This window comes from Homo sapiens, chromosome X (genome assembly GCF_000001405.40).
Source record: "Homo sapiens chromosome X, GRCh38.p14 Primary Assembly".
NCBI classification, from domain to species: Eukaryota; Metazoa; Chordata; class Mammalia; order Primates; family Hominidae; genus Homo; species Homo sapiens.
In genome coordinates, this window is record NC_000023.11 from 134,151,949 (window position 1) to 134,224,037 (window position 72,089).

The 72,089-nt window shown below is 39.1% G+C and overlaps 1 long non-coding RNA gene, 6 other non-coding genes and 2 pseudogenes across 7 annotated transcripts, besides 3 other annotated features; 2 read left to right on the forward strand and 7 right to left on the reverse strand.

Annotated features, from left to right (window-relative positions):
- Positions 14,718-15,134, forward strand: TIMM8BP2 (translocase of inner mitochondrial membrane 8B pseudogene 2; annotated as a pseudogene).
- Positions 17,202-22,140, reverse strand: MIR106AHG (miR-106a-363 cluster host gene). Its single transcript, XR_007068340.1, has 2 exons — positions 19,721-22,140; positions 17,202-18,404 (listed from the first exon to the last, which is right to left on the reverse strand). It is a non-coding gene; the product is annotated as a miR-106a-363 cluster host gene (long non-coding RNA).
- Positions 17,430-17,504, reverse strand: MIR363 (microRNA 363). The gene has a single exon (NR_029852.1). It is a non-coding gene; the product is annotated as a microRNA 363 (primary transcript).
- On the reverse strand, positions 17,590-17,664 carry MIR92A2 (microRNA 92a-2). The gene has a single exon (NR_029509.1). It is a non-coding gene; the product is annotated as a microRNA 92a-2 (primary transcript).
- Positions 17,723-17,818, reverse strand: MIR19B2 (microRNA 19b-2). Its single transcript, NR_029491.1, has one exon. It is a non-coding gene; the product is annotated as a microRNA 19b-2 (primary transcript).
- On the reverse strand, positions 17,861-17,929 carry MIR20B (microRNA 20b). The gene has a single exon (NR_029950.1). It is a non-coding gene; the product is annotated as a microRNA 20b (primary transcript).
- On the reverse strand, positions 18,093-18,163 carry MIR18B (microRNA 18b). Its single transcript, NR_029949.1, has one exon. It is a non-coding gene; the product is annotated as a microRNA 18b (primary transcript).
- Positions 18,250-18,330, reverse strand: MIR106A (microRNA 106a). Its single transcript, NR_029523.1, has one exon. It is a non-coding gene; the product is annotated as a microRNA 106a (primary transcript).
- Positions 20,205-21,012: an enhancer, noted in NCBI's record as "NANOG-H3K27ac-H3K4me1 hESC enhancer chrX:133306183-133306990 (GRCh37/hg19 assembly coordinates)". NCBI's record gives its function as "activates a minimal SCP1, AML or CMV promoter by ChIP-STARR-seq in primed H9 embryonic stem cells {active_cell/tissue: H9 hESC(primed)}" and the evidence as "EXISTENCE:reporter gene assay evidence [ECO:0000049][PMID:30033119]".
- Positions 22,971-23,265: a silencer, noted in NCBI's record as "tiled region #650; HepG2 Repressive non-DNase unmatched - State 24:Quies". NCBI's record gives its function as "represses a minimal TATA promoter and a strong SV40 promoter by Sharpr-MPRA in HepG2 cells {active_cell/tissue: HepG2}" and the evidence as "EXISTENCE:reporter gene assay evidence [ECO:0000049][PMID:27701403]".
- Positions 28,287-28,849: an enhancer, noted in NCBI's record as "H3K27ac-H3K4me1 hESC enhancer chrX:133314265-133314827 (GRCh37/hg19 assembly coordinates)". NCBI's record gives its function as "activates a minimal SCP1, AML or CMV promoter by ChIP-STARR-seq in naive H9 embryonic stem cells {active_cell/tissue: H9 hESC(naive)}" and the evidence as "EXISTENCE:reporter gene assay evidence [ECO:0000049][PMID:30033119]".
- Positions 51,761-52,925, forward strand: LARP1BP3 (LARP1B pseudogene 3; annotated as a pseudogene).

Here is a 72,089-nt window from a genome sequence, read left to right on the forward strand (position 1 = left end):
TTGGGTCACAAATGATTTACATGTCCTCAGGTCTAATAGACATGATTTTAGTCATCGTCTTATACACACTCAAGACAGAAAACCATTTTCTCCTTCTTGAAATGTCACTTTCCTTGGCCTCTTCCCCTTGGCCTCCATGAAACTACAGTTTCCTTGTTTTCTCCCACTTCTCTGGCTGCTCCTCCTCAGCCTCATCTTCTATCAAACCATTAGATGTTGGAGACCCTGAAGACTTGATCATAGGTCCTCTTCTATTGTTAGTCTGTATTCTTTTAAAGGAGGTCTCGTGAATGACCAAGGCTCAATTTCTAGATGTTAGTGATGCCCAAATTTATATCTATAAACGATATATTTATATATTGCTAGCCCTAGACTTCTATAAGTGACTACCTACTTGAGTCATCTGCTTATTTGTCTAACAGGGATCTCAAACTTAACATAACCAAAGTAGAATTCTTAATTGTTTCACCATACCAACTGCTCCTCTTACAGTGTTCCACCACTCAGGGTTGGCACCAGCGTGAACCCACTTGCCCAAGCAAAAAATCATTCTTGACCCCTCCTTTACTTGCACAGGAAACCAGGTGCTACCCTTATCACCCCTAAATGTCTTTCAAACTCATCAAATTCTCTCCATCTTAGTCCGGGCCACGATCATCTCTCACTTGGACTATAGCTGTACAGTCTTAACTGATCTCTGTGCTTCCCCTTCTGCCTCACTCTCCATCCTCTACCCAGCAGTGAAAGCAACCTATCCAAACACAAATCTGACCATGTCCTTCTCTTGTTTACACACTTTCCATGTTGCTCCTTATACATCCGATAAAGTTAAAACTCCATGGACAGGTGCACAAAGCCCGCTGAGCTTGCAGGCATTACATATATGTCAAGGCCTTTAAAATCTCTCCCTTGCCTAACTCTTCTTCACCCTGACTCCTACAAAAATCCTCACTCTAGTTATTAGGTTGGTGCAAAAGTAATTGTGGTTTGGCCATTAAAGGCAATGGCAAAAACTACGATTACTATTGCACTAACCTAAACATTTCAGTCTACCTGCAATTCCCAGAATATACTCTCTCTTCCAAGGAGCCCTTTATTTCCTCACCTACTTGGCTTACTATTGCTTATCTTTAGAAAGAAAGCTCAAGCATCATTTTTTCTTTCTTTCTTTCTTTCTTTCTTTTTTTTTTTTTTTTTTTTTTTGAGACAGAGTCTCACTCTGTGGCCCAGGCTGGAGGGCAGTGGCATGATCTTGGGTCACTGCAGCCTCTGCTTCCCTGATTCAAGCAATTCTCCTGCCTCAGCCTCCCGAGTAGCTGGGATTACAGGCACGCACCCCCACTCCTGGCTAATTTTGTATTTTTAGTAGAGATGGGGTTTCGCCATGTTGGCCAGGCTGGTCTCGAACTCCTGGCCTCAAGCAATCCACCCGCCTTGGCCTCCCAAAGTGCTGGGATTACAGGCATGAGCCACCGCCCTGGGCCTTCAAGCATAATTTTCTAAAATTTTCTTCAATTCCACATTACTACCTACTCCTGTGCTTTCAGATGCTCTCATGCCTTCCCTGTCATGTCACTTACTACTCTGTATTTTAAACATTCATTTTATTTTCTGTTTCCCTCAAAAAATCATGAGCTTCTGTAGGGCAAGAACAACTGCAATTTATTTATCTCTACATCATCAATATTTATAGCAGTGCCTGATGCATACTATGCATTCAATAAACGTCTATTGAGTGAGCTATTAATTAATTAACTTATAAACAAATGGTGACCTTGAGAAAGCAAGTTTAGGAGAAAGCCTGGTTTCCAATGGGACAAAAAATACACAAAAGGGGAGGAAATGAAGAAGATGAGTGTAGACTACACTTTTGAGAAGTTTGGCTATGAAGGAAATGAAAGAAAAGGGAGAAGAGTTAAGGGAAAGGCCGTGAATGGTGGCTCATGCCCATAATCCCAGCATTTTTGGGAGACCAAGGAGGAAGGACTGCTTGAGGCCAGGAGTTTGAGACCAGCCTGGGCAACATAGTGAGACCCCATCTCTACAAAACATTTTTTAAAATGTTAGCCAGGCATGGTGATGCACACCTATGGTCCCAGCTGCTCTGGAAAGCTAAGGTGGGAGGATTGCTTGAGCCCAGGAGGTCAAGGCTGCAGTGAGCTGTGATCATACCACTGCACTCTGTCCGGGTAACAGAGTGAAACCCCTTCTCAAAAAAAAAAAAAAAAAAGGTTAAGGGAAGGCATAACAGAAATTTCTAGTTGCCTAACCCAATATTCATTCTCTCCTTTGTAGAAGACTGATTTTTTTTTAAGCTGACTTATGATCATCTGGGTTAGAATGGACTGCATTTCCTCTCTTTTGCAGCTCTGTGTGGCCAGTGGGGTATAAGCAAAAATGTTGTGTCATAGCATTTTGCTGCGTGAAAAATGGATACAAAGGTTTGCACTTCATCTTGGAGCCTGGTTGCGGGGGGGCACACTCTGGAGATAGCAGAGCAAAAAGCTGGAAGAAGCCTGAGTCCCTGATAACTGTACAACTGCCGCGTAAGCCTGGGATTGCCCACTTCAGGACTTCTGCATGAGAAATACACTTCTATTTTGTTTAAGACATGGTTAAATCAGGTTTTTCTGTTACTCATAGCAGAACCCAGTTCTAAGAAATGCAAAGGTAGTTTTATTTAGGATGGGGTAGGTAAGGTCATATTTATAGCTAGAAGGAGTCAGTAGAAAGCGAGATTTGGAATGTTCACAACACAAATAAATGATAAATGTTTGAGGTCATGGATATCCTAAATACCTTCATTTGATCATTACACATTGTATGCATGTGTCAAAATATCACATGGACCCCTTAAATATGTACAATTATTATGTATCAATCAAAAATTATTTATGTTTATTTTTACAAAAGGGAAATAGAGGACCCAGTTGATGGATGAAAGTTAATGAGGGCATGGGAGGGATAGAGACATGGGACACTGATAGAGGGATTTGCTTCAGATAGGAACAGAGCCATCTCATTCTGTGAGCTCTAAGGAAAAGGACAAGAAGTGACATTTATTGAGCACATTCTATGTACTAAATTTTTTATAAATACTACCTAATCTAATCCTCACAACACTTTAAGGTAGGTATTATAGAAAGTACAATTTGTGTTCAGTTGTGCACAAAATGAGACTTTATTATTTCAATAAGAGTTTAGTCTCTGAAGTCATAATCAGGTTTCAGTTAAGTCAATATTAGTTAGTTAGTGCTAATGAGTTAATACTAATCATTAGTTAGTGCTAATGATAGCAATAGATTGGAAAAAACCTAAATGTCTATCATAGGGGGTTGATGAAATAAATTATGGCCCATCTTCACAATGGGACACACTATAACTGCTAACAAAAGAATGAGGTAGCCCTTTTTGGATTGATACAGAATGAGCTCCAAAACACCTTGTAAATGAATAAAAACACCCACAAGGTGAACATCGGGTATAGCATGTTATAATTTGTGTAAAAAAGAAGAAGCAAAACAAAGGACCTACATGTTTGCATATATATGCATTTATATATTAATAGATATTAATATATTTTAATTTTATGTTATATATTATATTATAATTAATTTATATATTAATATATAAAGCATGTATATGTATGAATTTATAATATATGTACTTATATATTATATATTATAAATGCATACATATTATACATGCATATTATATATTAATATATAATATACATATATAATGTATATTATATATAAATATACTAATTGTGTTAATATATATAGATCTATTATATTTATTAATATAAATGGATATATATGCATTTATGTATTATATATTATCATATATGTATTATATCTCTGAAAGGATATACAACAGGTAACAGGCAGATGTCTCCTGGGAAGGGATGGAGTGGTGAGATGGAGACTTGATTTTCACTGTATACTCTTTGGTACCTATTGAACTGTAGGTGATCTACCATCCACATATGTTACCTATTTAAAAATGAAATTTCACTTAAATAAATAAACAAACAAACATAGTGAGTTCAGGATTTTTCTGTCATCTTCCTTCCTCCCAGAGTGGTATCTCAGTTCTAGCAGGCTTACACAGCCCCATGGCTGCAGTGGGAAGCAGCTATTTGAGCTGGTAGCACTTAGATCAGAGGTTGATCCAGGTTTGATGGGGCTCAATTTATGCAACTTAGAGAACCTTTTAAAGAAAAATAATACACAATTAGGAATACAAAATTAAGTAGAAATCCTTGGAATTCATTTGTGCAAATGAGGGGCCCTGAAGCTGAAACTTCATTAGCTTCAAGGTAAATCAGCCTCTGACTCTGAGTATATTATTCCATCGGGGCTTAGCCAGTGTTACTCCTCCACAGTGCTGCACTGAGATAAAAAGATGCTCATCTTATTTCCAGCCTTACAGCCATGCCCTAAATGCATACAATCATTAGGGGCAGATTTCTTCAGATCTGCCAGCTTCCACTCTCAGATCACTTACGTGCCCTTCTTAGAGGTTACAGGAAAATTCAGCTGCTGTCCCAAGCCACAGATATGAGAAACTTGGCAAAATTAGGATGTGGACAGTTAAAAAGCAGCATTTTGGGTTCCTCAGAGACCGTAGTGACATCAGTTCCCACTTGGTTGTGTCATGTTCTCTGGCAGTGTGCAGCCGTTCAAGTGCAGGAGCAGAGAAAAGGGGGCTATTGGTATCCAGAAAGGGACAAGGGAGTTGGGATATGGCAAGATAGATGCTGAAATTGACAGAATTGAAGTCAACTTACTGTGAGGCTGTGGTGCTAAGAAGTTCAGCGGTGATTTCCGTGACACCACTATCTCCTTGTCCTTTTCCTATCTTTGTGGTCACTCATTTACAGTCTTCTTTATTGGACCCTCTTTCTTTAATTATCCTTTAAATATTAATATGTCCAGGGCTCTGTCTCCATACTAGATATCTCTACTTGGATATCCCATAGGCACTTCAAGTCAAACACAAACTCATTTTCTTCCCCACATCATGCTTGATCTTCTGATTTATTGGGATCCTATTTTACAAGCTTCATTTCATTTCATTTCCATAGCAATGTGATCAAGTTTGGAGATATTCCTATAGAATATTATATATATTATATAAGATATATTCCTATAGAATATTTATATACAAAATATTATATTTATATATTATTTTATATCAAATATAAATATATAAATATTTATATAAAATATAATCCAATATTATAGTATAATATAGATATATTTATATAAATGTATCTATATAAATATATATTTATATATAATATATTTATATAAATAAAATATTTTTATTTTATACATATTTATATAAAATATGTTTTATATAAATAAAATAATATATAAATATGTTATAATTATATATTATAGATTATTATATTATATTATATTTATATATTATATTATTTATAATATATATTACATTATATATGATATATAATGTAATATATATTATATATATTATGTAATATATAATATATTATATTATATATATTATGTAATATATAATATATTATATTATATATTATGTAATATATAATATATTATATTATATATATTATGTAATATATAATATATTATATTATATATTATGTAATATATATTATAATTATATATTTTATTTAGATAATTACATATTAATATACATTATCTCTATATTCTATATATATGTGTCAAATCAGAATACCTGTTCTCTCTACCACATACAGATATTATGAGAATGTATAAAATACTAGACATGAAAGGACTTTGTGGGAAAAAGTGAAAAGTACCATACAAGCACAGGGTATTATTTTCACACATTCATATAGTTAAATGAGTTTCCATCATCAAACACCTGTTGAAACATATCATTCCTGCTTTCCTCTGTTCTCTCTCAAGATGTTCTGGTATTTAACTCCTGGGCTGGCTCTCCCAGCTTCTTTGAACTTTTCTTGTGTGAGAGTCAGGAGAAATCACTTGTTTTAATAAAGCTGGCTATAAAGTATGTTTCTATAAAGTCAATTTTGAAAACCTATGGAGAAAATGATAAAATCAGAGATACATTGCTACTGAGGCAAAAAAAATCCCAATTTGGGACCTAAAATGATGAAGTAATTGAGATGGCTCAAGCTGCCCTATTTAAAACTCTTTCTCTGCACCTTTATTTTTATTCGTACGTATTTTATTTAGCTAGCCCTAATATGGCACTTACTACATGTCAGACACTATTCTAAGTGCTTTACAGATATTACTTGATTTAGTCCTCATAAAACACTATTTTGGGGAGCCGGGGGGGACAGTGTCTCACTCTGTTGCCCAGGCTGGAGTGCAGTGGTGCGATCACAGCTTGCTGCAGCCTCAACCTCCTGGGCTCAAGTAATTTTCCTACTTCAGCCTCCTGAGTAGCTAGGACCACAGGCACATGTCACCACTCCTAGCTAATTTTTGTAATTTTTGCAGAGACAGGGTTTCACCATGTTGCCTAGGCTGGTCTTGAACTCCTGGCCTCAACTGATCCTCCTGTCTCAGCCTCCCAAAGGGCTGGGATTACAGGTGTGACCCAACACAGCCAGCCTTAACACACTTCTTACTCTCATTTTACAGACAAGGAGACTAAGTCACAGAGAGATTAAGTAAATTGCCTAAGCTTGCACACTTTCCCCCACTGTAGGCCATTTCTGGACCATAACCTCATGATTCTGACTCTATCCTTGTAGACCCAAAACTTGACCCTCCCCTTCTCCTGCATGGGCATTTCCCAGATAATTATCACATCATATCCTACTATGCTGGGCAGTAATAGCAAACTGCATCAGTACGCATTGTAAAATGAGCCTGGTTTTAGCCAGGAGAGCTGAATTTGCTCTGCCATTAACCAATTGTGTCATATGGAAAGCCAGATGAAAAATAGAAACTCTCAGCATGGGACCCTAGTGCAACAAAGAATTGTCTGCTGTGGTGAGTAGCCCACTGAAGAAGGATGTGGCTGCTCCCAGCGTAATGTTTCAGAAGGTAGTAAGTCAAGGATCTTCCCACTTGGCAGGTTTCTCACCACTGGAAGACTGCCTCGTCCACCAGATCTTTGCAGGGAGTTAGTGAGTCACTGGAGACTGAATCCACTCCTTCATTTGTATCCTTGATCTCAGATCCTTTGTGCTGTTTATGTAATGGTTCTATAGTAAACCAAAGTACAAGAAACTTGGGCCCAGCGAGAATCTCCATAAATACAGGTCCTTGGGCCATGATGAGCCTTTGTGGTCTGACCTACATCAGGCCTCCTGGGCAAGTCATTTAACATCTCTGAGTCTCAGCTTTTCCTTCTATCAACATGTGAGTCAATGTTGTTTAGTCAGAAGAAAAAAGTGTTTTGTGTCAGGCAAACTTTCTTTTTCTCTGTGTGTGGCAGGGTATCACTCTGTCACCCAGGCGAGAATGCAGTGGTGCGATCATGGCTCATTGCACCCTCAACCTCCCAGGCTCAAGCAATCCTCCCCCTTCATTTTTTGATTTTTTTGTAGAGATGAGATCTCCCTATGTTGCCCAGGCTGATCTCCAACTCCTGAGCTAAAGTGATCCTCCTGCCTCAGCCTCCCAAAATGCTAGGATTACAGGCATGAGCCACTGTGCCCTGCCCAGAAAACTTCCTTATTCATTCATTCATTCATTCATTCACTAAAGGAATATTTATGGGCTTGAAGCAGTGGCTCATGCCTGTAATCCCAGCACTTTGGGAGGCCAAGGCAGGTGGATCGCTTGAGCCCAGGAGTTCAAGACCAGCCTGGCCAACATGGTGAAACCCTGTCTCTACCAAGATTACAAAAATTAGCTGAGTGTGGTGGTGCATGCCTATGATCACAGCTGCTCTAGAGGCTGAGGCATGAGAATCACTTGACCCCGGGAGGCAGAGGATGCAATGAGCTGAGATCATGTCACTGTACTCCAGCTTGTATGACGGAGTGAGACTCTGTCTCAAAAAAAAAAAGGGTGGGAGGAATATTTATGGAGTGTCTATTATGTGCCAGTCACTTACACACTAGGGACACAGAGGCGAACAAAGCTGATATTGGGGTAGTACCTGCCCTTATGAAGCTTACATTCTAGTTGGAAAAACAGGCAAAAGACAAGTAAACAAGTAATTATAAGTTGGAATAAGTGACACAGTAAACACTATGATAGAAATGGTATGTGTGTGTTGAGGGGCACTATTTTCCACAGGGTGATCAGACAGAGTTTTTCTAAAGAAGTGTCATTTAAGCCAATTTTTTTAAACTAGGTTTGTGACCTTGGCCAAATTACAGTAAATTTTTAAAAAATGATAATAGGTGACTGTTGTGAGCTTCAATGGGCATACCTCCTACCTTCCAGAATCCTTGTGATGCTCCAGTGAGATGATATGTGCAAACATCCAGCACACAGTAAGCTATCTATAAATGTGAATGCATTTCCCCTTCTAGCTGGAGCAGTTGGTGTTCTCCAGCCTGAAATTTGCTTAAGGTCACACAATCTGGTTTGGTAGCTATTTACCTACTTAATCAGTTCAATAAGTTGGTAATTTAATGGACAAATCAACTCATTTCAAAATTAGCAAAAAAAATACACACACTTTAGGATTGAACCTAGTTGTCTTCAATTTATAGGGCCTGCCCATCATCAAATCTAGCTAAGCCTTCCCTTAAAATAATCAGCTAACAAAGCAGCAGATTAATGTCCTGTAATTTTCCAAATTGGTATCAGCTAGATTTCCCTATCACTGACTCAACCTTCAGCAAAATCGTTATGGGAGATATCCACTACTAGATCTTTGTACTGCCCAAGGAAATGGCACCTTGATTTCTCCTTAGGGTGGAACAAGGAAACAGACCTTTGATAGGGAATGGATGCTGTGGTTCTCTCCACTTACAGGTGAGGAACTAGCAGAGTTTAATTTTCACATCCAAGGTCACATAACAAAGTTGCTAGCAAGCTCAGACCAGAATTCAAGGCTATGGACTCTTTTGCCACTATTTTCCTGCTTAGACCAGTGGTTGCCTGGGGTGATGATTAAAAAATGCAATTCAGCAGAACTAAAACCCCTACTGACTGGTTATCCTATTACAAGACATGCACACGCACACACACACACGCACACGCAAGTGCAAATTAATAGAACTAATGATGCTGATTTTGTCAAGAATAATGTGATCATTTGTGATTGACATTCAGTATTCTAAATAATCTATACTAAGAGCAAAGATAGAGATTATCATTATGACAGACCAGTCCCTAAGGTCACTTGGTGGAACCTCATCTGACTACATTATAAAAGCACAATGCTACACACACACACACACACACACACACACAGAGAGAGAGAGAGAGAGAGAGAGAGAGTGTACTGAGGTAGTCAAACTCTTTTTTTAGTTTTTATCGTTAATAATGTACCTACAAGTAAAAGTTTAAGCCATGCTTCAGCTAAGGTCTGAAATGTGAGGAGATCACACTGTTCGGGCAGGGAGAAAGGAAGTGAAAGCTGCTCAACTTAATGAAGCAAAAGCAATATTCTTGGTTTCTGTTTAAGATATTTTTCATGATCAAGAAAGAATTACTATTTATTCAAGTACTACTTCCAATTATTCATATGAAAGATTATAAATCTCTAACTTGAATTTTGTCCAAATCAACCACGGTGTAACATAAATCAGCCCCTAAATCCACCTAAGTTTTTGTCTTTGAAAATATTGTTGAAAATATGTTTTCACCCTAAAACAGGCATACTCATTTCCATTTATACTCAATACTGTCAGTCCTAACCCCAAAATTTAAGAGCTCTGTCAAAATTAAAATAACATCCTTAGGATTAAGCTGAACCATAGTTCATTTCAAATTATTCAATACACAAAACCATGAGGTATGCTTGAAATAAATTAGAAGCAATGGCTGTAACAACCATTTCCCAAGTCAATGCTTTTGAGCAGCTCATAGAAATAGATCCCTGCTTTGGTGGCCAAAGCAATTTAAGCAAATTAGAGATGCTTAAGCTTTTGTCAAATGACTGTACTAAAGTCAAATTTTATATACTTTAAAAGCCAATGTTATAGATAGTAATTATAATTGCTTCTGACAAGTCAGTTAAGAAACCATCCTAGACCTCTAAAATATACAATAGTGTTTAAATAGGATTGTCCCTTTAAGCACAATTCTACATAAATCACTTAAAGTAACAAAGGAACAGGAGTCACTGTAAAACAGATGCAGTTTGGCAACCTGGTTCTCCTAAAACATTAGAAGGGCCCTGGCACATAATCAAAGTAACTAGGGCTGGACAAATTTTTGGCAACCAAGAGGCATTACTGGAATAATATGGAAGAGCTCCTCCTTCACTATGAACAGAAATAATTTTATGGTTCCCAACATTAGCTTACTTTCCTTTGTCTTGTTAAAAAATATTCACCATTGACTATGGTGACTATAACTCATGGAGAGATTTTCTCATATTTTCCTATAGAAGATAAGTGATATAAAACTGCTTAGGTATAGAAATATCTAAGTATCCTCCAATGCAAGAAAAAATATTCCTAAGTGAAAATGACATGAAATTGGGATACTCAACAAATATTGAGCCCTATGACACCTCTCTCTTCTGCTTTTTCTTCTACCCTCAGCTTGGCTGAATAACTCTTTATTCATCAGCTCTTTAAATGAAGTTCTGTCCTGTGCACTCTCGGCTCTTCTCACTGCCAAAGCCTGAAAGGCCAAGACTTCTTGTACCTGCATGTACAATGTGAATCTATCATCTCTCTCCATCACCTCACTATCCCACATCACTTCCCACAACCCTCTACCTATCACCACCTTCTGCTGTTTCTCCTGCATTATTTCATCTGTGCTTGCCAGAAATTTGGTATTCATTCTAGAAAGGAGTAAGGATAAATTGTGTGGGCTTTGAGGGTTAAGTTACTCCAGATGCTACCACATTCTAATTAAATGAACTATCAGCAAGATTATATCGAGACAAGGTATCTCTCTGTCACCCAGGCTGGAGTGCAGTGGCGTGATCACAGCTCACTGTAACCTCAAACTCCTGGGCTCAAGTGAGGCTCCCCCTTCAGCCTCCTGAGTAGATGGGAGGGACTACAGGTGCACACAACTATGCCTGGCTAATTCTTGTATTTTTTGTAGAGATGGGGGTCTCACCATTTTGCTCAGGCTGGTATTGAACTCCTAGTTTCAAGTGATCCTCCCACCTCAGCCTCCCAATTTGCTGGGATTACAAGCATGAGACCTCAATCATTTTAACCATGGTAAAGTTGGTAAATGAAAAATAACTCACCATTGTTTTAATTTGAATTGATAATTACTGAGCATGAACTTTTAAGACTGTATCCCTACGAAATTTTTTCTTTTATCTCCATTTTTCTATTGGTCGAGGCTCTGGAGACAGAAGGATATGGACTTGGTTTTTGGCTTGCTAGATGCGCAAAGTTGGACAAATTACTTAGCCTTTCTGAGCTTCGGTTTCTTCATCTTTGAAGTGGAAATAATAACAGATTAATCTTACAGAATAGTGCTATCTTTCTGGATTGTGAAAATAATGAGACAATACTTGTAAAGCATTTATTATTATAGTGTTTGAAACATAGAAAGTGCTCAGTGAACGTTAGCTGTTATTATTATTTGGCTCTTTATAGATTAAAAAGAATTACTGTTCGATATTCACAAATCTCATTTCTTCATTAATTTCTCCCATCTACTCAAATGTCACCTCAACAGCAAGAACTTCCCTGATCATCAAATTTTCACACAGCAACCAACCCCAGCAGTATTCCCCTACCTTGCGAAACTGGGTTGAGTTGCGGCCTTTCAAAAGATATGTCCAAATCTTAACCCCCAGTAATCGTAAATGTGAACTTCTTTGGAAATAGGATCTTTGCAGATGGGTTCCAGTTAAGATGAGGTCACACTCAGTAAGGGTAGGCCCTGAATCCAATGACACATACAGGCACACAGGGAGACTGCTATGTGACAACAGAGACAGAGACTGGAGTGATGGGTCTACAAGCCAGAGAATGCCAATGATTGCCAGTAACCACCAGAAGGGGGAAGAGGCAAGGAAGGATCATCCTCTAGAGCTTTCAGAGGGAACATGGCCCTACTGATACCTTGATTTCAGACTTCTCATTTCCAGAACTGTGAGAGAAAACATTTCTGTTGTTCTAAGGCACCCAGTTTCTGGTACTTTGTTATGGCAGTCCTAGAAAACAACTACATTTGCCTAATTTTTCTGCATAGCACTTATCATCTGACATGCTAAATATTCATTTTGTTTATTATCTGTTTTCTCTCATTAGAATATAAGATCTGCGAGAGCAGGGACTTTGTTCATACTGATTCTTTAGCATTAAGAGGGTGCCTGAGGCCGGGTGCAGTGGCTGACGCCTGTAATCCCAGCACTTTGGGAGGCCAAGGTGGACGGATCACCTGAGGTCAGGAGTTCGAGACCAGCCTGGCCAACACAACGAAGCCCATCTCTACTAAAAATACAAAAATTAGCTGGATGTGGTGGCATGCACCTGTAGTCCCAGCTACTTGGGAAACTGAGGCAAGAAAATCGCTTGAACACCCTGGAGGCAGAGGTTACAGGAAGCCAAGATTGCACCACTGCACTCCAGCCTGGGTGACAGAGTGAGACTCAAATGAAAACAAAAAAAAAAGAGGGTGCCTGGTACATAATAGATGCTCAATAAACGTCTCCCAAATGGATGAATGAATAAAGGATATTTACCATTCTGTGTCCTACATTAAACACCATGATTTTTTAGTTTGTCTTTTGCTTTTTAATTTTAAGATAGTTTTTGATGTGGTTTTATTGTTCAAATTGATATTTTTGTCAGTGGTTTCTGTCACCTATGTTATGTTTGAAACCACTTTTCCCAGTCTCATGGTCATATATGCACCTTATTTTCTTCTTAATCTTTCATAGTCTAATCCTTTTTTAAAATGTTATAAAAATTGTAAATAAAAGTAGAGAGAATAATGTAATGTGCAGTGTGCAGTTTCACTGTTTATATTCAACCCTCTATCCATCTGGAATTATTTTGATGTGTGGGATGTGGGAGAGTTCTAGCTGTTTGTTTTGTTTGTTTTCAAAGATAGCTAACCAAATATTCCAACAACTTTTATCGACTAATCCATCTTTTCTTTACCAATTTTGAATAGCTCCTTAATGATAATCTAAATACTTACATATACTTCAATCAAAACAGGAATCTCAACAATAGACATCTATTTTTGCATTAGCATCACTTTTTAAATGCTGCTTTATAATAAGTTTTAATACATGTTAATACAAGTTCCTCTTTGTGATTTTTTTCTCTGTGTTTTCTTTTTCATTAAAAAACATTTTTTTCAGAGACAGCGTCTTACTATGGTTGCCCAGTCTGGTCTTCTGAGCTCAAACAATCCTCCCGCCTTGGCCTCCCAAAGGACTAGGATTACAGGCATGAGCGGCTGTGCTCTGCCTCCCAGTATTTTCTTGACTATTCTTCCCTGTTTATTCTTACATATGAACTTTAGAATTATGGTGGTTTGGAAACCGTCCCTTTGAGATGTTGATTGGAATTGTATTAAATGTACCCATGTACTTGTAGGATCCCATTGAGATGTTGATTGGAATTGTATTAAATGTGCCCATGTATTTGTAGGAGAAATCTGTCTCTTGTCTTTCTCCCTCTGCCTCTGTCCTGATGCAAATCCTCATCTCCCATCTGTAAAATAGCCTCCTAACTGGCTTCCAGCACAGTGGTCTCCCAGCCAGACTCCACATTGTCTTCAGAGAGATCTTATTAAAATGGTAAATTTGGGGTTCACTGCTTGAAATTGTTAAGTGACTACCCTTTCCATCTGGGACAAGGTTCTGTGATCTGGCCCTGGGCCACCTGTCCTCTCACACACACCAGACATTCTGAACTAAACGCTGTTCTTTGGAAGAGCTCCCATCTGATGTCTTCCTTCCCTTGCTTTTTGCAAAACGACTCTTCCTAAAACACCCCTCGTTGGCCTTCTTTGCCTGCCTTAATGCCCCTCAGGAACCGCCCCAACACTGCCTCTGGGAAGTACTTCCTGACCCAGCCACGCTCCATCCCTGGCCTGGGTTACTTGCCTTCCTCCAGGCCTCCAAACTTCTAGCAGGCATTGATCATATTGGTCCCTAATTTGTTTATTTACTCAAACCTTGAGCAAGTCATTTCTTCCTGGTTCTCAGTTTCCTCACCTAATAAAGAATAAAGCTGGACTCTGATCTGTAAGTAGGGATTCTTTCAGCTACAATTTTATACCATAACTTCCCCTCCTTTTTGCTATATGTCCCTTGTTTCAAAACTAATATGACTGACAATTGCCAAAAAAGCAACTTCCAAGTTGACATATGTTTAGGCTCATTCATACCTGTGCCACATTGACTCTTCTGTCTAGGGGAATGAATGCCCATACTGATGACCTTGGAAAGCCATGGGATATTAAACTACCATCTGAACCAAAGATAGAAATTATACCTGGCAGTGCTTCTACTGAACTTACTGTAATTATTTAAAAATGAGCAAGCTATATATGTCGTATGTAGATATTACTAATTTTGCCCATGATTAATGACTTAAATTAACCCATTCCCAAGTATTCTAGACAAATGACTTCAATGCAAAACACTTGAAGAATTATTGGATAAGTCTGAGGTGAACAAAGGCGGAGCTGGGTGAAGCCGATGGAGCGGAGTTGCAGCACCTGGTGGCCGCCGAACAGCAGAAGGCGCAGTTTACTGCACAGGTGCATCACTTCATGGAGTTATGTTGGGATAAATGTGTGGAGAAGCCAGGGAATCGCCTGGACTCTTGCACTGAAAATTGTCTCTCCAGCTGTGTAGACCACTTCATTGACACCACTCTTGCCATCACCAGTCGGTTTGCCCAGATTGTACAGAAAGGAGGGCAGTAGGCCATCCCCCAGGAGAATGACAGAAGCAAAGGACTTATTATTAAGCAGACTTAAGGGCCAGTGGGGGAAGGCTGTCAACCCATTGTCAGATCAGCATCAGGCTGTTATCAAGTCTGTTGGTCCTAAAAAGTAAAAGATGAAATGTTCAAAAAAAAAAAAAAAAGAATTATTGGATTAGTCTAACTTGAGCAAATATAGAATCAGAATTTTTGAAGCTAGAAAGGGTCCTCAGATCATCAAGTTCGGCCCTAACTTTAGGTGAGGGAATTGACTCTAGTGGGCAGAGTGGCCTACCCTAAGGAACACAGCTCCTCCACACAAGCCTATTAAAAGTGGAAACTGCAATAACTGACTGCATACTAGCCACGTTAGGTAAAGCACCAGTGAACCACTAGGACAATAAATTTGTATTATTAAAGTGGAGGTTTGGTGGTGTTAAGGATTACAACAAATAAGCTTTAATCCCCTCTTTTACTGAGCTACTTTATTAAAGGGCGGGAGACCCTTTTCTTTGCTGCCACATCAAACTTAACTATGATTAGGCACCAACAACGTAGTCAGCACTAGACAACACAGGAAATACCTGTAGTTATTTATGTTTGTATAATTGCCTCAAGCATTAGTCACTTTTAAAAAATTACACACACATACTTAATACTGGACGACAGAATTTACTACCCTAAGTCTCTTTTCATTAAGATTTCACTTCATCACTAACAATTAAAATCCATCCCCCCAGCCGCCACCACCAGAGAACTTACTTAACCCACATATCCTTGAGGTAGACCAATGTTATCACTGTATTTCCCCTAATGAGGAAATTGAAGCCTTAGGCAACTAGCTCAAGATTAAAATGCAATTCAGAGAGAGTTCCTCTTACTGATTAAAATGGACTGATGTTATGAGGAAAAATCAAAAGGGTTTCAAAATTAGAAAATTCCATGGCACCAGGAAGTAAGAATGACACATACTGATACCATCTTTTAGTTTGGCAGCACCTTTTTGATGAGAACTAAATGTTCATGTTGGCAGACAGTAAAACTACCACAAGCCTCGTTTCTTCATTTGCCAAATACATGATGTTAAAGATTAACATTAAAATATGAAACATAGAACTGGAAAGCAAGCCAGTCCCTGCTTCGAGTTCTTTTAATTTTATGAAGTTTAAAATAAACAACTTCCTTTGTTAACTTTGTCCTAGAAGCTGTCGTTAGCTGTTTTCGAGCAGTGGTTCTGCAAGTATGGTGTCTTGACCAGCAGCATCAGCTCCTAGGGAAAGGTTAGAAATGCAATTCCTTACCTGTAATGCCAGCACTTTGGGAGGCCAAGGTGGGTGGATCTCTTGAGGTCAGGAGTTCGAGACCAGCCTGACCAACATGGTGAAACCCCGTCTCTACTAAAAGTACAGAATTAGCCAAGCGTGGTGGCGCACGCCTGTAATCCCAGCTACTCAGGAGGCTGAGGCAGGAGAATCACTTCAACCCGGAAGGTGGAGGTTGTGGTGAATGAGAGATCGGGCCATTGCACTCCAGTCTGGGCAACAAGAGCGAAACTCCGTCTCAAAAAGAAAAAAATAAAGAAATGCAATTCCTTAGGCCCCATCCAGACCTATTGAATGAATCTCTGGAGATGGGGTTGGCTGGCTGTGTCTTAGTAAGTGCTAAAGTTTTAAGAACCACTAGAGGATCCAAATAACTTTTGGTGTTCAGTCTCAAACCACTAATTAGCTGCGCATGAGAAATTTCTGCTTTAGGTTAGTCACCCTATGGAGCCCCCGAACCCTAAATATTAACAGTAGGCCCACATCCAGGTTTCCATCTGCTAGACTCCAAAGCAAGGCAGCAGCCATCCCTCTCAGTAGCCCTGCCACCAAATCCTCTTCTCCGAGAACCCCAAAACAGAGTTTGATTGACAAGTTCATTCTTCTCTCCTGTCAGACCTCAAAATGTGCCCAGTTCCTTAAAGGTATGTGTCCCATTGGTTTACAACTCTTCATTCCCTTCCTAAGAATGAGCACGTGTACTAAAACAAAATTAGTACATGTCATCCAAATATTGTCAGGGTAATAAAATTCCTAAAATTAGGCATCTTGGTGCTTTATGTAGATGCAAACTTGAAAAGCAGCTATGTCCAAGTTTTCCTTTAGGATCCTCCCAAGAGATATTTTACAAACTCCTCTAGCATTGCTAATTATTTTTTTTAAAAAAAAAAGAGTCATTTTTTCAGATCTATAAATTTCATTTATTTTGAGGTTCATTCACATTCAGTAACAATCTGATCATTCACCAAAGTTCCAAAACACATACTTTATAAATTAGCTATCATAGTTTTTAGAAATCCAAATATATTTCAAATTATTTTTTAATAGCAGCAACTAGAGAAAGGATTTTTTACCATCTAGCTTACTGTAGCGCTGATCAGGAATGTCGCCAACAAAGGTCCTGCGGTTTACAGATGGATACCGTGCAATTTTTCTCCTATGATACTCATCAAAATTGCATCGTGATCCACCCGACAACAGCAAAACAGATCATTTTACAATGACTAAATATCAGAACTTACGGCTTTTAAAAGTTAAAATAAGAAGACGATAAAAATCCTCCTTTCTTCCACAGGCCGGGACAAGTGCAATACTTTATATAGAACACAAGTAATGCAACAAATCCCCACCCAGGGATGAATGGGCATGAGTGCTGGAGATACGCATGAAGGTGTGTTCACACAGACGTAGGAAGCACACATTATCACAATCAGTTTTGCATGGATTTGCACAGCCACATATACATATATACGCTGAAATGCAAACCTGCAAAACTAATTGTAAGTAGCAATGTCTTTGAATATTCTCTCCATCAACAAGAGATTTGTTATCCAAGAGTACTGGAAGTGCCCATACTACAGTAGAGTCATGCCAAAACTACCTGCACTATGAGCACTTTGGTACTACTAGGACCCAATCTTATCCTCTGTACACAACTGTACACTGCACAGTCCCCACCATCTGTTCCCAACAAACAATAAAAAGGCAAAAAACAAACCACTGAAATGTGTCCTATTCAAATTACTACTCAAGGCATACTTTTAAAATGCTGTATATTAGGCAGCCTGTGCCAGAAGGGGCATTTAGGGCAGTAGATTCTAAGCTGCTTCACTAACTGCACTAGATGCACCTTAACACAAGAGACACATTATAAGAAGCAGCTCAAAAGCATCAACTACTTAATTATGCACAAACTACAGTTCTCAGTAGCCATTGACTAAATCACCATGGTAATGTAAGAAGTGCTTACATTGCAGTAGATCTCAAAAAGCTACCTGCACTGTAAGCACTTTTACATGGCCAAGGCCTATTCCTGTAGCAAAATTTTAAGTCTTCCAGGAGCTCTTCTTTTCCGTCCTCACAGATCCATGCAGACTCACCTGGTTAAAACAACAAAACAAACACACACATATTAGAAACTAAACAAGTAAACTACTAGTTAATATTCCTGAAACAGGCTTTCCTTTGGCTTACAGAGTCTAAGCTAGGTTTTGTGGTTTCAACCAAATCCTGAGAAATATTAATAATCTCAATTATTTACACAGAATTGAACACGAATAACACTGGCAACTGCAAAAAGTCCAATTCTTATGTATAAGCAGATTTTGGACTCCCCCTCTCCATCTAAGAAAATTTGATATCTGCATCTCAGTAATTTGCAGGCACATTCTATCCACCCTGATTTTATAAGAGGAGGACCTAGAGAAAGGAGCATGTAAAACCCAGGATGAGTATTCGAGTCTTCAGATCATTCAGAGCTTTTGGGCTCCATACGGAAAGTGACTGTTAGATTAAATGAATATTCCCAGCCCCCACCCCATTAATAGAAAATGAGAGAAATTTTAGAGCTGGTTTAAGAAACACAGCCTTACAGTCTTCACATAATGCACAGATGGCTGAGAGATGTCACATTTTGATCTATTTCAAAGGGCTCTACTTCTGTTTAAACATTTATGGACCCATTTTCTCCATTAAACCAAAGTAGGCAGATTAGCTCTTCTTCCCTTCATGTCATTATCTTCCATAAGAAAACCTTCTCCCATTTCCAAGTGCTTATTTTACCTAAGAACATACAGCAAGGAAGTGAGCCTCTATGTGAAAAAGGCTCACAGGGTCCCCTATCTCTTCCATGATGGGGTAACTTTTGTTTAAAAGAAAAACAAAAACGTTTGGGACAGAATCTGTAATACGTTAAACGAGTGAGGGAATTTTAAATGTTGAACTTTCGTCACGATATCTTATGCCACTAAATGAGTCTTTAGAAGTCTTTACAAACTAAACTGATTTATAAAACTTATACATCAATCTGGAATCAATTTTCTATTAGGGAAGAATGGATTTAGTATAGAAATGAGAAAAATAACATTTTTCCCCTTAAATTGGGTTTCTACACCTGTGAAGATTTCTTTTCCATTAAAAAAAAAATACTCCAAACTTGACTCAAAATGCATAGTATTTGCCAACCCAACCTGGCCAAACTGAGCCCCACAGCCATCAGACAGGGCGCCCTTCTAGTTACTACCTTTTGCTAATTAGCGGTTCATCTGGCATCCCTCGCGCACGCTGGGCAGTCACTCTCCAATCCCCTTAAATTGCAAATAATAATAATAATAATAAGGAAAAGAAAGAAAGAAGTCCTTCCCTGTACGCCTTTGTGGCTCCCTTTTGCCTCTTCCCGCGTCTCTCACACCCTTACCTAATGCTCCCGTTGAAGTCCGCGAGCAGCCCGCGCGTCCAGGGTGTGCTCCAGCTGCTCACACCACGCGCTCCAGTCCTCGTGCAGCCTCAGCCGCCGCCGAAATTAAAGAGAAAGAAACAAAGCATCATGGGAAACGGAGTTCTCCATTCAAAGCACCAAAAACGCGCCAAGCCCACGCCTCCCTCCCCCTCCATTCCCGGGTTGGTGGGATAGAAGCCAAGAGGGAGGGGAGTCCCTTTTTTCCCTCCACGTGCACCCCCTCATTTCACACCCTCACCACCAAAGTTTTCCAGGAACCTAAAGGTCAACGGTGGAGAAGAAAAGGGGAGTCGTTTCCCGCGCGCTGCCCGCTACCCCTCAACCGCACTCTGGTACTTTGCTTTTCTCAAGTCCCGCCCGCTCCGTCCCCTCCCACCCAACCAGTCAACTCTACCGGATCACAGCTGCCCCAACGAAGGGCTCCCTTCTTGCCCAGCCACCCGCTCGGGAAACCGCGCGCGGGACCCAGCTCCGGCCCGCCCCTCGCAGGTGGAGAGCGCGGGGATCCCGCACGGGCCGCCCTCTCCGGGTGTCCCCTCCACACGTATACCCAGTGTCCCAGCGCGCAGCTCGAGCGCTCCGGGGCCGGGTGCGAGCGCAGTCTCCCGCGGAGCCAGAAGGGGAAGAGAAGTGAGAAAAAGCGTCCACTAAATGGATCAAGGCCGCGAGCGCACATCTCACCCCAAAGCGCCCCTGTCCAGAGCGACGCGGGGCCACGAGCCTCCCTGCCACCACTTGAGGAGCGCTCCGTCCCCTTGGCCCTCTGTCCGTAGCTATATCCCTGGGAAAAGCCCGCCCCTCTGCCTTTAATAGCCCAAGGAAAAAAGCCCGCCCCCGCCCACCCGGCCCGCACAGGAATTAGGAAACGGAACCCCCACCCCGCCAAAGCGAAAACCCCACCGAGCCCCAGTTACCCACGGGCGGACCGCAGTCGGCATTTTCCCTTCTCTCTTCCCCCAAGCTGGAGTCCTTAATTAAAGGCGCGCCTGGGACAGCGGCCCAGGCAGAGGCCGTGGCCGGAGCCGGTGCGGGTGCCACCGGCATCCGGGCCAGGATGGCGCACTCACTACCACCTTGTCCCATCTCGCTCCCGCGGCGCTCGCCTCAGCCCCCCACCGGAGACAGACGACGAGGCCCACGGAGCCGTGGGACAGGGGTGTCCCCCACCCGGCGCGCGCATGCGCGCCACCTCGCCGCTAGATTGAAAGTGTTCCTAAGGCCCGAGGAGGGAAGAAATAGAAACACGACTTACTCTCTGCACATGTGAAAGTTTTAACCCCTAGCACCTTGTGCTACTGTTGGGAGGCTTTCGCCCTTGCCAGGCGCCCTCTTCACCCACTAAATCAGGGTTTCTTGGCAGGTATCGTTAACGGTAGCAGCCACCGAATACACGCGCAAATGTGCGGAAGATACGGTGCAATTATCTTGCTTTCTCCTCTCATTCCACCGCTAATGAGAACCAATTGAGGGCGGGCTGCTTCAAGGCCAAAGCCCGACAGCGCTCTGTAGAATAAAATGATGTCTTAGTTTAAGACGCACAATCAAAATGGAATTAAGCATACCAGACTTTGAACACCGGGCAAAATGAGAGACAACCGGGCTATATACCTTCTCCGCGTCCCTGGCGGACACAGGCGCAAGATGGGATTTGGGGAGCGTGCGGGGGTTGGGGGGGTGGGCGGGGGTGTGCAGGGTACGAGGTTACAAATCAGAGACCAGTGAGCACGCTGGGTCGGAGGAGGAAAGCCCTGGAAGGCAAGCGGGGGGCAAGGAAGGAGGGAAGGGGTGCAAAATGAAGCCGGACCCCTCCCTTTCCACCATTGTTACCAGGGTGATTGTGGCAGCCCAAAGCCCAGAAGAGGACAAGGGCGCCATGTGATTCTCAACCTGGTGCACTGGTGCACAGTAGTAGCTCAGGCAAACATTACAAAAGACTGGCCTCTCCCGCCCCTGGCCCGCGAAAGAGTCCAACCTGAACTGCCAGCGCCCCTCAGGAGTCAGCGGTGGATGCAACGAAAACCACAATCATTTCTCCAACGCGAGTCACTCGCACAGGTGGGCTTCCTCCCCTTTTTCATGCAACAGACCTTGCAGCCTACCCTGGCACGTCTGCGTGATACTTTCTGGAAACTACGCAGCCCGAAGTTTACTACCCAACCAGATCCCTCCTGTGAGATTGCACCGACTGCAATGCAACTTTCGACCTTTAATGGTAACGACTAGCAGTGGAAAGAAGAGGAGGGGGAGGGAAGAGAACTTAGACCCGACTTTAAGAAGCGTTGTATTAAAGCAAGATAAGAACAGTACCTTTGAGCTGGAGCAAAACCTGGAGTAAAAAAAAGGGTTTTTGCGAAAGTGGCGCGAAGATAATATCATGTGATCCGACCCCAGGGCGTCTCCTTCCCCTTTTGCCAAACTCCCCTCCCCTCGAAAAAAGGGGGGTTGGGGGAGCTACATCCGCTCCTCACAAACTATTAGCATAATTAATTGTGTCCTACAGCTGCAGCCAGAGCTCCCGGGTCAATGAGTAAACATATCCTCATCCTCTTCAACATCAGAACAAAAAAACCCATTACCCTGATTTTGGAAAATGTTCCCAAATAAATCTCATTATCTTCAAAAGTCTTTATTTGGTATTCGGAGTCTATGTGTCTTGGTTGGAGAGACAGAAGAAGGTTGGAAAAGATGAAATCATCCTATTAAAGGGAACAAGTAGAAGTAACTCCCCAAGAGTGACATATTTAAGTAAAGGTTTTCAAATGGAAATACCGTGTTGAGGGACTTCACTAGCTTAAAATTTTCCAAAAGTTTTAGCAGTTCATTAAACAAGACATCCTCCCAGTCTTCCTATTCGCCACCCCCCATCTCCCACCCCTCCTCCCAGTCCTCCTTCCCTTTAAAGCTAGAACAATACCCGGAATAAGGTATTTTGAGATTGCTTTACCAGGATATTTTCTTGTTCTTAATTTTTTTTAAGGGTTTGCAACATATAGAATGTCTGGATCAAGTTCCCAACTGGCGAAAATAATTTATTCCATCTCAGTACCTGTCTAGCACAAGGTAAAACTAACTAAGTACAAGATATAGGTTATGAGAAACTAGGACATTTTGATACACCAAATGATTTATTTTTGTCTCTTTCTTTTGGAAAAAAAATTTAATCATCGGCCAAAATACCTAGAGAATCAAAAAAATCTAAAGAACAAAGCATTTCACACACACCCCCCCCAAAAGTCAGAATAACTAACAGCTCAAAGAAAAGCACGTGATCCCTTCATGCTTTAAAACTTGTGGTCATGCTGAGGCTAAAAGCAAAGAGCTTGTGACCCCGCAACCCCGTCCCCTCCCCCAGACCACAGCCCAGGGCTTAAGGCTCCAGGCTCCCACCGGGCTCCTGCTCGCTCCCAGTATTGTGAGACAAACAATACTTAGGCATTCTGCAAAATAAAGGAGCCACAACTCCTATCCCCCAGTCACATCATTTATGACCAAACAGACTGGCCGGTGTGCGTATATACGCATGTATGTAAATATGATATAGAATACATGCCTACACGAAAGCCCAGATGTTCTGTCAGAATGTGTAAGAAAGGTATGGAAACTGGCCAAAGGGAGGGAGAACTTGTTATCTTTCGTGAGCCTAAGGATTCTCATCACAACTTTAAATTCTTGACACTATTTTGAGTTTATGATGGATTCAAAGAAAAACGGTGAATGCCCAGCAAAATATTCCCCTCAAAATAGACCCACTTTGAGCTTTCCTCTGCCTTGAAAAGGGGTGAAGGGATTCTTCTGTATTGACCTCTAGATTTAATTATGCCATATAAAGCAGCAATCTCAAGTAGTTTGGATTTGAACACCTTTAAGAATAAAATTGACATTTTACCCAGTTGAGAAATCATGTTACTTGATTTAGAAATAATATTAAGTGGCTTTGTTAAACCTAATGATTGGTATCTTAGAACAAAAAGGTCCCCATGGAAACCAGAAAGTAATTTAAGAGTATTATGTTCCTCACACAACTAGAATAGAGCTTTTGTTCTATGTGTATTTACTACTCTACATTTTTGAACTACACTTGCAATTAAGGTCTGTTACACTCTGGTTTTGCCCAGGATGAGAAGTTTAGTGTCCCACTGAAATATGTGTTTTGCTACATTTGTGTGTTTATGTTCATGTGCTCATGTGCATGCCCATGAGGCCTAAAACAAAGCCAGCAGATCAGAACACTCACTAAACAGAATGGAGGCGGAAGATCCCAAACAAAATATTTCAAATGCTATTTTGCTATTTGATCCTAGAGCAGGAACTGTGATTTCATTAGAAGTCTATCAAAACTGGTCTTCACTAACTTTATTTTTTAAACGAAGTATTCCTTCATTTGCAAACATTTCATAGTTTTTAGATGAATCAATCTTCTTTTGAATGCCAATCATACTAACACAAATCAGCCTGAAAAAATGAAATTTGAATTTTTTGGACCAGGCCTTAATTTGTTTATGAAAATTTATGTCAGCAGAACAAAGAGAAAAATTAGAGTCAGTAATGAATTTCTGAATCTTATTTCTTTTCAATAGCATATGCCAACATAAATCATGTAAATAAAATAAATACATCTTCAACTAAATAGCGTCCATGAGAATGAAATATCAATTTCAAAAGATTTGCCACTTGATAAGAAGCAGAAAATTTCACTAATTGAACATGCACAGTTAATATAACTTAGTTTAAAAAATGTAGAAAGTAAAAATATACTTATCCCAATCTCAAAGGATTTTATGAAGACCAAATGGCACCAGAAGGTGGATCAACTTTTCTGATATACAAATACGTTTAAAATACACATTTTACTAAATTTTACTTGTAAGTAAACCTTACTTTTACAAGCTGGTCTTTGCTAACTTTGATTTTTTAGAATAAGTGTCTATTTACAAACATTTCTTATCTCTAGTAATGATTTAATCTTATTTTAAATCAAAAGAGTAATCAAATTAAAATACAATTAAATTACATCTCACATAATTCAGCTGAAATATGTTGGTACTAGAACTTACAACATGGAGCTAATTTTGCTATTATGTGATGCCTTAAAATTACCTTGTTGTGTGGGTCTTTGCTTTTCTCAGTAGTATGTTAAAACACAATTTCCTCTCACTAACAACCATATTTTTTACATGTCAAATATTTTACATCAAAATATGTGTGCAAATATTGAAAAGATATAAGAATAACCTGCTTGCCATCAGTAGAAAAATTGTTTCTCAAATTAATTCTCCCACCTTGAGAATAGACTCAGTAGACATTAAAGTGATTCACTATTAAGATTAAATAGTGTTAAAGGTATTTTTACACTCTGTTTGAAACACTTTGATTTTCCTGTTTATGTGACCTTAGAAGTGGAACTTCTGGTATTACAAACCATAAAATTGCTAGCAGACTGTAATACTATAATCAAAGAAAAAGCTGTAAACCAGAAATGTTTTACACACATCACTTTTTTCAATCACTTTTCTGATTAAGTTTGTCCATCTTTGCACCATTATAAATTTTCTAAGTGGAAAATATGTCATGGTACGGAACACAATAAAAAATATAGTTTTACATTCAAAACAGTCTCTAAAACGTCATCACCATAACATTGTCTTCCAAAGCAAGTAAATCATGGTATTAAAAATTATCTCATTATTTAATAATCTTACACCAATAAGTCTGTTATTGAAAATGTCATGATTGAGAAGTAAAAACTCTAGATGACAAATATGCTTTTAAGTTAGGAAGCTTTAAGTTATTTAATATTCTGTCTGCTATAACTAAAATAAAGCATGATAATCTTCTACTACCTATGTGCAAAGAGGGCAAAATGGTATTTTTTGGAGCCTCTCTCTTTTTTTCTCCTCAAAGATAACATTTATCCTTAGTTTGGTAGTACTCTGCTAAGCTTAGAGATTCTCTTTAACTGTCTCCTGACTTGTGATTGCTGAAGGAAGTAGAACTATTGTCTGGCCTTTTTTATGCTGAGGAGGAAGGCGCAGTGAAATGTGTTGAATTATCCAGATGCCTGAAAGGACTGCAATGAAAGCTTGCAACAACCTAAATAACAGGGCTAACACTCACTGTAAAAGGGAATCTTTCAACAGATACAGCCTACAGAGGACATCTACTTTTAAAATGAAAGGGGAGATTTTATTTTCTCAAAACAAATGTAATCTAGCTTACTTTTGAAATTTTTGAAAGGATGTCTAAGTCAACAGGAAGACTACTGATTTAAAAATCAAAGATGGAAAGATGAAGTTTTATTATTTAAAATCATATAATTTATGACCCTACTTGGAGCTCTGAGCATATTTTTATTCTTTCAGAAAAGAGTGAGCTGTCCATCTCATCCCTCACTTTTTTAAATCCTAATGAATTTTACTACTTGAAACTTTACTCCCTAAATTTAAAAAATGATTAACATCCCTAAGACGAACTGATCCTTTATAGCTTTCAGTGATCCCATTTCTATAGCTGCTACTTATTAAACCATCTTTAATAATTAAAATGGTTTATGTGCTAGTAGATAAAAGCAAGAAGAAAATGTGCAAGTTATGATCAAGTATGGATTGCATATTTGTGAAAATGTTTAGATATCAAATTGATAAACTTGCTTAACTAAACATTATTCTAGGATCTGTTTTAAGTTTTCAAGAACTTAAGGTTAAAGAAGCAAACATGATATGTTGGTATGTATTACAAAAAGATACTGTATTATAGTATGTTAAACTTTTATGTTTTTTATAATTAATTAACTAGATCAAAGTTCAGTGTTTCCTTGGAGGATATCAAGGCTAATAAACAAAGCCATTTTAAATATAGAGTCTGCTTGTTGATTTTGGAGAAACAGCAAGACAAATAATTCTAGTGAATATCTAGGGTTAAATTATATTTTTAGAATGTAATACTTGACTAATCTGTAAATCCTTTCATAGCTATTTCATTTGCAGTTTTGCTTTAAAGGCCATTTAAACAAAAGCATGGAAACCACTAGATCTTGATGAACAGTGATATGTAACTTCTTTAGAGTAAGATACACACCTTGCAATTACTAATAGCCTTCACACCCAATCATACTACTTTGGGCTTTCTTCAATTTGATCTGAAATAAAATGTGTTTTCTTCCTTTGTGTGTTTTAATCAAGCTTTTTCTGCAGTGCTTTCATGTTTATTCCAGTTGTCAAAAATATAATCTTGCTTCTGACATATTATTTATCAGCGTTATCTGAATATTATATCTTTTATTACTTACTAGATATCCTCAACCCAAGTCATTTTTTAAAATTAAATGTGTCTGAGGATAATCAACAAACTAGAAATTGAATAGACCCCATCAGTTTGGTTAATCACCTAACAAAAGCAAGAACCAATTTTTATTTGCTGTGTTAGTTGGAGTCCTTGTTGTCCCACTCAACTAATTACCCCTCTTCGGTAAGTTTCAAAAGGGTTTTCTTTAAATAGTAGTTTATAACATCTTTAAAATCTGCTGGGTGGGGAGAGTCCTACATTTAGTCAATTTTTACTTTTGTGTCAGAAATTTAAATATAAAAGTTGAGAGGATTCATTTTATACTTTGGTTCATAAACAAAGTGTCCTTTTTAATCCTTGTTTTGGTGTATAGTCCCTTGGTTTTCTGCAATTTCAACTATTTCATTTACAATTCAAACTCACCATTCTTAAACTAATCTCTACACTTGATTAATCCCTGCATGCACACTGCATGTTTTTTAAACTCCAATAACGGTGTTACCAAGTTTATATAAAAGTCTTGATAATATTTAAGACCTAAAGCTCTTAGCAAATTAATTCTAAAATTAATGTTGCTGGCTTTTAACACTACCACATTTGCAGCTACATATCTAGCCTTAGACAGATTAGCACAATTTGCAAAAAGAATCCCAAATTCCAACTTGTCTTTCATTTTGCCTGACTCCTGGTCAAGTGCTTAGGTTCTTTCAATGCTAAGTTTGTGGCAAAATACTATACATAACAGCATCAAACATGGAAATGACTTAGCAGAGAATCTTTTAAAGGATGGTTGGAACCAATATGTTAGGTTTGGCAAGGTCCTCACTGGGCATCTAACCTAATCGCTTCATTTTACAGATGAGGAAACTGGAGCCCCAAAAATGACCTGCCTAAAATGCCTCCACTCATTGTCACAGAGCCAGGATAAAGAAAGACACTATTATGGTCAATTTTAAAAGAAATTTTAAATAGTCCTTGACTGATTTTCAAGCTTGATTTTCCGGTAGGACCGTTATGAAAATTAAATGAGATCGTGTGTGAAATCTACAGATCACACAATGATCACAATGCTTGGCACTTCAGAATGCTCAATAAATGTTCTTTTCCTGCTTTTCTCTTTCCTGCTGATGCCATATGCATATTTCTTAGACTCCTTGCCAAGATCCTGACTTCTCGCTGCCAAAGTTTGGGGCACCAGCAGTGCAAGCAAGGCACAGAGAGAGGGTTTCAGGAGAAAATTTAACAATTTAGTCATTCTCACTATTTAACTACAATCTGATTGTACCAGCTGAAAAGACACATAACGACCATCTTCCCCCTCAAGTGTTCTGAGAAACCTAGCTGTCATACAGGGAAATCTTGCTTGATTTCTCACCCCCTCACATCCCCAGTCCAGATTGGAATCCCAGATCACAGTACCAAATAATGAACATTTGATCATCAAAATGTAACTTTATGTTCATGTTCATAACCTGCAAGTCGACAATTTCCTCACATGTCAATTGTTTCTTAGATTTTTCTTCAACTGTAAGAAGGAGCAACACACGTTACTCCCTGATGCCTTTATATGTACTAATTTAACATTAAAAGAGCTGTTAATATTGTATAAACTGTTATACCATCTGTGTTATAATTCTGTTTCATCAGGTTTTATGGAATGCCCACCCCCCATTTCCTTCATTCCACCAGGCGTGTCATCAAAGGAGAATAAATTAAGTATTGTGCCAGAAAATGTGGTCTACTTTCTAAAAGGCATCTATCTCTAGCTTTCAGAAATGCCTTTCGGAATGAGCAATGTGGAAACAGTGTCCCCATTGTTGTTTAGGAATGTCATGAATTGGATCCCCACCCCAGCCTTTTACAGGGAAAAAGAATAAAAATCGTTCATCTGAGTTTACAATTATCATATTTGATAGCATATGCTAATATGCTAATGAGGTGAGGTATTATCATATCTTTGTTGAGGTCATTATGAATAATTGAGCTTTGTCCATCCACCCAACCAGATTGTAAATTCTGTGATGGTGTAGAGAACCTCAACTTTGTAGTTTTATGAGACCCCTTTCAGAGTGTGTTGACACATCCATTGTTGGCCTAGTGACTAGGTTGAATATTTGCATTGAGGGATATCAGAAATGCCAGCTCCCTTCCACTTTGTAAATTCTTTTTCAACCCTGAGTGTTTACTACCGCCCAGGAACCATATGTAAAGTACCAGATAACATTAGCAATTCTTTAACTGTCTCTAAAAATATGTAACTGAGAGATCAAGCAATGTTCCCCTAGTAAATAAAGATAACTCCGGGGAGTTTCTTTGTAAAGACCTAGACAGCTCATACAGAAGTTCCTTTTGGTGATTTGGAGTAGAAAGGGGTAGGGGAAGATTAAGGGAAGCCAGTTCAATGTGTTAGTTAGAGAGAGGTTTTTGCATCTCAAAGAGGGGGAGGGGTTGAGAATCTAAGAAGACTGAGGCTGGGAATTTGGGCCTTTCCCTTCCCACTGACTGTTCTAACCTCCCTCTCCCAAAACTATGCAGTAGTGTCGAAAAGGACCTGGAGTGAGAAGCTGGAGATCTCAGCTTGAGTCTGTGCTGTGTCACTAACTAGCTGAATGACTTTTTAGCAAATCACTTACTAGATTACCTCTGAGGTCTCTTCCCACTCCATAAATCTTTGCTTTTTATCTCAGTACCCCTCCTCTTTGTTCCTCTTTTGCCCAACCCCACCCCCGTGCTTCTCAGGTCTTCCTTTTAACTGGCAATAATAGTAGTAATGAATTAGTTACCTCTGGAGAGATAACTGAGATGGTGTGCAGATAATTAATGGAGACTAGACTGTGGCTCTTTATCTGTATCATGAACTTTTTCCTTTATTTCCCTGTGTTTTCTTTATTAAGTTATAAATTCTCACAAATTTAAGGTGCTTATTTAAGTATTCAATAATCTGCCAAAAAGGTGTCTCTTTTGTGGGTGTACATGTTAACACAAAACATTTGGTCACAGGAGTGCAGTCAATCAAGAATTAATGTGAAATTATTCCACATAGACCTACTATATAGAAAAATGAGCCATAAAAGTGCCATGAGAGTCTGCAGCTCCAGTTGCATTTTACTTCATCTTCTATGCTATCAGTAAGGGTTTGGGTTTGCCTTCATGTAAGTGAACAGAAGGATTCTGGGAACCTCTTTGACTATGATTGTGTGCAAAGTAGATTAGTAAATTACCTCATGACATGGACACGTGACAGAGATTTGGGCAAATCAATGGTCTCTAGTTCTCTCTCCTCTCATTCTTTAAGGGCCACTTCAAGTCCTACCTCCCATGGGAAGCCTTCCTTAGGTCCAGCACATGGAGATTTCTGCCTTCCCTGAACTACCATAGCACTTGAGTTCCATGCTGCTTCAATTGCATATTTAGGTATTTAGAAAGAGAATAATAAACTGTGGCCTCTGTTTCAGTGCTTGGCTGGTATTACTATTATTATTACATGAGATCTTGCTCTGTCACCCAGGCTGGAGTGCAGTGGCACAATCATAGCTCAATGTAACCTCGAACTCCCAGACTCCAGCAATCCTCCCACCTCAGCCTCCCAAGTAGCTAGGACTACAGGCACACACCACAATGCCCAGCTAATTTTTTAAATTTCTGGTAGAGACAGGGTCTTGCTCTGTTGCCCAGTCTGGTCTCAAACTCCTAACCTCAAGCAATCCTCCTGCCTTGGCCTCCCAAACTGCTGGGATTACAGGTGTTATTGACAGTTTCCAAAGCACATCAGCATGCACATTATTTTGCTTGACATTCACCTGAAATCTGTGAGGTAGATGGTTGAGGTTATCCCTATTTTACACTGGCAGAAAATGAGGCCTACAGAGGTTGAGTGAACAACTCAGGTCTCCACCTACCTTGTTCAATCTGTCACTTCTCAGCAATCCCGAACACCACAATTCAATATAAACCCTGCCCCTTCAATTATGTCATATTCAAGAAGCCTGCTCCTCACTTCCACTGGGCCTCTAAAAATGAGTTTAGCTGCTATCTCTACTTCATCTGTTCCTTAAACAGGGCCCTACTAGTACCTGAAATCCTAAATCTTTAGCGATTCCATCATTTTATCATTCATCAGCAGAATAACCTGGGTAGTTGTTTTTTGTTTTTTAACCTAAACTCAGAGGAGATTTAACAATCCAAACCTACCTCATCCGGCAAAATGCTCCAGGCAAAAATGGGATTAATAATCTGTAACATTGATTGAGTGTTTACTATGTGCCAGGCACTGCTGTAAATTCTCTCTCTCTCTCTCTCTCTCTATATATATATATACACATATATATACACATATATATATACACATATATATACACATATATATACACATATATATACACATATATATACACATATATATACACATATATATACACACATATATATACACACATATATATACACATATATATACACACATATATATACACATATATATATATATACACATGAGATGTCTCATATATCTCACAGGATATATGAGAGATATATGAGATATATCTCACATGATGATCCTACTAAATAGGTAATTATTAATCTTACCCTTCTGTTCTAGATGGTGAACAGAGGCTGTGAAAGGTTAGGTCATTTGAATGATATTGCATGGCAGGCACATGATGGAGCCTGTGCTTGAAGCCAGGTCAGCCTGTCACTCAGCACTGTTTCAGGAATCTTTATTCTCATCACAAAGGAGAACAGTAAAGCCATGGTGGAAGCATTTGGATTAGTAAGTCAGAGTATAGCCCAGTGCCGGTGTCAGTAATTGAATGTGACTTCCCTCAGAGCTTCCGAGGGAAGCTTATGACACAGACATGTGACAGAGAGGGAGGGAAATGGAACTTTCTGGGACAGAGTCACGTGGGTCACGTGGTGGTTTCACCTCCAGTAAGAGACTACTGGGGAAAGACTTTAAGCACAGGAACAGTTGGCTCTTTTTTTTTGGATGGAGTTTCACTCTTGTTGCCCAGGCTGGGGTGCAATGGCTCGATCTCGGCTCACTACAACCTCCACCTCCCAGGTTCAAGTGATTCTCCTGCCTCAGCCTCTCGAGTAGCTGGGACTACAGGCGCCTGACACCATGCCTGGCTAATTTTTGTATTTTTAGCAGAGACAGGGTTTCACCATGTTGGCCAGGCTGGTCTCAAACTCCTGACCTCAGGTGATCCGCCAGCCTCAGCTTCCCAAAGTGCTGGGATTACAGGCATGAGCCACCATGCCCGGCCCCAGTTGATTCCTTTAACACTTCAGAATTATACTGTCCAATGGAAAGATAGTAACACATAGCACATGCAATTTTACATTTTCTTGTAACCACTTTTAAAAAATGAAAAGAAACAGGTGAGACTAATTTCAATAAAACATGTTATTTAACCCAATATATCAAAAATATATTCATTTGAACATATAATCAGTATTAAAAACTATTAATCAGAAATTTTACCTTTTTGATACTAAGTCTTTGAAATCCGATGTGCATTTTATACTTGCAGTACTTTTCATTTCAGACTAAGCACATTTTAAGTGCTCAATACTGTATGTGGCTAGTGGAGACCATATTGAACAACACAGGATTTTTGCTATCTTCTGGCACCAACCACTTCTATTAATAGTACCTCCCTCTTATTAATCATCCACACTATGGCTATTAGCTGTTAATATTGATTTGCCAGTGTTTCCAGATCATTGAGCCATCCCTATTAGTAAGGGGTTCACTCCATATTCATCTCATGATATCAGCTAACATTGAATGTGTTTGTGCCAGGCACGCTTCTGAGTGTTTTCGCTTTATATAAAGTCATAAAATCCTCACAACAGCCCTAAAAGCTAAGCTTTTTACCATTTCCTCATTTTACAATTGAGGAAACTAAAGTTATTTAACTGACCAAAGCCACACAAGGATCAAGTGGAGGAGCCATGATTCCAACCTCTGTAGCTTAATCACCCTTACATCCCACCCCAACCCCCTGCCATGCTCTAGAACCAAGGCTGCAGAGAACTGGCTAGGTAGCATTTCACTTGAGGCAGTGAATAGATACAGCTTGGACTCAGCTCCTCTTAGGCCCTCCAAATCTGTGAGAAATTTGGCCACCACTGCTTTCCTTTTCTGTGGTTGGTTGCCCATAGCAACTAGTACATAGCACATATATAGGGTTTGTGTATATCTGTGTGGGTTTGTGCCTACACAAACACACACACACATACACACATGGACGAAAAACATCAAACTACTACAGAGAGTGTTCATAAAAATCATAGAATTGTAGAGCTGGAAGGGCTCTTAAAGACCATCTCATCAAAACAGTGCAGCGCAGCACATTCAAGAGACTTGCGCAAGGTTACACAGCTGAACTAGAACCGAGATCATCCTAAATTAAGTAATTTAGTATCTACTAAATACTTTTTTTTTTTGAGACGGAGTTTCTCTCTGTCATCGCCCAGGCTGGAGTGCAGTGGCGTTATCTTGGCTCACTGCAACCTCCACCTCCCTGGTTCAAGCAATTCTCCCGCCTCAGCCTCCTGAGTAGCTGGGATTACAGGTGCACGCCACCACACCCAGCTAATACTAAATACTTCTTATGCCTAGGACTTCCTAGTTGAAGTGTGGGAGATGGAACAATGTAGCGTCTGTTCTCACTGATATATACTTTATCAAATGTTTCTCTTCCCTACCAGAATACCACCTTTAGGGTGTCAGCATTTGCAAAAACTGTTGATGTTTTTTAGAAATTTAAAACTGGAGAACTCGGAGTTAAAGTGAATTCCTCCAGCCTTACCTCGTTCATGCCTATGGTTAAGCATTTACATTGCTTCTCAAATGCTTCAAAAGGCCAAGGACATATTAAGTTATTTGAGGGTTAAGATATGATCATACAATTGAACTGCCCTGCTGCCCTAATTCTGAGCCCTTATGTGTAAATAACAAAATTGAAATTGTATAATTATCAGTATGAAGAGGTTGGGCTTAGCTTAGCCCTTTCATTTAATAGATTTAGTTTTTTTAATGATATTCAAACGCCCTACTGGAAAAAGTATTGTTATCAGCTTGACCTTTAGGATTAGTGCTGGTCACCATTTCAGCCAAAAGTACAGCAGTAACATCTCACAGAGATTCTTTCTTTCAGCAGCAAACTAGCCATCACTCTTTCCTCGGATCCTTCTATTTCAAAGTGAAGAGCTTGACTACAGTTGAAATGTTGAAATGTTTCCCACTTAAGCACAAAACACACTTGATTTCTTGAAAAAAAAAACCACAGCTTTTATATATTATGTTTCAAAGTGGAGATGGCTGTGAAACTTGAACTCTGACATACAACCTCAACCTGACTTTCTAAAAGTGCCCAGAAAACTGGTCTTCTAATAAGCATGACGAGAGTCTGCTTTTTAATGATTTTTTTGCTAGCCTACATAATTTATTCTAAATCATTAAAAAATAAAAATAGTTTACATTAAATAAATCCCCAACTATGAAAGAAGATGGTCTCACAGACGTTGGATAAAGGACTGAAAGGCAGCAGAGCCAGTCCCAGCGCAGAAAAGTGACTCAGTAGTGACAGCTTAATTCTCAGGAGCCGTTAACAGAACTTTCAGAAGAAAAATTATGTATTCTTGAATTATTTATAAAAGTCATGAGAAAAACACTTTAGGGACCATGGGGAATCAGTTTTGTTCTTTCTTTTCACATTTGCTGAGCCTAAGTCAGTGAACAAAATGCTAAGTAAAAAAAAACAAATGAATTAACATTTAGGTGGTTGAGCAAGACTCTTGTTTTTTGTTTATTGCTCTTTGAATTTTTTTTTACTAGCCCATTGTAAAACCCCTGGGGCACACCTTCAGAATATACGAATGTCAGTAATAACTAGTACAACCTGCTATGGAAAATACTCTGTTTGCAAAACCACAGGTTAGTTCCTGGAAGTCAGCGCGGTCAGAGAAAGGATGTGGTATAGCAGAAAGTTTAAATAGCTCCTGCAACAAAGGGAAGAGAGATCTGTTGACTTCTGCCTCCTAGAGGGTTGAAATTGGAAAGAACAATACTTGAATAGTTCGTACAGAAAGCATTGAAGATGAAAAATTCATCACATTTTGAAAAGCTTCACTAATCACTTTTGGGAAATCAGGTGAGAAAGGAACGAATATATTAGGATAATGATAAGATGAAAATAAGTGTTAACTTCAGATTCGGCAAATCAGCCTGGTTTGTTTTGGTTGCTATATGGAGGACGTTGACATCATTTTTTAAATTAGCCCCCAAATCCCACTTCTTATTGTTGTGGATTGAAAGAGTTGTCGTAATTCACCTGGTTCTAAAATTCTGTGCAGTTGTAGAGCTCCGTAGCCAAATAAGTTCCATAAAATAAACTCATCTCAGGCGCAGGAAAAGCAGCTCTTTTGAAAATACCTTGTGATCAGGCTCTAGGTCACGACCTGGGTCTTGAGAAACTTGAGTTAGTAGATGTTAGTTTTTCTTAGCTCCTTGTTTACTCTGGACTTAGACATTTTGTATTATTAAAAACCTGTGGCTTATAAGGACATTCTATTTATCTTTCCAGGCTTTTTTGATGGAAATGCGTGGATTTTCTTGGAAACAGGGATTTTATTGTGGATTCCTGGTGCCCCCTTGGAGAGGCTTATTTTTCTGGACAATAGTTTTCCTTAGTGTCACTACTCTTTTCATCTCCAAATAGTCACAAGCTCCCAAGGTCGAGAAAAGTGCATCCTTTTGTTCTAATGAATCTGAAATTCCATTTTAAAAAGTCTGCAAAACAGACCCTTGATTAATAACTGAAGGCATATCTCCACTGCATGAAGCATCCAGAGGGGTAGCCTTCAAGACACTTGGAGAAAAAGAAAATCCAACTTAGTCAAACTCAAATAATTTAACAGCATTATTACTACATTTATTATTGCCACTTAAAAGTTTAAGCTTTATCTGTGCTTTAAAGTGTGTTGTACAACATAGGCATGCATGCTTGCCTTTGTTAAAAGAATAGAACCCAGTAAACTTGGCAAAAAGAAGTCAATTACCATTGCCTCTATGTGGAATTCTCTGGGTGTGAAAAGTCCTGTTGCTCCAGACTACATCTTGTCTTTGTTGTAACATGAACATTAAAATGCTTTGTGAGTTTATGCAGTACTTGTGTATGTTATTTTAATCAATAACTCAATCTTTCAGGGAAAAATTAATAGCCACTTTTAGTTAAATGCTACACCTCTAGCCACTAGTCGAATATGGCTATTTTAAAGTTGAGTTAATGACAAATAACATGAAAAATCCAGTTTCTCAGTTTTATTAGCCACATTTCAAATGCTCAATAGCCTCATGTAGCTAGTGGCTTCTACATTGAACAGTGAAGATACACAATGTTTCTATCTTTGCAGAAAGTTCTATTGGACAACACTGCTTCAAAGGATACCTATTCTTGGAAATGAATCTTATCCGGCGCAGAAAACGCTGATTGTTGCTATAGCTTGCTGTCCAAAGAATCCCAGCTTTCTAAGATGATTGATGTCTCTTCCCCAGTCACAATGTGGAGAAATTAACTGAGGCTGTGGATTTGGTATAATTATTAAGAATTCTGAAAATTTCCTTCAAGAGTTGTTTGTTACTCTAAATTGTAATAATAATAATAATAATAATAACAATAACAATAATAAAACCTCTGTGTCTCAATGCCATTTAGCTTTGATTAAGCAAGGAAGAAATGTGGTTTCCTCCATTTTTTTTTTCCTAAGCAGGCTATGTAGAATGCTATAGAAACTGCATTTGGTTGGCATTCATTAAATGCACATAAAATTATCACTGAAAATTGTTAAGAAAAGATACAGTAACATGTTGTAGTGACTGCTATTCAAACATCCATAAATAATACTATTTTAAAATTTTATTCTTTAATATTTTTTGAGACAGGGTCTTGTTCTGTTGCTCAGGCTGGAGTACAGTGGCGTGATCTTGGCTCATTGCAACCTCGACCTCCCAGACTCAAGTGATCCTCCCACCTCAGCCTCCTGAGTAGCTGAGACTACAGGTGTGTGCCACCATGAGCAGCTAATTTTTAAAATTTCTATAGAGACTAGGGTCTCACTATGTTGCCCAGGCTGGTCTCAAATTCCTGACCTCAAATCATCCTTCCACCTCAGCCTCCCAAAGCACTGGGATTATAGGTGTGAGCCACTGTGCCCGGCCTCATGTGATACTATTTTTTTTTAAATTACCTGTTGGGCCTTTTACTTTTTATAGTAACAATTATTTCCTCTTACTCATTCAAAACTTTGTGTCTTATAAATAATTATGCTAATTAGGTTAGTTTTCTGTTTCCCGGCTTGTGGTCCCTCCAATTTCTCGGGGGTCCTTTACCTACTCCATACCTAAATGGCTTTTTCAGGATTCCCTGACTATGTCCTGCACTTTTTTTTAATCTCCAGCCTTTGTGTGTGCCCTTCCTGACATCTGGAATGTTATCCCCATCTGATAAGCATTTCTGGGACTTAGCCATCCTTCAAGGCCCATTTGAAATACCACCTCCTTATCCCTGCAGCTGAAGTGACCTCTCCCCTCTCTAAACTATAACTGCATTATGATTAAGTGTCTCACCTCCCTTACTAGACTGAAAGCTCACTGGTGCGAAGACCTTGGTCTTAGTCTATCATGGGATCCCTCCACATGCTTGGCACAGAGCGAATGCTTAAGACATGGGTGTTGAAATGAGGAAATTCTACCAATTTTCTAAATATGTATACACACAAGATTTCTTTCAGCTGCATCTGCTCTGACAAACCAAAGGTGGTAGCATTGCACACACGCTTTGATATTAAGTTGTAACAAATATGTTACCCTTGCCAATTCATTTTGGCTCATATAGATAATTTGCAGTGTTACAACAGTTATAAACAAGTTGACCTACAACATTGACTCATGTGAGCTAATTTACAAAGAAACTGGGCTGCAGCAACACGAAATCTAGTTCTAGTCAAATCTAAATTGTGTTAGCACTTGACAAGATAACATTTTTCATGTATCAGATTGGCAGAGACTAAAAAGAGCTTGATAAAACAATGTCGGTATGGGGAAACAGAAACTCTCATTTAATTTCAGGTGGGAATGTAAGTTGGTACAATTTCTGTGCAGGACAATTTGGTAATTTGTTAATACCTATCAAAATAAAAAATAGAATAAGCAATTTTACTTGGAGGTATTTATCCTACAATCACATTCATACCTATATACAAGAATGCCTATGGTCTCTCGAGAAAAGTACACAACACCATCTAGGAAGTATTCTTACCAAAGCATGAAGCCTGAATCTGATAAAGTCCCCTGATCAAACCACTTAGTTTGCAGGAAATAGAGGGAAGAGAGGAGAACATGTTAAACAACACCACGCAATGCAGTCAGCAAAACCCAGAATGTAGAAAACTGAAGGACAAACCACACAGATTTGTCAACAAATATATTGCAAGGAAAAAAAGAAAGGGATTTATAAACTGAAGAGGCATATTAGTCAAATGCAATGTGTGGACCTTGTTTGCATTCTGATTTTAATATACCAGCTCTAAACAATAGTTCATATGGCAAATCTGAACACAGGATGTTATTGATATCAATAAATTATTTTTAACTTTTTGAGTAATGGTAATGGTACTTTTTTTAAAAAAAGTGTTCTTATAATATATAATTAAATATCTATGGAAGAAGTTTGCCTCGAAATAATCTATTAGGGCGAGTGGAGGGTTATAAATGAAACAACTTTGCCCGTGAGTTAGGTGGTTATTGTTAAAGTTGTGCTATTTGCTTTACCACTGCATATCTTTTGCATTTTCCCTTTTAAAGGGGAAAGGGGAGATGTCAATATTTCTTGTAATAGAATAGAAATCTAAAAACAGCCTATTTATCTATAATAAGAATTGGCTAAATCAATTAATGTAGACCCACACAATGGAATATTATGATATTATTAAGAAGAGGTGTGTGCTATGTGAGTGTATCTCCTGATATGGAACAGCTTCCAAGATAGAGCAAGCAAAAAATAATGTAAAACAGTATGAATAATATGCTTCCATTTATGTAAAAAAGGGAGATAAATATACACATGTATACATGGATTTGTATAGGTTATTTCTAAAAATGTTTTAAAGAAATTGCTAAGAGTGGTTGCCCCTGGAGAAGGGGCTGGGTGTTATAGAAGAATGGGGTAAGAAAGAGACATTAATTACTTTTCTAATAAAAAAAATGTTTCATTTAATTAACACTTTAAAATATAGCCCATACCCATAGTTAATAACTGAGGTTCTTGAGTTGACTCATGCTCATTGCCAAATAGATGCTATAAAAATTTCTGCCGACTAGTAAAAGTTTGGAGGTCAAAACACATTTTGAAATTATCTGCAAATTGGCAAGCATTAATGCTCTCCTTTGTGTCAAAGGAAAGACATGCACTTCTCACTCACAAATGAGAGAAACATTTCCATTTGGAGATTCCCCAGAGGGACTTATGTTTATAACTAAACACATGTTTTCAAGGGATACTAAGCTGCAGAGGAAATTCTACCCTCTGGAGCAGTGGCAGAGATAATCTGAAACAGCAGATAATCCAAACCTCATAATATTTTGTTTTTAAACGCACAATATTATTTTTAGAAGCAGTCTATTTATGTTCTTAATTATGTTTTTCTGAGGATAATAGACATATTAAAGTGAATTTGTAGTCTCTGAGCACCCACCAACAGAAGGTGGTAGAACACATGGGCCAGAAATATGCTTTGTGGTAGAGGAGATACTGATAACCTATAACTAGGTCAGGAGGTGGTGACTGTAGATTTTTATTTCACTTCCCACTGCTGTTTAGACGTTCTGCCTTTGCCTTCATATGACCTCCCCTCCAAAATCTTTCTGAGAGCATTCCATCTAATTTTCCTTCCAAGCCAAAGTTTAAAATAACAATACTGATCTGTAAGAAGAAAAGAAATCATTAGCATCCTATCTATTTATAAAGTAAAAAGATTAGTGTATTTTTCAATTAATATGTTCCACATGGACAACTCCATTATTCTTGCCTAGTGAATGGTGAGTGTCCTGTACGCCAATTCCTTCAGATATACAGTTGAACAAGTAGGGCAGAAGCCTCAGGTAGACAGTGTGGAAAGCTGTAGACCACTGGTAAGGAGGCATTGCCTTTTTAAAAATGTGGTGTTGTTGCTGCTGTTCTTTGTGTGTGTTGTGAAAAGTAACAGAATGAAATTTCCCTTGTCCTGACCACTGCCTCTCTAAAGTTATGCTGGGTAATTCTAGACTTGTTACCTTGTTTCCTCCTCACAAAAGACTCAGTGAAAGGGGTGAGGGTGGGGAACAGCTGCATGGGGCAGAGCAAGAAATGGTGACGACCCCCCGATTTCTAGCTTGGCCGACGTGGTAGATGTGATGCCTTTAACAGAGAGGGGGAACACAGCAAGAGCTGTAGATTTAGGCGAAAGTTAGGAAGAGTTAGCGAGTTTAATTTTCCACAGGATAATTGGTGGGTCAGTAGGTCTTGACAGGTCACGTGGTGCATGATGGGTCATAACCTTTTAGCCAGTGAAAGAAACAAGCCATCCTTTCTATCCCTCTGAAAATCTTAATTCCCACCATATGTTTTACTGCCCATGGCACATTACAGATCATTGGTCTATTTCTTAAATGACAGAAAACCGTACTTCTATTGTTCTTGTCTTTATACATTTAGCACATATATCAGCAATAGAAGGTTTTATTTTTTAAAGTGCAAGTAACATGGAAGCATATTATATTTTTTCTAATGGCTGGATTCCCTTAAAGCGGCACATATTTCTATGAATTTCCGGCTCACTTGAGGAAAGTGCTTCTTTAAAGAAATACAAATATCCAGAAAAGCATTAAAAAAAGTTCATCCTCACTCACAGTTAACATGTAGGTTCAAACAGTATTATTCACCTTCCCATTTTGGCAAGGTTGTGGGGAAACTGAAGGGCACTTTCCAAACAGTGATACAAGCAGTGCAAATCCCTGGAATCTCTTTGGGGCCAGTGTCCATGCACTTAACCACTCTATATCGCCCTGCTATCCTGGCTTTGTGACTTTCTCAAAGTCTTCCCAAAGTCACTTCTCAAATGTCTTTCTACAAATATATGCCCACAAATACAGTAAACATTGTTTAAGAATGTCCATTGCACTTCATGACTAAAACACCAAAAGCAATGGCAACAAAAGCCAAAATTGACAAATGGGATCTAAATAAACTAAAGAGCTTCTGCGCGGCAAAAGAAACTACCATCAGAGTGAACAGGCAACCTACAGAATGGGAGAAAATTTTTGCAATCTACCCATCTGACAAAGGGCTAATATCCAGAATCTACAAAGAACTCAAACAAATTTACAAGAAAAAACAAACAACCCCATCAAAAAGTGGGGAAAGGATATGAACAGACACTTCTCAAAAGAAGACATCTATGCAGCCAACAGACACATGAAAAAATGCTCATCATCACTGGTCATCAGAGAAACGCAAATCAAAACCACAGTGAGATACCGTCTCACGCCAGTTAGAATGACAATCATTAAAAAGTCAGGGAGCAATAGATGCTGGAGAGGATGTAGAGAAATAGGAATGCTTTTACACTGTTGGTGGGTGTGTAAATTGGTTCAACCATTGTGGAAGACAGTGTGACGATTCCTCAAGGATCTAGAACTAGAATTACAATTTGACCCAGCCATCCCATTACTGGGTATATACCCAAAGGATTATAAATCATGCTGCTATAAAGACACATGCACACGTATGTTTATTGCGGCACTATTCACAATAGGAAAGACTTGGAACCAACCTAAATGTCCAACAATGATAGACTGGATTAAGAAAATGTGGCACATATACACCATGGAATACTGTGCAGCCATAAAAAAGGATGAGTTCATGTCCTTTGCAGGGACATGGATGAAGCTGGAAACCATCATTCTCAGCAAACTATCACAAGGACAGAAAACCAAACACCGCATGTTCTCGCTCATAGGTGGGAACTGAACAATGAGATCACTTGGACACAGGGCGGGGAACATCACACACTGGGGGCCTGTCAGGAGGTGGGGGGCTGGGGGAGGGATAGCATTAGGAGAAATACCTAATGTAAATGATGAGTTGATGGGTGCAGCAAACCAACATGGCACATGTATACCTATGTATCAAACCTGCACATTGTGCACATGTACCCTAGAACTTAAAGTATATATAAAAAAAGAATGTCCATTGCAATATTGAAATAGCAAACAGAGGGAAACAGATTAAATATTTATGAATGAGTGACTAGTTAAATATATTAAAGTACATCAGGCATTGGAATATCATGCAGAATAAAGGTGATCTATATGTATTGGGCCCTATGTGTAGTGTGATCCCAATGGAGTCTAAACAAAAACAAAAATAAAAAAGTTATTTCTCTCGCTACTTATATATTGTAGAAAATAGGGCGATATTCATGTCAGTGACTTCTAGGGGTAAGATTAGAGTGGGAAAAGGGTACAGGAAGACCTTCTTCTTTTTCTTTCTCCTTAATTGCTTAACTTAAAAAAAAACCTGTGTATCTAAAACAATAGAAAAAGAGATGCTGAAAAAGTTCTTTTTAATTTTAATTTTGTAACCTTTAAAACCCCATGCCGCTCTTTTGATACATCTAAAAATGTCATGTCCTCCTTCAGTGCTATTTGAAATTTGAAAATAAATATTGTTGGCCGGGCGCGGTGGCTCACCCCTGTAATCCCAGCACTTTGGGAGGCCAAGGTGGGTGGATCACAAGGTCAGGAGTTCAAGACCAGCTTGGCCAACGTGGAGAAACCATATCTCTACTAAAAAAAAAAAAATAGCTGGGCATGGTGGCCGGTGCTTGTAATCCCAGCTGCTACTCGGGAGGCTGAGGCAGGAGAATTGTTTGAACCCGGGAAGGCGGAGGTTACAGTGAGCCAAGATCAGTCACTGCATTCCAGCCTGGTGACAGAGCAGGACTCTGAAAAAAAGAGAAAGAAAGGAAGGAAGGAAGGAAGGAAGGAAGGAAGGAAGGAAGGAAAGAAGGGAGAGAAAGAGAGAGAGAAAGAAAGAAAGAAGGAAAGAAAGAGAAAGAAAGAAAGAGAAATATTGTTACTACAAACAAATAATGGCGCTGTGACAAAACGATGTTTCGTTTTCAAAACACATATGTTTCTTAGAGATTAATACTATCTTATCCTACAATCTCTTTTAAAAGAATCAGGCTGTCTAAAATGTTCAATATTCTTATTCCTCTTTTGACAATCCTTTTTTTATTTTTTATTTTTTAGAGATGGGGTCTCTGTTGCCCAGGCTGGAGTGCAGTGGCACGATCTTGGCTCACTGCAACCTCTCTGCCTCCTGGGTTCAAGCAATTCTCCTGCCTCAGCCTCCCAAGTAGCTTGGACTACAGGCACATGCCACCAAGCCCAGCTAATTTCTTTTGCATTTTAGTAGAGACGGGGTTTCACCATGTTGCCCAGGCTGGTCTCGAACTCCTGAGCTCAGGCAATCCACCCGCCTCGGCCTCCCAAAGTGCTAGGATTATAGGCATGAGCCACTGCACCTGGCCGACAATACTTTAAAAACAGCTTTATTGAGGTATAATTGACATAAAATGAATTGTATGTATTAAAACTGTATCATTTGAAAATCAGTATGTCAAAGACATATCTGCATTCTCATGTTCATTATAGCACTATTCACAATAGTCAAGGTATGGAATCAACCTAAGTGTCCATCCATGGGTGAATGGATAAAGAAAATGTGGTATACATATTCAATGGAATACTATTCAGCCTCAAAATGAAGGAAATCCTGTCATTTGTGACAACGTGGATGAACCTAGAGGATATTATGTTACAGAAAATAAGCCAGACACATAAAGGCAAATAGCACATAATCTCATTTATATATGGAGTCTAAAAAAGTCAAACTCATAGCAGTAGAAAGTAGAATGATGATTACCACAGGCTGTGGAGGGATTGAGAGCTTTTGATCAAAGGATACAGAAGTTCAGTTAGAGAGGAGGAATAAATTTAAGACATCTATTGTACAACATGGTGACTATAGTTAATAACAATATAGTATTTCATTCTTGAAAATTGCTGAAAAAAATAGATTTTAAGCACTCTCACCACAAAAATTGACAAGTATGTGAGGTAATGCATATGTTAATTAGCTTGATTTAACTATCCAACAATGTATACATATTTCAAAACATCATATTGTACACCATAAATATATCTAATTTTATTTGTTAATTTAAAAAGTGTATCATTTCTGAGAACACATAGACACTTGAAGGGGAACAACACACACTGGGGCCTGTGGAGTGTGGGGAGGGAGAGCATCAGGAAGAATAGCTAATGGATGCGGGGCTTAATACCTAGGGGATGGGATGATCTGTGCAGCAAACCACCATGGCACATGTTTACCTACGTAACAAACCTGCACATCCTTCACATGTACCCCTGAATTTAAAATAAAAGTTGAAGAAAGCAAAGTATATCATTTCATAATTATTGCCATAAGTATATACTCACAAAACTATCACCACTGTCAAGATAGTGAACATATCACCCCTAAAACTTTCCTCCTGCCCCTTTGTAGTGCCCCCCTCCTGCCCAACTCATCCTCAGAAAACCTCTGACCTGCTTTATGTCATTGTAGATTAGTTTGCACCTTTAAAACGTTCATATAACTGGAATTATGCAGTACTTAGTCATCTTGTCTGGTTTCTTTTACTGAACATAATTATTTTGAGATTCATACATACTGTTGCGTGTAACAAAAGTTCATTCCTTTTTCTTGCTGAATAGTATTTCATTGTGTGACTGTTCCAGAATTTATCGATTCACCTCTGAATGGGCATTTGAGTTGTTTTCAGTTTGTGGCTGTTACAAATAAAGTTGTTATGACTATCCACGTACAAGTCTTTGAATGGATGTATGTTTTCACATCTCTTGGATAAATACCTAGGAGTAGAATGGCTGAATCATCTAACAAGTATACATTAAACTTTTGAAGAAATTGCCAAATTGTTTTTCAAAGTGGTTGTACCATTTTACATTCCTATCAGCAGTGTACAGTAATTAGAGATTTTCCACATCCTAGTCAACATGTGGAATAATCAGTCTTTTTAGTTTTAGTTACTGTAATAGGTATGCAGTGACATCTCATTGTGGTTTTAATTTGCATTTTGTTAACGGCTAATGGCATTGAGTATGTTTTCCATGTATTCATTTGCAAACTATATATTTTCTTTAGTAAAGTGTCTGTTCAAAACTTTTGCCTTAGGGCCCGGCATGATGACTCGTGCCTGTAATCCCAGCACTTTGGGAGGTCGAGGTGGGTGGATCACTTGAGGCCAGGAGTTCGATACCAGCCTGGAGAATATGGTGAAAGCCCATCTACTAAAAATTAAAAAAAAAAATTAGCTGAGCATGGAAATCCCAGCTACTCAGGAGGCTGAGGCACCAGAATCACTTGAACCTGGGAGTCCAGGCTGTACTCCAGCCTGGGTGACAGAGTGAGACTCTGTTTCAAAACAACAACAACAACAACAACAACAACAACAACAACAACAGCAAACCCAAAACTTTTGCCTGGCCGGGTGTGATGGCTCATGCCTGTAATCCCAGCATTTGGGGAGGCTGAGGTGGGAGGATTGCTTGAGGCCGGGAGCTTGAGAGCAGTTTGGGCAACACAACAACGAGACCTTATCTCTACAAAAACAAACAAACAAACAAACAAAAACTTATCCCTTTTTTCTTAATTGGGTTACTTGTCTTTATATTATTCAGCTGTAGGAGTTCTCTATATATTCTCTATACTAGTCCTTTATCAAATATAATATTTGCAATTATTTTCTTCTAGTCAATGCCGTTACTTTCTCTTAAGCAGTATCCTTTGAAGAGCAGAAGTTTTAGATTTTGATGAAATCCAATCTATTAATTTCTTCTTTCATAGATGTGCTTTTGTTACTATATCTAAGAAATACTTGTCTAACCCAAGTTCAAAACAGATTTTCTCTAAAGTTTTCTTCTAGAAATTTTAGTTTTAGGACTGTAGTTTAGACTAGGTCTGTGACACATTTGGAGTTAACTTTTGTGTATTGAGTAAAGTAAGGATAAAATTTTTTGTGTATAGATATTAAAATGTTTCAGTACCATTTGTTGAAAAGATGATATTTTCTCCATTGAGTTGCATTTGCACTTTGTAAAAAATCAATTGTCCCTATATATGTGGGTCTATTTCTGTCTACATTTTGTCATATCAATCTATTTGTCTTTACACCAATGCCACACGCTTTTGATTACTGTAGCTTTATATCTTGAAATCAAGTAGTCTTAGCCCTCTAACATTTTTTAATTGTTTTTACTATTTTAGGTCCTTTACATTTCTATATGAATTTCAGAATCAGCTTATCAATTTCTATTTGAAACCTCTGCTGAGAGTTGGATTGGGACTGTTTTGAACCTCTAGATCCATTTAGGGAGAACTAATATTTAAAAGTATTGAGTCTTAATCCATGAACACAGTGTATCTCTCCATCTATTTAGATCTTTTTAAATTTCTGTCAATAACATTTTGTAGTTTACAGTGTACAGATTTTTCACATTTTTAACCAGATTCATCTCTAAATATTTCATATTTCTTATCTTATTGCAAAAATATTGTCTTTAATTTGAATTTCCCATTGTTCATTGCTAATATATAGAAATATAATTAATTTTTGGATATTGATATTGCATCCTACAACCTTACTAAGCTTACTAAGTTCGCTTACTAGTTCTAGTAGCTTTTTGGTCAATTACATTAGAGGATTTTCTACAATAGAAATGGCCTTATTTCTTTCTTCACAATCTGGAAATCTTTTTTTTTTTTTTTCTGTTTGAGACAAGGTGTCCCTCTGTTGTTGAGGCTGTGATGCAATCACAGCTCACTGCAGCCTCCACCTACTGTGCTCAAGCAGGCCCTCCCACCTCAGCCTCCAGAGTAGCTGGGACTATAGGCATGCACCACCATGCCCAGCTAATTTCTTTGTTTGTTTGTTTGTTTGTTTGTTTGTTTGTTTGAGACAGAGTCTTGCTCTGTTGCCTAGGCTGGAATGCAGTGGCGCGATCTCGTCTCACTGCAAGCTCCGCCTCCCGGTTCACGTCATTCTCCTGCCTCAGCCTCCGAAGGCTGAGACTACAGGCGCCCGCCACCATCTGGGACTACAGGCGCCCGCTGCCACGCCTGGCTAATTTTTTTGTATTTTTTAGTAGAGTCCGGGGTTTCACCGTTTTAGCCAGGATGGTCTTGATCTCATGACCTCGTGATCCGCCTGCTTCTGCCTCCCAAAGTGCTGGGATTACAGGCGTGAGTCACCGCGCCTGGCTTGCTCAGCTAATCTCTTAAAAAAATTTTTGTAGTGATGGAGTCTCCCTATTTTGGCCAGGCTGGTCTTGAACTCCTTAGCTCAAGTGATCTGCTCTCCTTAGCCTCCTAATGTAATCCACACCTAATGGATTACAGGTGTGAGCCACTGTGCCTGGCCAGTAGGTTTCTTTGAAATAATTTGTTCATTTCATCTAGGTGTTGAATTTATTGGCATAAAGTTGTTAATAATATTCCCTTATTGTCCTTTTAATACCTGTAATCTCAGTAATAATATCATTTCTCTCATTCCATATTACTAATTAGTGTCTTCTGTCTTTATTTTCTGATCAGTTTGGCTGGAAGTTTGTCAGTATTATGTATCTTCTCAAAGAGCCAATTTTTAATTTCATTGATTTTCTCTATTGTTTTTATCTTTTCTATATTACTGATTTCTACTTTAATCTTCATTGTTTTCTTCATTCTGCTTACTTTGGCCTTTATTTTTTCTTTTTCTAGAATTTTAAGGTAGAAGTTGAATTCATTGATTTGAGAACTTAGAATTGGCTTCTCTTCTAACATAGGAATTTAGCACTCTAAATTTTCTTCTAAACACTGTTTTAGCTGCATATCAAAAATTTTAATGTTTTGTGTTTTCATTTTCATTTGGTTCAAAAGACTTTTAAAATTCTTTTGAGCTCTTTGACCTATGTGTCATTGAAAAGTGTATTATTTATTTTCCAAATATTTGAGGATTTCCCCAATGTCTTTCTGTTACTGATGTCTAGTTTAATTCCATTGTGGTCAGAAAACATACTTTGTTTGAACCATTTAAAATTTATTAAGACTTATTTTATGGCTCAGAATATATCTTATCTTGGTCAATGTGTGTACTTAAAAAAAAATATGTATTCTGCTCCTGGTGGTGGAATGGTCTGTAAACATCAATTAGGTGAAGTTAGCTGATAGTGTTTTTCAGGTCTCCTATATCCTTAATGACTTTCTGCCTATTTGTTCTATTAATTATCGAGAGAGGGGTGTTGAAGTCTCCAACTGCAATTGTGGATTTGTTTATTTTTTCTTATAGTTTGATCAGTTTTTGCTTCATGTAATTTTAAGCTCTGTTATTAGTCACATAAATATTTAGGCTTATTACATTCTCTTGAATAATTGACCCCTTTATCATTATGAAATTGTGCTCTTACCCCTGATAATAGTTTTTACTCTGCAACCTACTTTGTCTGATACTAATGCAACCACTTCAGCTTTCTTTTGATTAGTGGCAAGTTGGCATATCTTTATCCATACATTTAGGTTTAACCTATTAGTGTCTTTAGATTAAAGAGTATTTCTTGGATGCAGCATATACTTGAATCTTACCTTTTAACTGGGGTGTTTTAACCATTTATTTTTAATGTGAGTATTGATATGCTTAGCTTTAAGTCTGCCTTCTTACTATGTATCTCTTTATCCCCTCTCTTTTTTGTTCCTTTTTCCTTTTTCTGCCTTCTTTTGGATTATGTTTCATTTATTACTTTTTATCTCCTTATTGGCTTACTATTTATTTATTTATTTATTTTGAGACAGAGTCTTGCTCTGTCGCCCAGGCTGGAGTGCAGTGGTACGATCTTGGCTCACTGCAACTTCTGCCTCCCGGGTTCAAGCCATTTTCCTATTCAGCCTCCCGAGTAGCTGGGACTACAGGCACATGCCACAACGCCCGGCTAATTTTTTGTATTTTTAGTAAAGATGGGGTTTCACCATGTTAGCCAGGATGGTCTCGATCTCCTGACCTCGTGATCCACCTGCCTCGGCCTCCCAGAGTGCTGGGATTACAGGCGTGAGCCACCGCACCTGACCGGCTTACTATTTATAACTGTATAACTGTAGTATTGTTTGAGTGGTTGCTTTTTTTTTTTGGAATCTTGCTCTGTCGCCCAGGCTGGAGTGCAGTGGCGCAATCTTGGCTCACTGCACCCTCTGCCTCCTGGGCTCAAGCGATTCTCCTGCCTCAGCCTCCTGAGAGCTGGGATTACAGGCACGCTTCACCATGCCCAGATAATTTTTGTATTTTTAGTAGAGATGACGTTTCACCATGTTGGCCAGGCTGGTCTCGAACCCATGACCTCAGGTGATTCACCAGCTTCGGCCTCCCAAAGTGTTGGGATTACAGGTGTGAGACACTGCGCCTGGCCTGAGTGGTTGCTTTTTAGGAGAAATAGGGCCAGGCATGGTGGCTAATGCCTGTAATCCCAGCACTTTGGGAGGCTGAGGCAGGTGGATCACTTGAGCTCAGGAGTTTAAGACCAGCCTGGCCAACATGGCGAAACCCCATCTCTACTAAAAATACAAAAATTAGCTGGGCGTGGTGGTGCACACCTGTAAATCCCAGCTACTTGGGAGGCTGAGGTAGGAGAATCGCTTGAACCCAGGAGGCAGAGGTTGCAGTGAGTGGAGATCGTGTTGCTGCACTCCAGCCTGGATGATAGAGTGAGACTCCGTCTCAAAAAAAAAAAAAAACAAAACAAAAAAAGGATATAGTACAGGAAGTCTCTTTGCTTGGTAATGCTAGACTGTAAAAATGACCATGCAAGCTGAACTGTGCAAAGAGATATTAATAATTAATGAAAAAAGTTACAATTTTTCAGTGACCCTGAAATTTTTTGTCAAAATATTAAAAACTCTCCTATCATTTATAAATATATAGGGAAACGAAAAAACCATAATCACATGAATATTTATTTAGTATACTATAACTTAAAACTTTAGTATACTGTAATTTTAAACACAATATTAGAAATATTGAGAATTAAAGTGTTTTGTTTCTTTGTTTTAAAAAAATATCAAAATGACATCCTCTTCCAGGAATATGGAATAGACACACTTGTCTTTCTTCCTCTCTCTAGGTACAAGTAAAAATTCTGTACATTATATATAAAATAAACATAAGAAGACTCTGAAAGTTGAAGAGAAGACAGACCAGATCTTTTGGCTAGGAATCTTGAGACACAAATAACATGGCGTTGAGTTCCCTGGGTTTTCTTTTTGCCTTATATATCCTAAACATGGAGATGAAGAAACTGGCAACCTCAAAATGCCGATAGGAACAGATAAAAAAGAGCCCCAGTAAAAACTTGTGCTCTCTAGCCAAAGCACCAGGAAAGGGGCAGCCTAAGAAAAAAGAAAACATTTTGTAATAACTACTGTACTCCAGCCAAACACCACAGAAAAAAACTGTAGTCCCACCCCCATCCACATCAACAAATGCCAAGTGAAGAGCTTAGAATTCCACACTAGCAAGGCAGTAAAGAGGTGCTACAACACCCCCACCAGGGAAGTGTCAAAGAATGCCAAGTCAGGAGCCAGGACTGTCATCTCTGCTGACCCATAGTAAGCTTTCCCCCAAGGATCTCAACGGCAATCACATGGAGAGCTTAGACATGCCACTTCTAGCAGTAGTGAGGTGCTCCTTCCCTTCCCTGCTAGTATGGTGTCAGAGGTAACACTAGCTCCATAAAATAAATTGGGAAGGGTTCCCTCCTTTTCCGTTTTCTGGATGAAATTATGTGTAATTGGAATTAAATCACTAATCATTTGGTAGAATTCTCCAGTGAAACGATCTGGGCCTGGAGTTTCTTTGGTGGGGGGAAATTTTTAAATTACAAATTTTTACAGAAAATCCTAAATAACTAGCAGAAAAATAAAAACCTCTTAGAACTAATAAACCAGTACGGCAAGGTTGCAGGATACAAGATCAATATACAAAAATCACTTGTATTTCTATACACTAGCAATGAACACCCCAAAAATGAAATTAACAATCTCATTTACACTAGAAATTAAGAAAACATTCCCATTTACAATTCTTAGAATAGAATACTAAGGAATACATTTAACAAGCAACAAAAACAGGTTGGAGAACTCATACTTTCTGATTTCAAAAATTTCTATAAAGCTATGGTAATCAAGACTTTGTGTTACTGCCATAAGGATAGACATATGGGTCAACCAAACAACATAGAGAGTCCAGAAATAAACCCATACTTCTATGGCCAGTTGATTTTTGACAAGAGTGCCAAGACAATTCAAAAGGGAAAGAACAATCTTTACAACAAATGGTTCTGGGACAACTGAACGTTCACATGCAAAAGAATAAAATTAGACTCTTACTTCACAACATATACAAAAATTAACTCAGGTGTGGGGCCAGCTCCTAGGCCAGCGGCATACAAATTGGCTTGTCAGTCAGCTACCATGGGTGGTGGCCTGGCAAAGGCAGGAGCTGAGCTCAGTTCCCCAAAAATTATAAAAGGAAACTTAAGAAATACAATGAGGCTAGTGATTTATTTCAGTGATAAAGCAAATTGAGCAACATCAAGAGAATTGGTGAACACTAGATGTCAGAGGGTCATCAGTCAAAAAAAGAAGACACAAAATAGAAAAGAAGAGAAGGTTGAAGAGAGAAACCACAGTGAGAACAAACCATAAAATAAAACTTGACGGCCCTGGTGAAAACATCAATGAAGATGAGGCTCAGTCAAGTAATTAAGGAAAGAAAGTTAATAAGCACAAGTGGGTACCACTCCACTTAGATGATGTAGGACCACATAATCAATAAAGACCAGTATCCTAAACATCTTACAGGATTCCGAAACCTGAAGCAAATAAATTACACATAACAATAGGCAAAATGATATACAAAATTGAAGGCAAGATAGACAAAAATAGAGAGATGATTAATATAAAGTTTCCAGTATAAGTGAGGGTGGCAAGTTCCTTTAGAGACTTGGGAAGAGGCCAGGCCAAAGACAGAGATGAGAATGAAAATGAGGCAGAGGAAATCCTCAAATGAGGATTATTTCATTATTCTTATAGTTATCAAGAACATGGTAAAAAAGTTGATCAACCATTTCAAACAGAACTTAATACCAGGATGATATATTACTATGATGATACTACTGGCATACAGGTATATCCTGTAAAAGAAACATTGCATCAAGAGTATATTAAGTGCCAAATTAAAATGTTACTTCGGTAAAAGAAAATTCGGAGTGGAAATATCTTAGAAAACAGATGTATGAACATGGCTTCTTGCCTATTTCCCTGATAGCTGGTTTCCACCACATTCAGACTCACTATAAAGCTTAATCTTATTTTAGAGACATTAAGCAATAGCACAGAAATGGAAATTGTGAACGAGAGCATGAGAAAAAAGAACAAGATAAATAGCCCTTTCCTGATTGTCTTCTATCAAGTATGCCACAGACTTCTCTCAAATGATCAATTGCTCAGAATTCATACTAGGCCAAGCCTTTGGCTAACATACAGAGAGTCTGTCCTATATTCTACAAGAATTGGAAGTCCACTGAGTCCAAAGAAAATACTGAAACAAGCAGTCTTCAAGCAATCTAGAAGTTTGTCTACCAATTTGCCCCATTTAGACTCAGAGCCTTAGTGTCTTAGTCCATTTGGGCTGCTATAATAAAATACCATAGACTGGGTGGCTTATAAACAACAGAAACTATTTCTCACAGTTTTGGAGGCTGGGAAGTCCAAGATCAAGGCACCTGCAGATTTGATGTCTGGTGAGGGCCTGCTTCATAGATGGCATCTTCTCATTTTGCCTTCACATGGTGGAAGGGGCAACGGGTCATTCTTGGAACTCATTTGTAAACACACTAATCACACTCATGAGAGCTCTACCCTCATGACCTAATCACCTCCAAAAAGCCCCATCTCTTAATATCATCACCCTAGAAGTTAGGATTTTAACACATGAGTTTGAGAAGGGCACAAACATTCAGACCATAGTAGTTGGATAGAAGTAAAAAAGGATCGGCTGGGCGCAGTGGCTCATGCCTGTAATCCCAGCACTTTGGGAGGCCGAGGTGGGTGGATCACCTGAGGTCAGGAGTTCGAGACCAGCCTGACCAACATGGAGAAACCCTGTCTCTACTAAAAATGCAAAATTAGTTGGGCGTGGTGGCGCATGCCTGTAACCTCAGCTACTCGGGAGGCTGAGGCAGGCGAAACGCTTGAACCTGGGAAGCGGAGGTTGCGGTGAGCCGAGATCGCACCATTGCACTCCCGCCTGGGCAACAAGAGCAAAACTCCATCTCAAAAAAAATAAAGAAAAAGAAAAAAAGAAGTAAAAAAGAATCATCAACCACCTCCAGTGAAATGGAAAGAATCAATGTCTGTATCTGATGAGAGAAGTCAACTACATCCTCTAAAGTAATGAGAATGAGAAGAACTTGATATTTTATTTGATGAAGAAGTGAAATATAGAAGAATGAAAAACACATTTACTGATTGGTCTGATAATGATTCAGATTAGAAAATTGATGATCAGGATTCAGAAAAGATTTTTATTCTAATCCGTACTCTGCCTTACATGAGAAAGCATCCTAGAGGGTATCAAACAACAATAATGTGTCTTGGGCAAGAATTTTAATCTGAACTTGCTAAAGTTATCAATAATATCATTATTATATATTAATATGTCACATATCCATATAGCATGTATCAATGATATTGTTATGAACACTGCACTTCAGCCTGGGGACTCCATCTCAAAAACTAAAGTCAGTTCATCTATAGTATAAGAGGACAATTAGGGGTATAAAGGCAGCAGTTAGATCATACAAGGTTTTATGGGCAATGTTAAGTAGTTTGAAATTTGAAGTTCAAATGCAGTAACTTGAAGGGTTTTACCAAGGCAAAATGGCACAATCTAATTTTCATTTTTAAAGGAGCACTTTGGTTGCTGGAGGGAGAAGGGATTGATTGAGGAGAAGAGTGGGCAGAAAGCATCCAATGAGGAGGCTAATGAAGTGATAGATATTGGTAGCATAAAGTTCAGTGGTGGCAGAAGAAGTGTAGAAGTGAAAAGACCTAGATCTGATCCCCGAGGAATAGTTGTTTAGGCACTGTGTAGGAAAAGGAGGCGCTGTGAAAGCTAAAACCTGGTTCTGAGAGAAAGGGAATAATCAGGTGTCAGAAACCGTGGAGAGGTTGAATTAGATAGGAATGAAAAGTATGTCAAATTGATATGGCAGCTTGGTTATCTTTTCTGACCTCTGTGAAAGGAATTTTAGTGGCTCCAGAAGCTTTGTTGAAGTGGACCATACAGAGAGTATAGACTTTCTGTTTCTGGCATGTAATCACTGCTGAAAACAACAAAAAGTACAGTCATGCACCACATAATGACGTTTTGGTCAATGATGGACAGCATATACAACAGTGGTCCCATAAGATTATAATGGAGCCGAAAAATCCCTATTGCCTTGTGCCATCTTGGTGATCCTGACCCGGTGTAGGCCTAGGCTAATGTGTATGTTACTGTCTTAGTTTTCAACAAAAAAAGTCTAAAAAGTAAAAAAGAAAAAGAAAAAATTTTAAAAATAGAAAATAGCTTAAAGGATAGGATATAAAATATACAGCTTGTACAGTAGTATAATGTGTGTTTTATGCTGTGTTATTAGAAAAGAGCCAAAAGGTTTTAAAAATTAAGTTTATAAATTTAAAAAGTCACAGTAAGCTAAGGTTAATTTATTATTGATGATAAAACAACTATTTAAAAATAAATTTAGTGTAGCCTAAGTATACAGTGTTTGAAAAGTCTACAGGAGTGTACAGTAACTTCCTAGGCCTTCATATTTACTCACCCCTCACTCACTGATTCACCCAGTGAGTCCTGCAAGTTCCATGCATGGTAAGTGTCCTGTACAGATGTACCATTTTAAAAACTCTTTTATATTTTTACCATATCTTTTCTATGTTTACATATGTTTAGATACACAAATACTTACCATTGTGTTATAATTACCTACAGTATACAGTACAGCAACATGCTGTACAGATTTGTAGCCTAGAAGCAATAGGCTGTACCATCTAGCCTAGGTGTGTAAGAGGCTGTAACATCTAGGTTTCTGTAAGTGCACTCTACGATGCTTGCACAGTGATGAAATTGCCTAACAGTACATTTCTCTGAACATATCTTAGTTACTAAGTGATGCATGACTTTATCACTTAATTAATGGATAAGAAAACATCTTAAAAGTCTCAAAGATGGATAAGGAATTATCAGGATAAAATCTAGAGACTGTGAGAACATAGAGAAGTGAAGTACTTCAGTTTTGTCCTGAAGAAAATTGCAGAATTTGAAGAGGTTGAGAATTTCAACTTTGCAAAAGCCACCCAAAATTTAAGGGTAAAAGACAAAAGCCTGGGGTCCAACTAAAGGTGGAGAGTCTAACAAGAGTTCTTTTTCTATTAAATTGGTACCCAGGAGGATACACCCTCAGAAAAGGAAAACTTAAGTTGCTTTCTTATCCGCTCCCCCAACCCCAAGAGACTACAAAGAATAGTTCCTTGGTGGTGCTGAGCAGGAGAGGGAGGGAAAAAAATAACCTAGAAGTTGTAATCATTCTGCTCCAATTCACACTCCCTGGGTGAGTTGAGAAACCTCTAGTTATAAGTTTAAAGTGACTCTGGCCTGTTAGTTTTCCCAGACACCTAGCAAAAGCAAAAAGCAAATATAGATCTTCTGTGAGGGAATTCACCTTTGTCCTAGACTTCAAAGAATTTACTCAAATTATTTTATAAAGAAATTAAGCAGGTCACAACAAAGTTAATCAAACGAAGAAATAAATTACCACAAATGAGAATCAACAAGAGTAATAGGGAGCAGAACTATAACCTGAAATAATTTAGATACTAGAATTATTAAACATAGTATATGAAGAACTATGCTTTCTGATTATTTTTTGAGACAGGATCTCACTCTGCCGCCCAGGCTAGAGTGCAGTGTTGCAATCTCGGCTCACTGCAACCTCAACCTCCTGGGCCCAAGTGGTTCTCCCACCTCAGCCTCCTGAGTACCCAGGACTACAGGTGTGTGCCATCACACCCAGCTTAATTTTTCTATTTTTTTCTACAGATGGGTTTTTGTCATGTTGCCCAGGCTGGTCTCGAACTCCTGGCCTGAAGCTATCTGCCTCCCTTGCTCTCCCAAAGTGTTGGGATGAACCACTGTGCCTGGCTGCTTGCTGAATTTAAAGAAATAAAAACATATGCAGGAAAAAAAAACTGAAGAATAATCACATGTGAAAAATTACTCCATCAAAGTTCTGGAAGTGAAAATAAAAACCATGGTGGGAATTAATAACTCAGTAAACTAAAGAAATTAGCAGAAACTTAGATACAATTAATTAATTAGTGAATGAAAGACAGTTCAGAAAAAAATTATTCAGAAATCAGCACAGAGAGGCAAAGGCAATAAATGAAAGAGGGTACAAAATTATTTTCTGGACAAACTTTGCTAGTGTTTGGTAAGTTTCCATTCAAGTTGTATCTAATAGATGTTAATAAAGTTGTTTATGGAAAAAAAAAGAATAAAAGAAAGCAAACACCAGGCACGGTGGCTCACGCCTGTAATCCCAGCACTTTGGGAGGCCGAGGCAGGCAGATAACCTGAGGTCAGGAGGTTGAGACCAAGCTTACCAACATGGTAAAACTCCATCTCTACTAAAATTACAAAAATTAGCCAGGGGTCTTGGCAGGCGCTTGTAATCCCAGCTACTCGGGAGACTGAGGCAGGAGAACCACTTGAACCTGGGAGGTGGAGGTTGCAGTGAACTGAGATCATGCCATTGCACTCCAGCCTGGGTGATAGACTGATATTCTGTTAAAAAAAAGAAAAAAAAACCCAAAAAACAAAAAAAGAAAGAAAAGAAAGGAAGCAAACAAGAAAGAAACGCCGGGTGTGGTGGCTCATGCCGGTAATCCCAGCACTTTGGCAGTCCGAGGCAGGTGGATCACCTGAGGTCAGGAGTTCCAGACCAGCCTGGCTAACATGGTGAAACCCCATTTCTACTAAAAATACAAAAATTAGCTGGGCGTGGTGGCACACACCTGTAATCCCAGCTCCTCGGGAGGCTGAGGCACGAGAATCACTTGAACTCTGGAGGCAGAGGCTACAGTGAGCCAAGATCATGCCACAGGTCTCCAGCCTGGGCTACAGAGAGAGACTCTGTCTTAAAAAAAAAAAAGGAGATATCACTACATGACTAGCAAAATGACTAAAATAAAAAATAGTGCCAATACCAAATGCTGAAATTGATGCAGATAAACTGGATCCCTCATTCATTGCTGTTGAGAATGCAAAATGGTACAGCCACTCTGAAAAATAGTTTGACAGTTTCTTAAAAACATTAAACATGCAATCATGCAATCACCACATGACCCAGCAACTGCACTACTGGGCATTTATGCCAGACAAATGAAAACTTGTATTCATACAAAAACTGCTACACAAATATTTACAGTAGCTTTCTTTGTAGTAGCCCCAAATGTTAAACAACCCAAATGTCCTCCAAAAGGTAAATGGGTAAACAAACTGTGATAAATATCATGGAATACTACTCAGCAATAAAAAGAAACAAACTATCCACACATGCAACAACCTGGATGAATTACCAGAGAATTATGATGAGTGAATAAAGCCAATCTCAATAGGTTACATACTTTATGATTTCATGTGCATAACTTTCTGGAAATGACAACATTATAGAAATGGAGAACAGATTAGTGATTATCAGGAGTGAAGGGGGTGTGGGAGGAAAATGAGTGTAACTATAAAAAAGCAACAGGAGGGATTCTTGTGGTGATGGAAACTGGTGGGAACTGGGTAAAGGGTACATGGGGCCAGACGAGGTGGCTCACACCTGTAATCCCAGCACTTTAGGAGGCCAAGGCAGGTGGATCACCTAAGGTCAGGAGTTTGAGACCAGCTTGACCAATATGGAGAAACCCCATCTCTACTAAAAATACAAAAATATTAGCCAGGCATGGTGGCCCGTGCTTGTAATCCCAGCTACTCAGGAGGCTGAGGCAGGAGAATCACTTGAACCCGGGAGGCAGACGTTGCAGTAAGCAGAGATCATGCCATTGCACTCCAGCCTGGGCAACAAGAGCGAAACTCTGTCTCAGAAAAAAAAAAAAAAAAGCAAAAAAAACAAAACTTGGAATTTAGAGTGATGGAGTCAGAAGGTCAAAATATACATGTAATCAGAGTTCTAGAAAGGAAGGACAGTAAGAACAGGGCAGAATCAATATTTTAAGAATTAGTATCTAAGAGCTTTTCAGAACTAAGGAGGGACACTAGAGTAAAGCAGCCATGGGATGGTGGGAACAGATTATTTTCAAAGAAAGGATAGACACTAGATAGCCAACTGACAGCTGACTCTCAACAGCAACAGTGGAACCCAATAGACAATTGAATGATCACTTTAATGTGCCAAGGTGAAAATACCTATCAACACCTAATTGTATGCCTTTTAAAATAATCCTTCAAATAAGGTGATGAAATATAATGGGAGACATTGCCAGCAGTAGAGCCTCATTAAAGGAAATTCCAAAGGTAGAATAAAATTTATTGCAGATACCAAGGATGCAGAAAGGGAAGCAGAGGAAAGCAAGAGAAAAATATGTGGATAAATCTAAATGAATATTAACTGTATAAAAAGAGTAACTATATATTACAGGGTTAAAGTATATACATATATAGAATTAAAATATACCATTAACATAAACTTAGAGACAGTTTAGTATTAAATCTAGTATTTAAAGGTCCTTCTGTTTTCTGGGAAAATAATATTAAATTTTGATAAGTTTGCATATTGCAGTTTCTAGGACAACCATCAAAAATTAGAATTAGCTGGCATAACCTTGAAATTAGGAGACAGAAAAACTGTGGAATAAGAAAAGGCAAGAAAGAAGGGGAAAAACATGAAAAAAGGGGGACTGATAGCACAAAAATAAGGTGGTTGATATAACCCAAACATTTAAGTAGCTAAAATAAAGGTTTTCAGATTGGACCTAAGAAAAATACAATCAGTTATTTACTGAGACACATAAAAAGCATAAGGAAGCAAAATTACTGAAAGAAAAAGAATAGAAAAATATATACCACAAAATATAACCCAACCCAACTTGATCCACAGATTCAAGGCAATTCCTATTAAAATCTCAAATGTTTTTTTCCAGAAATTCACAAGCTGATCCTAAGATTCTTATGGAAATTCAAGGGAGTCAAAATAGTAAAAAAAAATCCTGAAAAAGAACAAAGTTGAAGGACTTACACACCAAACTGACTACAGAGTTATAGTAATAAGGACAATATGGTACTGGCACAAAGATAGACATATAGATGAATGGAATAGAATTGAGAATCCAAAAATAAACCTTCAAACTTATAGTCAATTGATTTTTGACAAGGGTGCCAAGATAATTCAATGTGGAAAGAATAGCTTTGGCTAGGCACAGTGGCTCATGCCTTCAATCCTAGCACTTTGGAAGACTGAGGCAGGAGGACTGCTTGAGCCCAGAAGTTTGAGACCAGCCTGGGCAACGTAGGGAGACACCCTCTCTACAAAAAAAAATTAAAAATTAGCCAGACATTGTGGCATGTGCCTGTGGTCCCAGCTACTCAGGAGGCCAAGGTAGGAGGATTGCTTGAGCCTGGAAGGTTGAGGCTGCCATGAACCATGATTGTGCCACTGCACTCCAGTCTGGGTGACAGAGCAAGACCCTGTCGCCAAAAAACAAAAACAAAAATGAAAAACCTTTTCAACAAATTGTGCTGGGACACTGCAGGTGGATACCTGCAAAAGGACTGTACTCCTACCTCACATCACATGCAAAAATTAACTTAAAATGGACGTTAGATTTAAATTTAAGAGCCTGTAACTATAAAACTCTTAGAAGAAAACATAGGTGTAAGCCTATGTGAACATGGATTATCAATCATTTCTTAGATGACACCAAACAAGCAATGGCAAAAAATTCATATTATCAAAATTTAAAACTTTTGTGCTTCAAAGGATACCATAATGAAAGTAAAAGGCAACCCGCAGAATGGGAGAAAAAATCAAGTCAGTGATCATATAACTAATAAAGGACTTGTATCTCTCTTTTTTTTTTTTTTTTTAGACGGAGTCTCGCTCTGTCGCCCAGGCTGAAGTGCAGTGGTGCGATCTCACTGCAAGCTCCGCCTCCCGGGTTCACGCCATTCTCCTGCCTCAGCCTTCCGAGTAGCTGGGACTACAGGCGCCTGCCATCATGACTGGCTAATTTTTTTTATTTTTTATTTTTTAGTAGAGACGGGGTTTCACCGTGTTAGCCAGGATGGTCTCAATCTCCTGACCTCATGATCCGCCCACCTGGGCCTCCCAGAGTGCTGGGATTACAGGTGTGAGCCACCGCGCCCGGCCTTGTATCTTGAATATTTAAGGAACTCTTACAATAGTAATAAGAAAGTAAATCCATTTAAAAATAGCCAAAAGATCTGAATGGACATTTCTCAAAAGAAAACATACATATGATCAACAAGTACATGAAAAGATGCTCAACTCATTAGCTACCAGGGAAATATAATCCAAAACAATGAGATACCTCCTCATTCCAACTAAGATAGCTATAATAAAAAGACAGATAAAGATAGGCGATAGTGAGGATGTGGAGAAACTGAAACCCTAATACATTGTTAGTGGGAATATAAAATGGTTTAGCTTCTTTGGAAAACAGTCTAGTAGTTCCTCAAAAGGTTAAACATAGCATTACCATATGAGGCAGCATTTCCACTTCAAGGTGAAAGGAAAACTTATGTCCACACAAAAACTTGTATATAAGTGTTTATAGCAGCATTATAAAATGCAAATAATTCAAATATCTATCCACTGATGAATGGATAGATAAAATGTGATATATTGATACAACGAAATATTATTCAGCAATAAAAAGAAATGAATTACTGATACATGCTAAAACATGAATGAACCTTGGAAACATGCTAAGTGAACAAAGAAATATGCTAATAAGTGAAAGAAGCCAGTCACAAAGGACCACATATTGTAGAATTCCATTTATATGTAATGCCCAGAATAAGCAAATTATAGAAATAGAAAGCAGGTTAATGATTGCCTAGGGCTGGGGGAGGGGTTGGAAAAATATGGGGAGAGACTAATAACGGGTCCTGGGTTTCTTCTTGGGGTGATAAAAGTATTCTAAAAGTGATTGCAGTGATGGTCGCATAACTGTGAATATATTAAAAACCATTTGCTATGGTTTGAATAGGTTCTCCAAATTTCACTTGTTAAAAACTTAACCCCCAATGTGGCAGTTTTGAAAGGTGGGGCTTTTAAGAGGTGATTGGATCATGGATTAATGGGTAACTGTATTAACAGTCTCTAATAGGAATGGAACTGGTGGCTTTTTAAGAAGAGAAAGAGAGATCTGAACAAGCATTTGAGCATGCTTGGCCCCCTCATTATGTGACTCCCTGCACTGCCTTGGGACTCTGCTAAGTCCCCACCAGCAAGAAGGCTGTTAGCAGATGGTGGCCCCATGACCTTTGTCTTGTCAGCCTCCATAACTGTAAGAAATAAATTTCTTTCCTTATTAGTTACCCAGTTTCAGATATTGTGTTATAAGCAACAAAAAAATGGACTAAAACACCATTGACTTCTACACTTGAAGTGCATGAATTATACTGTATATGAATTATATCACAATAAAGCTGTTAATTTTTTAAAGCCTACCTTCCAAATTTAAAAAAATGACAATGAAAAATTAACTTAAAATAGATTAAAGACCAAATGTAAGAGTAAAACTATAAAACTCTTAGAAGAAATTATAGATGTAAATCTTATGACCTTGGATTAAGCTACAGTTTCTTATATCTAATACGTAAAGTACAAGCATAAGCAGGACATCATAAAAATTAAAAACTTTTGTGCTCCCAAGAATACTATCAAAAAAGTGAGAAGACAATTTACAGAATTGGAGAAAATATTTGCAAATAATAGATCTGACAAGAGTCTAGTATCTGGAATATATTAATAACTCTTACAACTCAACAATAACTCAAATAAGGAAATGAGCCAATAATTTTTTTTTTTTTTCGAGACAGAGTTTCGCTCTGTTGCCCAGGCTGGAGTGCAATGGCATGATCTCGGCTCACCGCAACCTCCACCTCCCAGGTTCAAGTGATTTTCCTGCCTCACCCTCTCTAGTAGCTGGGATTACAGGCATGTGCCACCATGCCCAGCTAATTTTGTATTTTTAGTAGAGACGAGGTTTCTCCATGTTGGTCAGGCTGGTCTCGAACTCCCGACCTCAGGTGATCTGCCTGTCTCGGCCTCCCAAAGTGCTGGGATTACAGGCATGAGCCACCATGCCCGGCCAAACCAATAATTTTCTTAAAGTGAAAGCAAGTTTATTAAGAAAGTAAAGAAATAAAGAAATAAAAGAATATTCCATAGACAGAGCAGCTTTGAGGGCTGCTGTTTGCCATTTTTATGGTTATTTCTTAATTATATGCTGAACAAGGGGTGGATTATTCATGCCTCCCCTTTTTAGATTATATAGGGTAACTCCCTGACATTGACATAGCATTTGTAAACTGTCATGGCACTGGTGGGAGTGTAGCAGTGAGGATGACCAGAGATCACCATCTTGATTCTAGTGGATTTTAGCTGGCTTCTTTACTGTAGCCTGTTTTATTAGCAAGGTCTTTATGACCTGTATCTTGTGCCAACCTCCTATCTCATCCTGTTACTTAGAATACATTAACCATCTGGGAATGCAGCCCAGTAGGTCTCAGCTTCATTTTACCCAGCCCCTATTCAAGATGGGATTGCTCTGGTTCAAACACCTCTGACATTTCTCCCCTTCCTTTTATAAGAGAACCGTTAATCCTAAGAGTTGTAGAGAGATGAAGATTCATCTACTGTAATTTCTTCAGGCTGAATAGGGGTGATGATATTCCTGACTAACTATTAGGGTCTCTTGTATTCAGGGTAGAGAGGAGCTCAGTCAGAAAGCACCAGTATGGCAAGGGCCATTCATAACTCCGAGTTCTAACAAAAGGTATTATCTGGAAGATTAATAAGTGTTCAGTTTAAGAAAATATTCAGTAAGCTTACTGTGCATTCCTACACAGAGAGTACAACAGCAATATATACCACAAGAGTAAAGCAAGATATGTAAAATTATCCCAAGTAAGCTAAATAAGAAGGCTTTCCATGAACTGGGCAACTGTTGGAACCAAACAGATATGGAGTTCCTAGCCAATTCCAGTATGTGCCCAGAATTAGAATATTGATCCAGATTTTTGCATTACCCAACCCTCCTGTTTCTTCTGAGGTGCAGCCAGAGATCACTGGTTGGTTCACAAGAATAAGCAGGGTTAGTGTAAATTGCAAGGAAAACCTCAAAAGCAACTGATGAGACTAGAATCTAATAACAAATGTACCATAGTTCTTGAAAAATAATTTCTCTCTGCAGTTTCCCATTTTTACTAAAGACAAATCATGGTAAGACCAATTTGCTTTATTATACTTGGCCTGATTATTTGTGTCAAATGCAGCAAGAATAATTATTTTTTACATAAGCTCTTTTTAAATTGGCTTTGATGGAACTCTGTTCCATAGAAGGAATTTCAGATAAGACTTTTAAAAAGCTGGGCCCAGCCATGGATTTGTACCTTCAAGTACCTATGAGTTGGGAAAATTTCTCTCCTGTTGTGGTCCCAAGATACCTTGAGTCTCCTGGGCATGTCAGAAAGTGACATTCTTTACTTACCACAGGTCAGGAACTGTGCACAGGGACGGTGTAGACAAGGTATGAGGCCAGTTTTCCCAAGGGGCTTTTATTGGTGTTACAAGTCAAGTTTGATTCCTTAAAGAAAAGTACACCATTCTAGTCAAAGCCTTGGTAAAATAACCAGTTTCTCCAATTGTGTCCTGTTGCAAAAGAAAACAGATTCTTTTTTGTTTGTTTGTTTTTTGAGACGAAGTCTTGCTCTATCACCCAGGCTTGGCTCACTGCACCCTCCACCTCCCAGGTTCAAGCGATTCTCCTGCCTCAGCCTCCCGAGTACCTGGGACTACAGGTGCCTGCCACCACGCCCAGCTAATTTTTGTATTTTTAGTACAGACGGGGTTTCGCCATATTGGCCAGGTTGGTCTCGAACTCCTGACCTTGTGATCTGCCTGCCTCGGCCTCCCAAAGTGCTGGGATTACAGGCATGAGCCACCGCACCTGGCAAAAACAGATTCTTATTGCACTTATGCAAATAATTATGTTGCCGTAAGTTAAGAATACTCACAAGTAGTTTCCAAATTCTGGAGAAATCAGGTAGAGAGAAACAAATATGCTCCAAATTTTGTTCACAGGAGTATACTTTACTCAATTGTTAAAAGCTGTATATAGCTCAAAAGAAAAGTTTTCTTGACTCTGAAAAACAAAACAAAGGATCAGCAACATTTTAAGCAAAATCAAAAAATTTACTTCAGACTTCTACTAGTTTAGTCCATGCAGTTTACTCCTGTTCTGCTTGGTGTTCATGAACATTCCAGCTCTCCATGAGAGTCCTGAAAGTTTTTTCCTCTATTCTAATATCACAATTTCCAAAGTTATCAGAAACCTGCATTTAAGAACACCATTAGAGTTCTGTAGTTAATTATAAACCACCTTTTAAAGGAGATCAAAACAAGACAGCAATTGTCTGTGGATGACAAAAAGTCTTAGGACAACCACTATTAAAGCCACAATTGACTAGGAATTTTGGTTACTTCTGTAGCATACAACAATTTGACATAACCATGATAATTATTAATAACACACAATAAGTCGTATTAGAATTATAGGAGTTTTCCAGCTGGGCATGGTGGCTCACACCTGTAATCTCAGCACTTTGGGAGGCCGAGGCAGGCGGATCACCTGAGGTTGGGAGTTTGAGACCATCCTGGCCAGCATGGTGAAACCCTGTCTCTACTAAAACTACAAAAATTAGCTGGGCGTGGTGGCAGGTGCCTGTAATCCCAGCTACTCAGGAAAGAGGCAGGAGAATCACTTGAACCTGGGAGGTGGAGGTTGCAGTGAGCTGAGATTGCGCCATTGCACTCCAGCCTGGGCAACAGAGTGAGACTCCATCTCGAAAAAAAAAAAAAGAATTATAGGAGTTTTCCATAATTTTGGAACACATACAAGTAACATATTTATAAAAATAGAGCCCAAAGAAAGCCAAACACCATTTTATATTTGACAATGCTTCCTGTATGATTTTTTATTAGTAAGAATGATTTAATGTTGAGTGACAATGCAAGTTTATAAGCAATTCTATATATCATTTTTAAATAAAACAAGTACCTGGCCCATTACATTACATTACATTAATTTAATTGGTTCCTGCAGAAAAAAAAAGAAAGGAAAGAGGGAGGAAAGCATTGCATTATTTATCTATAATTTTATATATATTTTCTTTTTCTTTTTTTTGTTTTCTTTTCGAGATGGAGTTTCACTCTTGTTGCCCAGGCTGGAGTGGAATGGCACGGTCTCAGCTCACTGCAACCTCCGCCCCCTGGATTCAAGTGATTCTCCTGCCTCAGCTTCCTGAGTAGCTGGGATTACAGGCACACACCACCACCCCCAACTAATTTTTGTATTTTTAGTAGAGACAGGGTTTCGTCATGTTGGCCTGGCTGGTCTCGAACTCCTGACCTTAGGTGATCCACCTGCCTCAGCCTTCCAAAGTACTAGGATGACAGGCATGAACCATCACACCCAGCCAAAATCTTTTTTTTTAATATAACATGAAAATATTGTTCAAGAGAGAAAGCCAAATTTCACCCTTTGCATTAGTGTACTATCACTGTTAAACTGAATTCTTAACAAAACCTTATGGACATATTTACCCAATTTTACTGTTTGACCATAAGGTAAGACTTTCCTAAAACTTTCATAACCCTTTACAAAAATTTTTGTGAAAGGGCAGATTAGTGCTCTAAGGAAAACCTGTTGTGCTTTATTCCAATGTTCAATTTACAGAAAAACTGAATAATACACCTTTAACTTTAGCCAATACGTTCATACACAGAATCTCTTTTACAATTAATTTTTCGCAAACCTTCCACAACTTGCTTAAACATTCAGCTTTATTCTATTTAACTTAAAACAATCCTTTAACCTTTTAATCTAGGCAAAAAAAAAAATCCACGTTTCCATGACTTCTTATAATCTTTTAGCAAAAACACATTTCACTTTCTTTACACACCTCACATGTATCACTTTTATTTCCCAAAGATTACTTAATTCACATGAACTAAAAGGCATTACACTTTTTACTTTTTTCACAAAATATTTGATTTAAGTACTTATTATTTTTAAACCAGTTAATCAAAGCTATTTCATATCACTTACACAACACATGTAAATACACAGGCAGACAGAAGAAGATCCAGTAGTAGTAACATGTTTCATTTGCCAGAGTTTAAGTTTCTCTTTTTAAAGCATGCAGTTTATAGGGCCTAATAAGCAGGCACAGCTGGAAGGCAAAACAGATCTCCAGAAAATAAGGGTCCCTTTTTTATACCAGATCCTGGATCCCCAAAAGAGAGAATTAATCCATCTCCCACAGGAGGCTTATCTCTCAGTGTGGGGTGGGGGACATTTCCATATTTCCTAGGTGGCCAAGAGTGTGCTTCTCTGATCCAAATGTGCAGAACTGAGTATCTCCCCATAACTACTATTAGCCATCCCCAAAAGTATATTTCCTATCTAGTTATTACACAACAAAGTTCTCATAATGTGAAGTAATTTCTGATACCCCCCCAAAGTCAAAAACATCAGATAATGCAACGCAAACCAGAACAGAGCCTCAGATTTTGACAGGGATTTATCCACTGTTAATTCCTGGGGTTTCATGAAGAAAACAGAGGTTTTTTCCAAAATGGAGTCTGTGGCGCTCCTGTTTTTCTCAAGGAGTCCCAGGCTGTTACGGCTTGAATAACCACTTTTAATTAAGCTGACTTTTAACCATACCACTCTTTTTTTTTTAAAGTCCTTTTAAATCTTTTATTACCCAACTAGCCAGTCCAAATGGCCAATATTTCTGGCTTTTGAACTCTACAAAAAGTAACCTCACAGGTGCTCTGAGAAAAGAAATTCAAGACAGTTTGTGGAGGGGAAGAGAATAAAAAAAATGGCAAAGGTCACCCAAATATCAATCAGAAAGGCTCATCCCCTAAGCTAGGGATTGAACCCTGAACCTGGGCAGCCATTGTGATGGTGGAGACCAAGAGGAAGTACTGCCACGTGGTTACAAGGTCAGGCTTCCAAGGACATCGAAGAAGATGAGAGGAGAACCTCATCGAGTTTTTTTCCCCCCAGGAAAAAAAAAGTTTATAACTGACCAGTTTGCTGGGCCATCTTGAACAGTAGGCTTATGGGGTCCTAGGCCTGTGTTCTATCATAAGGTACCACTCTTTCTTGCAGAAAGATACAGAAAGACAAATTCATAGCACAAAGTACAACAGATTCGCTACAGCTTGAGACTAGCCTTACAAATCCTTTTTTAAATTAATCAAAACTTTACAGAGGAGATAAACCGTGATTGTTACCATTCATTCCACTGGTTCGCACAGATTGAGAGAGAGACAGGCCAGAAGTCTGACTGGTAAGAAATTCTTACCCTTTTGCTGCAATGCCAGGCTTCTGGGTTCCCTTTCCCTGAGTGGCCCTAGTGACCCAGCTGGCTGCATCACAGCCCTGGGGGCCAAGCCAAAACACAAAGGAAAATTATGTTTTTCCGTTCTGGCCAGAGCAAAATACGTCTGAAAAAACATAGACATTAGCCACTCTGCTTGGCACCCAATATCAAACCGGCAAGGCTCAAACTTGCCCCTGATTAGGCTCTGTCATCGTCAATCCAACTTCTGACTAGGAGTTTCATCATGTGGTCTCTGGGCAAGATGTCGCCCTGAGTAATAGAAAAGATAAGAAAGGGAAAGGAGAGAAAGGGAGAAAAGCATTGCCTGCAGCGGGGTGGGGAAGGCAAGCAACTCACAGAGGCCAGAGAAAAACCCACCCATTGCAGCGACACTGAAAAGTTCAGGCGGCTGCTCGTCAGTCGCGAAGGGATCTTTTCCAGCAGTCCAATCAGCTCTCAAGTTTCCCCTTTTGTGGAGGAAAAAGTCGGCCATGACCCGTGGTCCTGTACATGCCTAATTCTGTCACCCATAGTCATCAGCAAAGAGTGCAAGGCAGATTGACCCAAAGAGAATAGCAGTTAACACCCCATAGTGCCAAACCCATTCTTAGCCGAGAGGGACTTTACTGAGAGGGGCCTCTAACCCCCTAAATCATAGGAAGGGCTCTAATCTTTCTAAATTGGGCCTCAAACCCAAGTTAGGTCAGTCGTACTTGCCTTTTATTAAGAGGGGCCTTTAACCCTCTCTGTCTTAGGAGAGACTCTTAACTCCCCTAAGTTGGGCCTCAAACTCAATCCCATCCTTTACCAGGGTATATGCACCCCACTTACCCAAAGTCAGACAATTGGTGGGCGCCGATGATTTTTCTTTGGGTTGGGGGTCTCCTTAGTATCGTCCCTTCCATGGTTCACCAGAAAGATGTTACCAGACTCCATCACTTACTGTAAGTTAGCCTTTGGGTGTGTGGGTGGGGGTTCTTCTCTATTGTCCCTCCGTGGTCACCAAAAAGATGTTACCAGAAAGGGTTCCTGATCCAGACCCCAAGAAAGGGTTCTGGGATCTTGTAGAAGAGAGAATTCAAGGCGAATCCATAAGGTAAAGTGAAAGCAAGTTTATTAAGAAAGTAAAGGAAGAAAAGAATGGCTACTCCATCGATGGAGCAGCCATGAGCAAATAATTTGAATAGACATAGCTCCAAAGAAGATATACAAATGGTCAGAAAGCACATTAAAAGATGTTCATTATTATTAGTCATTAGGAAAATGTAAATCCAAACTATGAGATATCACGTCACACTCACTAGAATGGCTATCATTAAAAAAACAAAACAAAACAAAACAAAACAGTCTGGGCGAGGTGGCTCAGGCCTGTAACCCCAGCACTTTGCGAGGACGAGATGGACCGATTGCTTGAGTCCAGGAGTTCGAGAACAACCTGGGCAACATGGCGAAACCCCATCTACACACACACACACACACACACACACACACACACAAATGGCTGGGTGTGATGGCATGCACCCGTGGTCCCAGCTACTCAGGAGGCTGAGGTGGGAGGACTGCTTGAACCCAGGAGGTGGAGGTTACAGTAAGCTGAGATCGAGCCACTGCACTCCAGCCTGGGCAACAGAGCAAGACTGTGTCCCCACCCCAAAAAAAACCATAGAAAATAATAAGTGTTGGTGTAGATGTGGAGAAATTGGAACCCTCATGCATGGTTGGTGTGAATGTAAAATGGTTTAGCGCCTTTGGAAAACAGTTTGACAGTTCCTAAAAGGGAAAACGTAGAGTTACCATATAACCCAGCAATTCCCATCCTGGGTATATACCCAAGAGAACTGAAAACATATGTTCACACAAAAACTTGTACACAAATGTTTGTAGCAGCATTATTCATAATAACCAAAAAGAGGAAACAACCCAAATGTTTGTCAGTTTATGGATGAATAAAGAAAATGTGATATAGCCATACAATGGAATTTTATTCAACCATAAAAAGGAATGAAGTATTGAGACATGCTACAACTTGGATCAACCTTCAAAACATATTAAGTTAAAGCCACCAGACTAAAAGGCCACATATTTTATAATTGCATGTATATATAATGTCCAGAATAGGCAAATGAGCTCATGAATTGGATGAACCAACATAGTAAAGGTGTGAATTGTCCCCAAGTTGATATATAGGTTGAGTGCAATTCCTACAGGAATGTAAGCAAAATATTTTGTAGGCATAAATAAGATTATTCTAAAATATATGCAAAGGCAAAGGAAGTAGAATAATAAAGCAATGTTGAAAAAAATCAACTCAGAGAAATCAGTCTGTCTGATTTTAAGGCTTATATGGCTGTAGTAATCAAGATTGTATGGTTTGGGAGAAAGGATATACAAATACATCAGGGGAACAGAATGCAAAACTCAGAAATACACCAAAAAAAAAAATATATCCATCTCTTTTTTTTTTTTTTTTGACAGAGTCTCACTCTGTCACCCAGGCTGGAGTGCAATGGTATAATTTTGGCTCACTGCAACCTCCGCCTCCCAGGTTCAAGTGATTCTCCTGCCTCAGCCTCCTGAGTAGCTGGGATTACAGGCGTGCACCAACATGTCTGGCTAATTTTTGTATGTTTAGTAGAGATGGAGTTTCACCATATTGGCCAGACTGGTCTCAAACTCCTGACCTCAAGTGATCCACCCACCTCGGCCTCCCAAAGTGCTGGGATTACAGGCATGAGCCACCACGCCCACAAGATACCCATCCAATTTTTGACAAAAGAACAAAAGCAATTCAATGGAAGAAAGCCTTTTCAAGAAATGCTGCTGCAGCAATCAGATGTCCATATGCAAAACAGCAAACCTTTTTTTCCAGCTTTATGAGATATAATTGACAAGTAAAAATTGAGCCAGGCGTGGTGGCTCACGCCTTTAATCCCAGCACTTTGGGAGGCTGACATGGGCAGATTGCCTGAGCTCAGGAGTTCAAGACCAGTCTGGGAAACATGGAGAAACCCCATCTCTACTAAAAACACAAAAAATTAGCTGGGTGTGGTGCCCCGTGCCTGTAATCCCAGCTACTCAGGAGGCTGAGGCACAAGAATCGCTTGAACCCAGGAGGCAGAGGATGCAGTGAGCTGAGATTGCACCACTTCACTCCAGCGTGGGTGACAGAGTGAGACTGTCTCAAAAAAAAATTGTATTTGTTTATGGTATACAACGTGATGTTTTGATATATGTGTACATTGCAATGCAATTACCAAAATCAAGTAAATGTATTTACCCATCCTTTACTCGACTACCGTTGCATGTGTGTGTGTTGAGAACATTTAAGAACTACTCTCAGCAAATTTCAAGTATACAATACAGTATTATTAACTATAGTCACCATGCTGTACAATAGCTGTCCAGAGCTTATTCATCCTGCATAACCGAAACTTGTACTCTTTGACCAATATCTCCCCATCCCTTCCTTGAGCCCTTGGTAACCACCATTCTATTCTCTGCTTTTATGAGCTCAACTTTTTAAAATGCTACATGTAAATGAGACCATGCATACTGTCTTTCTGTGCTTGGCTTGTTTCACTTAGCATAATGTCCTTCAGGTTCATCTATGTTGCTGTAAATGACAGGATTCCTTCTTTTTTTAAGGCCCTTCACTAGTCAGCCCATCCATAAATTCTGGGTGGGCTGTCTTGTGGGCTGTGAAGGCAGGCCTTTTGCTGGAGTCGTCAGGCAGGCTGGCCCAGTGCCTGAGTCCACAGGGACTAGCCTGGTGCCTGAGTCTGCAGGGGTGGGCTTGGAATCTAAGCCCTGGGGGCAGGCCTAGATCCTGTGTCTGCAGGGCCTGGCCTCAAGCCTGGGTTCATGGGGGCTGACCTGAAGCTGGGGAAGGCTTTGAGCCTGAGTCTCTGGAGATGGCCTGGTCCTGGGGCAGTCCTGGCCCCTCCCTGAGCTCACAGGGATAGGTTTGGACCTGAGTCCCAAAGGGGCTGGCCTGGTTCCTAGGTGCATGCAGAGAGGCCTGTTCATTGGTCTGCAGAGGCAAGTCTGGAGCCTGGATCCATGGAGG